We start from the raw sequence: 72,089 nt of genomic DNA, 5'->3' as shown, positions 1-72,089 counted from the left end.
TTCTGTTCCATTTTGGTTTTTTGGCCCCGAGGCATGTGGGATCCCACCTCCCCCACCAAGTATCAAACCCACACCCCCTGCACTGGAAGGCAAAGTCTTAACCACTGGACCAAATGGATAACTAATAAGGACCTACTGTATAGCACAGAAAACTCTGTGCAATATTATGTAGCAAAATAAATGGGAAAAGAATTTGAAAAAGAATAGATACATGTATAGGTATAACTGAATCCCTTTGCTGTACACCTGAAACTAACACAATATTGGTAATCACCTCTACTCCAATATAAGGTAAAAAGTTTAAAAATAAAATAAAATGACAAGCACTTTTCTATTCCATTTCACTTGCGGGGGTGGGTGGAGTATGCAACAAGTTCAGCTGCTCAAGAGATAAGTGTTGATTTTCTATAATGATCACAAGAACAGTGCTTGTGAAAAAGTTGCACCACATTTTTAAGTAACCTTGTGACTGTAAGACAGAAAAATGACAAAACAAAACAGCTAAAATGTCTCAACTGCCTTTCCCTTCACCAGGGAGAAATACAGTATTAGATAGCTTCCACTTCTAAGTTCTGTAATAGCACACTTGAGTCACTGAGCAATTTTCAAATATATTACTTCTTAACGTGAGATTTATTCATAGGCAAAATTTAACATAGTCTTCAAAGTGACAGGATGAATATAATTCCAAAATAATGAGGCGTTTCTTTTTCCCAAGTTGTCATAAAATTTACTAACACAATTATAATTTCTAAAAATCTAAATTCAACAAGATGTCAGGCCTGAGCACCTCAAAACTGTCAACATTATAAAAGACAAAAATGGCAGGGGGATTGTTTCAGAGAAAAAGAGTTTTATGAGACATAATCACCAAAGGCAGTGAATGATTCTTGATTGGACTGTGATTCTGGAAAAAGAAAGGGTAATTAGAGAAATTTGAATACGAACTATATCTGAGCCAGTATTATTGTATCGGTGTTAAATTTCTTAGGGAAGATAATGCTACTGTTATGTAAGAGAATGTCCTTTTCTTGGATGATGCAGGATAAATATTTAGGTGTAACACTTACTTTTAATTGGTTGAAAAATAAACATGAAGTATACGCAGCAAAATATTAATAATTTGTGACCCTAGATGAAGGGCTATGGATTCCATTGTTCAAGGTTTTCAAATTTTCCATAGGTTCACCTTTTTAAAAATAAAAAATTGGCACCAAAAAAACTGAAGAGACTAGTCTTTAAAAAAACTTTACAGGGAGCTTCTTTGTCAGCCCATGATACAGAATGTCCCTGATACACAGTAGATAACTGACTGAGTGTATCAGTCTAATTATAGGCCTGTTTGTCTTGTTCTTTTCGTTTTGTTTTGTTTTTTTCTTTTTCTTTTTTATGTGGCTATGCCGTGCGGCTTGTAGGATCTTAGTTCCCCAACCAGGGATCAAACCCAGGCCCTTAGCAGTGAAAGCACCGAGTCCTAGAGTCCTAACCACTGGACCACCAGGGAATTCCCTGGGCCTGTTTGTCTTGTTACTAGATATCACACCATGAGTAAGGTCACTTAGTGGAATCAAAAAACATCAAGTGGTTTCTGCTTCCAGCCGTGATGGAATAGGAATTGGATTTACCCTCTTACCTTAACTAAGAAACTGGACAAAATATATGAAACACTGGTTCACAGATATTGGCCCACAAGAATCTTAAGACAATGTTCCTGGGACTTCCCCGGCAGTCCCGTGGTTAGGATTTCACTGCCGGGGCCCGGGGGTCCATCCCTGGTCTGGGAACTAAGATCCTGCAAGCCAGGCAGTGTGGCCAAAAAAAAAAGACAGTGTTCCCTCAGAGAAGGAAACACATGCGGAGGGAGCTCTACCATCGTCCCAGCTCACTGCCTGCACTTTCCAGGCTGTAACTCAAGGAGGAGAAACACAAATGGCACCCAAGGGATTCTTTGAGTCCAGGAAACAGTTGAAAATGATAGAATTGAGATGAAAGTGGTTAGAATTTGCAGGGAGGAGTACTGGAGAGCAAAGAAGCTACAAAAGAGAGCTTTTGGGGAACTGCGGAGGGTTCCCGTCAGGTCTTCATGTGTGTGTGATCAGCACGTTCGTGTGAGGAAGCGGCCTGAGGCTAGAGAAAGTTGAGAACACTCAAAGGTGCGAACGTGCGTTCCACCATCAATGTCAGGCGTGAGTGAAATGGCAGCTGACCCTCCGTCTCCTGTTGCTGAGGACCCTTCAGCTCTACCATCGCCCACCTCCTCTCCCTCCTCCAGTCAGTTACTCTTCTTGCCAGCTCACTCGATGCCAGCCCCTGGACGCCAGCTGTTGTGCTGTACTACTGTGCTTTTCAAGGTACAGTACTGTAAGATTAAAGAAGTTTTCTTTATTTTTGTGTTTGTTTGTTTTTTATGTTTATTTGTGTGAAAAGTATTCTAAACCTATCACAGTACGGTACCGTATAGCCGATTGTGTTAGTTGGGTACCGAGGCTAACTTTGTTGGACTTACGAACACGCTCTCGGATCAGAACTCGTTCAAATGTAGGGGACTTACTGTAGAGTTCCCTGTGCTATACAGTGGGTCCTAGTTGATTAGCCATCTTATATATAGTAGTGTGTGCATGTTAATCCCAAACTCCTAATTTATCCCTGCCCCCCATCCCCTTAGGTAACTAAGCATAAGTTTGTTTCTATAGTCTGTGAGACTACTTCTCTACTGTAAATAAGTTCATTTGTATCCTTTTTTTAGAGTCCACATATAAGTGATATCATATGATATTTGTCCTTGTCTGACTTACTTCACTTAATATGATAATCTCTAGGTCCATCCATGTTGCTGCAAATGAAGAGTTTTTAATTAAAAGGCAGATACTCCAGAGAGAAAGAGAGAGGGAGCATAACAAAAAGTAAAGTTTGTAGAAGACTTTGTTTTAAATTTTACTGCTTTGGAGAATTAGAAAAGACATTAGTTGACTTGGAAAGATACGGGGTGGGAGGAGATTACAATTTACAAAATAGCAGGTACGATGTAAGATACATATTATAGGGTTTCCCCGGTGGCACAGTGGTTGAGAATCTGCCTGCCAATGCAGGGGACAAGGGTTCGAGCCCTGGTCCAGGAAGATCCCACATGCCGTGGAGCAACTAAGCTCGTGTGCCACAACTACTGAGCCCGCATGCTGCAACTACTGAAGCCCGTGCGCCTAGAGCCCGTGCTCCACAATGAGGGAAGCCACTGCAGTGAGAAGCCCGCACACCGCAACAAAGAGTAGCCCCTGCTCGCCGCAACTAGAGAAAGCCCACGTGCAGCAATGAAGACCCAACACAGCCAAAAATAATTAAATAAATAAATAAAAATTTTTTAAAAGATACATATTATACACTTTGTGATATATGTGATATATAATACACTCTGAGTGGTGTGATGATAGGTGATTATTATTTACTTGCTCATACACATATTTTGTTTCTTTTACAGTTAACATGTCCTATTTACGTCAGTTATTTTTCAGGTAAATTTTGTTCTGTGGCCGCACTGTGCAGCATGTGGGATCTTAGTTCCCCAACCAGGGATTGAACCCTCGCCCCCTGCAGTGGAAGCACGAGGTCTTAACCACTGGACCGCCAGAGAAGTCCCAGTAATTTTTTTGTTTTTAATTTATTTTGGGCTGCGTTGGGTCTTTCTTGCTGCGCATGGGCTTTCTCTAGTTGCGGCGAGCGGAGGCTACTCTTTGTTGCGGTGCGCAGGCTTCTCATTACGGTGGCTTTTCTTGTTGCGGAGCACGGGCTCTAGGCGCGGTCTTCAGTAGTTGTGTCACGTGGGCTCAGTAGTTGTGGCCCACAGGCTTAGTTGCTCCGCGGCATGTGGGATCTTCCCGGACCAGGGATCAAACCTGTGTCCCCTGCATTGGCAGGCGGATTCTTAACCACTGCGCCACTAGGAAGGTCCCCCGGTAAATTTTTTATTTAGGTTAAAAAAGAAAGCACTGAGGCCTCAAGTAGGTTTAAGCTCAAACTACACAGTGTGCTAGAGGTCTGGGAAGGGAGCAGTGGGGGGATTTTACCATACGAGAACATGTGTAGCCCAGGAAGGACACATGATGGAATCTCAGAGGTCTAACTCTCGACAAATCTAATGTCAAACTTCAGCATCTATTTCCACTGAGTGTCCATTGCACCTCCATAGGCTCTAAAGCACTGCTAGAGACGGTGGTGTGACTTTGATTTGAGTCAGGGAAGTGTTTCACCACATGAGAAAGCAAATGATGAAGTTGTTTGCTTGGAGTTTGTGGTTGCAGTCTGCTCAGCATGAGCTGTAAATACACAAGCCCTTTTTCAAAATCTGTGGCACACTGAAAAGATCTCATGTTCAACAAAAGCAACATACCAAATGCACAGACATATGCCAGCCGTCTGCCACCCTCCTCAGTAGGAGGGCTTGAGAGATACGCTTCTAACTAAACTACTCTGTTTGAGAATCGTCTCAGTCGGATGGCTGAGAATTTTGCTCATGACACACTTGACTCAAAGACATGTGATATCAGAACTTCAGAACAGAGGAATGTTTAAGTGATAGCCCATTTTTGCAGGTAACAGCTTATAAAATACTGTGAAATAAACAGCGAAGATTGTTCTCTGTTTGGGTGTAATTATATACAGTTTTCAATTCCTTTCACCAAGCATATGTTGAGCACCTGCTGTGTTAAATTCCAAGATACAAAGATGAATTAGCTCTGATCTGTGCCCACAGGGCTTGGAGTTCATTGAGGGGACCAGCCTGCATGGCGTGCGAATGATGTCATGGAGCACAGAGGAAGAATGCTCGTGCAGGCGTCAGGGCACTGGGGAGGTTTGGGAGGAGCTAATGCCAGAACTGAGTCTTGCCAGGCAGACAGGGTGGAAAGGAAGGACATTTCAAGCGGACATAAAAGTGCACAGACATTCAAGAACCCAGAGTTTTATTTTTTAACTTGTTTTGGCTGCGCTGCACAGCATGTGGGATCTCAGTTACCCGACCAGGGGCTGAACCTGTGCCACCTGCAGTGGAAGTGTGGAGTCTTAACCACTGGACCACCAGGGAAGCACCAAGAGCCCAAAGTTTTTAAAAGCTGCAAATAATTCCAAAAGACTCAACTGGACTTCTACTTCTGGCCAAGATGGAGTGACAGTGACTGGCTTTACCCTCCTTCCTCTGAAACAATTTCAAAAGTAGGAAAAATGCAGAAAACAAGTGTTTCAGACACTGCATACCAGGCAGCAGAGGACAATGACCCCTGAGACGGGGAGACAAATGAGATGAGCGCTGTGATTGTCTCAGCTTCCTGCCTGGAGAGTTTCCAGGGGGCACCTTAGAGAACGGGAGCCAGCGTGGAGCCTGGGTGTCTGGGGACGCCCTGGCATGGACATCTCAGGCAGCCTCACAGGGTGGGGAACGCGGCCCAGGGACAGAGCCCCAGAGACCTGCACAGGGTCCCCGAAAGTCTTCAGGTGAGTACTGATCAGCACCTGAGTGTGGGGAGGCTACTCAAGGGTAGGATCAGAGGGAATAATCTTGGAAAGAAGAACCTTGTAATTCACAGGGCATCAGGTAGAGTATGCAGAAGAGCATTGCGTCAGCGGAATGGCAGAATGAGCTCCAGAATAAAGGCTGTTCTCATCCTGCCTGACAAAGCTTAAGAGAAGCATTGAAAAGACTGGACTGTTTCCAAGTAATTTAACTGCTTCCCAGAATAAAGCTCAAGAAGACATTTATAGGAATAGAAAGATATCCAGCACCTAAGAAGGTAAAATTCACAACATCTGGCATCCAGTGGAAAATGACCAGGCATGCAAACAAGCAGGAAAGTACAATGCATAATGAGGAGGAAAAGCATCCATAGAAGCAGACCCAGAGATGACAGAGACATTAAATTAGACAAAGATAGAATGAGTGGACAGACATTAAAACAGTTGTTATATTAATAATTATATATGGTTATCTATTCCATATGCTTAAGAATCTAAACAAAAGATTAAGCTCATTAAGTACAGAAATGGAATAAAGTAAAAAACCAAGCAATTTCTAGACACAAAAAATATTATATCGGGCCTCCCTGGTGGCGCAAGTGGTTGAGAGTCCGCCTGCCGATGCAGGGGATACGGGTTCGTGCCCCGGTCTGGGGGGATCCCATATGCCGCGGAGCGGCTGGGCCCGTGAGCCATGGCCGCTGAGCCTGCGCGTCCGGAGCCTGCGCGTCCGGAGCCTGTGCTCCGCAACGGGGGGAGGCCACAACAGTGAGAGGCCCGCATACCGCAAAAAAAAAAAAAAAAAAAAAAAATTATATCTACAGTGAAAAATATACTGGATGGGATTAATAGCAGATTAAGACACAAGTGAAGAAAAGAGTAGAAATGCATAGTAATAGGGTTTCCCTGGTGGCGCAGTGGTTGAGAGTCCGCCTGCCAATGCAGGGGACGCGGGTTTGTGCCCCGGTCCGGGAAGATCCCAAATGCCGTGGAGCGGCTGGGCCCGTGCGCCATGGCCACTGAGCCTGCGCGTCCGGAGCCTGTGCTCCGCAACGGGAGAGGCCACAACAGTGAGAGGCCCACGTACCACAAAAAAAAAAAAAAAAAAAAAAAAAAGAAATGCATAGTAATAGAAACTTGCCAGAGTGAAACACACAGAGAAAAAAGGTTGAACACAAAATGAGCAGAGCATCAGTGAACTACAGCACAACTTCAAATTACATACATCGTAACCCTGTATGTGAGGCCAAAGTTGATTGATTGATGGGCGGACACCTTGACCCTGGCCAGGCCAATGACTTTCTTCTTTGGGATTTTGAACTGAAGACCCAGAAAGAATCAGGTCAGTCTTGCTCTGACTGAAGCAGGCAAAATGGAAATCTTCGCTGTTTCCCACCAGGTAGATGGAGAAGCAGAAGAATTTAGTCTGTATCAAGGGGAGCTATGAAACAGATAAATGGGGGAATGTAGAGGTATAATTTGGAGAGAGAAATCATCAGGATTTTAGGTCCTGGTTCCAGGTCTTTCTGATCCTAGCTGTACTGCTATATCCTGTTCAGATTCTCCTTAGATTCCATGAAATATGGTGGGTTTCTTTTTGTTGTTGTTGTTTGTTTGTTTGTTTTTGGTCACCTATAATGAAAAAGGCCTTGGGAACTCCCTGATGGTCCAGTGGTTAGGACTCCACACTTCTACTGCAGGGGCATGGGTTCAATCCTTGGTCAGGGAACTAAGATCCCACAAGCTGTGCAGTTCTGCCAAGGGGGAAAAAAGAGATCCCACAAGCCGTGCAGTGCAGCCAAGGGGGAAAAAAAGGCCTTAAATTATATAGAGATAATGCATTTGATTTTGGACATGTTAAAATGTTCTTCGGGGGCCTCCCTGGTGGCGCAAGTGGTTGAGAGTCCGCCTGCCGATGCAGGGGATATGGGTTCGTGCCCCGGTCTGGGAGGATCCCATATGCCGCGGAGCGGTTGGGCCCGTGAGCCATGGCCGTTGAGCCTGCGTGTCCGGAGCCTGTGCTCCGCAACGGGAGAGGCCACAGCAGTGAGAGGCCCACATACCGCCAAAAAAAAAAAAAAAAAAAATGTTCTTCGGTTTTTGACACAGGTTTGGAGAATCTATGGGCTATCAACATGGAAATGTCCACTAGGCAGGTGAATAGACTTATGTGAAGCTCAGAGAAGAAGTGCATGCCTGAAATTTACACACTTATGTATTGTTGTTATGACTTACATTTCTATCAGTATATAGAATAAATAGACAACCTAACTCCAAGAGAGGACATGCAATTGACAATGGAGAACATTAGAGGGAGGCACAATAAAACCAAGGACAGAACCTGGAAAACAACCACATTAAAGAGACAAAAAGAGCCTCCAGGGAACGACTGAGAAGGAACATTTTCCAAGGCAGGATGGAAGCATGAAGAAAGGGGAAAACAACAACACTGTCAAATTCCTAAAGGACCTGAAACACTCCTGACCCTTGACTGACAACCACCAACTTCCTATATTTCTAACCTAACTTCCTTTTTTCTGCCCATACTGACCACACCTGAGTCCTTATATCCCTGTTTCTGACCTCAACATGCTAACTTAACCATAGTTATTCATTCCTTTTAGGAGAGTTTGATTTCGGCATTCTCCACCTTACATTATTCTACATTACCTGACAAGGATCAAAGACCCATCAAAGCAGATCCACAGAGAAGATCTGAGCCCTTCTCCCCCAAAGACAGTTGTACACCAATTCACCTCGGGGAGGCAAGGAAGGAGCTGGAGGGCAACGTATGGTTTTCCAAGAGGAAATCAGGCCTCATTGATCTAATAAAACTCTTGTAGGAGGGGCATATGCATATGGACAAAAGCTCATGAATGGCATCCAGTAAGATTTTCAAAAGCCTTTCACAAAGTTCCACACAAAAGGCTATTTTAAAAATTGAGTCATCGTGGTATAATGGAGACTGGGGTGACGCAGAGGAAAGTTGCTTAGAGATGAGAAACAATGGTTTAGGATTCAGGGCACTTCTTGGGGGAAGAAGTGTAAACATTGGCATTCTCCTATGATTAGTCTTGCTTAATGCTTTTGTGAATTATTTGGAGCTGTGATTATGAAAAGCCTAAGTATATAGGAATAACCTGAAGTTAACGTGCAAATGTTGAACTGGTCTTCACATGGGCAAAAATAAAGTCTTGAACTTAGGGAACAGTAACCTCAAGGATACTTAAAAGATTTGTTTACTCATTCATTCATTAAATACTTACTGAGGATCTGCTATGTGGCCAGCTATTGCGCTACAAGTTGGACAGGAAATAATAATGAAGAAGGCACTTCTCCCTGCTCTTAGGAAACTTAAATGGAACAAGAAGACATTTCCTGAACCTTGAGAAAAGTAAATTTAAGGTGAATAAAGGAAATGGTTCACACAATAGGAAAAACATGGAGTTTGATTTTCCAAGCATTACGCTGATAAGGTTGAAAATTTTAAATATACTCTAAGTATTTAGATAATTCCACAAAAGGTACTGCTATGATGGTTTTATTAAGGGAAGATAGAGTATTTGGGACTGCCTCCATGTTATTGATGGGGTCCCAAATGGTTCTAACATATGTTAGAACCATTTTTCTATTGCTGTTGCAAGTGATAAAAACCCAATTCAAAACTAACTGCAGGGCTTCCCTGGTGGCGCAGTGGTTGGGAGTCAGCCTGCCGATGCAGGGGACACGGGTTCGTGCCCCGGTCCGGGAAGATCCCACATGCCGCGGAGCGGCTGGGCCCATGAGCCATGGCCGCTGAGTCTGCGCGTCCGGAGCCTGTGCTCCGCCACAGGAGAGGCCACAACAGTGAGAGGCCCGCGTACCGCAAAAAAAAAAAAAAAAAAAAAAAAAAAAAAAAAAACTAACTGCAAAAAGAAAAGTTAAGCCTGACTTCAGGCAAAGCTGGGCATAGAGGGGCAGGAGATGTTACGAGGATTTGGTGTGTTTCACTCACCCTGCTCCTCTCAGCTCTGTTTTACTAAGAATTTTTTCACATGGAGCAATGGAGTCCTATATATAGACATAGAAGACAGAAGAATTCCAGTTTTCCATGTTTCACAGCACCTGTGATCTTAGGAGACCCTGTTTCTCCCAGCACCCCTGTCAGTTCCTGGAAAAGGCTCTGAAAGGCTCATCCTTGAATCACTCCCTCCGGCCACAAAGTTGCCCATCCCCCAAGAGCCAGGGTGAGGGCAGCTTTCAGTCTCCAGAGCCACACAGCCTGAGGAGGAGGAAGAGGTCATTTCCCAAGTAGACAGTAAGCAGACAAAAATAACAGCACAACCCGCTACTTCCTCTCCACAAGGTCACCATAGGCTGATTTTGGTCGCGGTAGGAGCCTCTGAAATAATCCCCCTCTGATCCCCGCCTCCCTTCCACGTGGGCTAGACTTAGTGACTCACTTCTAGAGAAGACAGCATGGCAGAAGCGATGCCCTCAATGCAGAGATTAGGTGACAAAGGACTGCAGGTTCCATCTTGGACACTCTCTTTCCAGCTCTCTCTTGCCTGGTTCACTTGGGGAAGCCAGCGACCATGCTATGAGTCAGCCCCATGGAGAGGCCCAGGTGAGTGAGCTTGGAAGCCGATTTCCTGAGACTGATAATAACCAGGTGTGTGAGCTTGGAAGTGGCTCCTGCCCCTCCCCACCCCTGCCGAGGTCCAGTCTTTAGATGAGACCCCAGACCTGGCCGTCAGCTCACCTGCAACTTCATGCAACTCAGCTCAGCTGTGCCCAGATTCCTGACCCACAAAAACGGAAAGATCGACATTTTAATCTATAAGCCATTAAATTTGGGGGCAATTTGTTAAACAGCAATAGATAACTAATACACTGGGGTTGGTGCAATAAGATAATATTTATGTTCTTATGACCAAAAATAGGTAAATACATACAGGATCAGGCAAAAGAATCTGTTAAAATGTCATATGTGATTTCTGCCATATGTTTGAATACTTTCTGTGTTGAATGTGAAGAAAATAAACTTTTCTTCCCTGGATGAAACAATGGGGTATTTTTTTTTTATCTATAAGTAGGCTGACTCTATAGTAGCTGCACGCATCTTATTAAATACAAATCTTAAATCAAGATTCAGCAGTTACAGCATCTGTAGCTAGGTAAAGACTACATTATTTGGCTATGTTCTGTACTGCTTCTCTAATTTTTTCATGGTTCAAATAAGGTTTTCAATTGTAATTTGATGTTAAAAAGAATCATTTTGCCAAGTTTCCTTTGACTCATTCAAAAGATCTGAAACAGGGGCTTCCCTGGTGGTGCAGTGGTTGAGAATCTGCCTGCCAGTGCGGGGGACATGGGGTCGAGCCCTGGTCTGGGAGGATCCCACATGCCGCGGAGCAACTAGGCCCGTGAGCCACAACTACTGAGCCTGCACGTCTGGAGCCTGTGCTCCGCAACAAGAGAGGCCGCGATAGTGAGAGGCCCGCTTGCCACAACTAGAGAAAGCCCTCGCACAGAAATGAAGACCCAACACAGCCATAAATAAATAAATAAATAAATTTATAAAAGATCTGAAACAGATCTTCATGAAGTGAAGGTCCGTATAAGGTCAACATGACTCTGAGATCTGTTTATGTCTTGTGTTTGTAGGTTACCTAAGCACCTCTCCCTGATGAAAAGCCTAAAATAATCTCCAAGGAAAAAAGAAAGAGGACGAAATCCAATATCAAAAGAATGTTTACTGAAGCCAATTTTCTTTAGCAGCAGCTTTACAATAAAAATAAAAGATATTTTTAAATGTATAAATCCATAAGCCTGGGTATAAAAACCAGACTGACATCGCTCTATAAAAATATCAAGCTGTAGCCTCTGCAAACTGTGTAGGTCATAGATGTGTCTATTAACCTCAGTGCAAGGGCTTATACCTGCTACTATTTTCGGAAGTTAATAGCTACCCTCGGGCATTTTAAACTTATGTATAACGTTGAGTGGGATTTTCCTGTGATATTTGTCCTAATATTTCAGAAAATTCTAATTAGCAGCTGAGTACCTTTCCATCCTGTCACCACATAACCTCATGCTGCTGCTGTAACTTTATTTCTTCAACTATGACAGAGGGAGGCTCCAACAAGTTCTGAAGGTGCTTTTGATAATTATATAGCCCAGGGGACGAAATTGCATTTGCTGTGATTTCTGTAAGATACAGCTGTATCCAGACAATTAGCATGCTCAACGTAGAACCAAAACAAAGTTGATTTGCTTGTATATTTGGGGAGACCAGTGTCTCAAAATAAACCCCTAATATGCCTCCCACCTTCTTATGGGATCCAGGTTTTCTTCCAAGAAACTGGAAGCAGGGCCCTTTACTTGGAATTCATGGGAATTCAATGAATACTTAGAATTCATTACGAGTAACCAGTAAACTTATTTTCTGGAGCAAATTCCTTCAATCCTAACCAGTTCTCACTCATGTGCATAGAAAATTCCATGTTTTAACATATATCGCATTCGGGTGAATTGTGCTTTTATGTATGTTTTTCCTTTTCCTTCCTTATCTAACTTTCTACGAGTGTAGAGGGCTGTTTTGAAGCTATTTAATTTTTGTTGTTGTTTTTCAGTCCTTAGAAGTTTAATGAGAAAAATTGTATGAAAATATACATGTTCATGCAAACATACCTCATTCCTGCCTACAAGAGTGCCAGGTAACACCCAAGGTTACTGACCCCAAGCAACTGAAGTGGTATTGAAACGGAGCAAGATGCTCTGACCCCTGCCCCCCCATGTCCTCTGCTGGCCTTCTGTCTGTGGAACAACTTTAGCCAAAGAATAAGTTTAATCGGACAGTGAGAAAATGCAGAAACAAAGGAAAACAGTCAAAGGAGACCAAATAGTAACAGTTTAGTCATCAAGCATAGTCAAGGACCTTCCGTTCCTTCTCAAGGGCTATAGATACTAATCTGAGCCATACCCTGTGAGCTGTCTTACAGATACCGAAACCCCCACCAGGTGGAAGAAGTGAACTCCATGATGATCAGACTGTAGCCATGACCTAAGCTGCCACAATTCTGAGAACTGGTTGCAAAGAAATGGAAACAAACCGACCCTGGAACTGAAGATTAACTGTACCTAAAACAATCAAGATGACGCTGGTCAGACCCCCCGATGTCCAATGTCAAGAAGACTGGCAGAGCTGACCGTGCTGTTTCTGCACGCAGCCCCCTCCCTCCGCCTAGAGAAGCTCTTGCCTCCTGGCTGTCAGTGGGGGGAGTCGCCCTTGGACAGGGGTCTGCTCCACCCCCGGTTGCCCACCTCTGAAATAAAGCAACCTTTCCTCTCCACCAACCTGGCCTCTTTATTGGCTTTTGAGCCGGAGCAGCCGGACCCCACTTTTGGTTACAGCATTTGTGATGGTGGATGCTTTGCAGTCTGTAGGACGCGGAGAAGAAACAGAACCGATGAATCCATCTTCTCCCCCAGAGCCAAGAACTTTGACGCCCCAGCCTGGGAGTGGGTAGTTTGCCCCAGAATCGTTGCAAAGCTAATCTGGCGCCAGCACAGCCCCATTATGGAGGGATTCTGTGAACCACCTCCTTGGTTTTACATTGAAAAGCTAAGGTTTTTTTATCCCAACTCCAGATAATTCCACAGAGAGTTGGTTATGGCCTTTTTTTTTTCTTTTTGCCGTGAAGCTTGTGGGGATCTTAGTTCCCCGACCAGGGATTGAATCCGGGCCCTCAGCAGTGAAAGCGCCAAGTCCTAACCATGGGACCATCAGAGAATTCCCAAGAGAAATGGTTATTATGTATGCTTATTAGCCTACTTAAAGCAGAAAAGACTTCTGTATATAATAGGAAAGAAAAAAGCCATAAAGGGGAAGACAAGATTTTGCTACAAAAAGAGGAAAAACATATGCAAGTTTTAAAAAAATGTATCGTAAATAAAACTCACAGGCAAATGAAAATGATGGAAGGTATTTGCAAAAGGTATGGCAAAGGATTAGGGCTAATGTTTTTAATACATAGAGAGTTCTTTGCAACCTCTATAAATAAAATTAGGTTTCTGCTTCTTTTCGCCTTCTGGGTATAGAGGCAGGTGGAATGGTCTACGCTTGGCGACAGTCCTAGGCCGGCTTACGACACAACCGCTCATCGAATCAGATGGTCCTGAGCCCCTGGCATTAGCGTTGTTTACTTTTATACGAGGCCGAGTGGGGCAGCACCAGAATCCGCATGTGCCCTGTGCCCGGGTCAACCCCAAGGGGTTCGTGCCTGAGACTGAGCATTCCTATGAGATGCCAGAAACAAAAACCCATGTCATCCTGGCCCACTCCCGGTTGCTAAGCGTGTCGGTGACAGGGTCAAGTGCCCTTTTCTTCTGAGGAGCAGAAAATCACTAGGAAAGTATTGCAGGCACAGGCGCAGACTCAGAAAAGCTAAATTTAAGTGTTTTTTCTTCACAGACTGTATTGATGTAGAGGTGGTTTACAGCATTGTGTTAATTTCTGCTGTACAGCAGTGACTCAGTTATACGTATATATTCTTTTTCATATTCTTTTCCATTATGGTGTGTCACCAAAAGCTAAATTTAAACATGAGCTTTTTTTTGAATACTAATTTTTTTTTTAAATCAAAAGGCTTGTAAAAAAATTAAGTCACGGGAAAGTGGATGGGCATATTTTCACCGAATTGGGGGATATGTTTGGGGTGATGTGACTTTAAAAGTAGCCTATGTGTTACACCAGGAACCCAGCTGGGGGACCCTGGGGAAAGCCAAGGGAGGTGGGCAGTCCTGCTTATGGCAGCCGGACCTGAGGTTCAGAGCAAGGCTCTTGGGGCCCGCCCTGGTCAGAGACGCCTGTGAGCGTGGTATTCACACCAGGTAAACAGAGAGAGTTGTCAGGGCCGGAAGAGATAACCCAGGCGGAGGGCTGTCCTTGGTGCCTCACACGTTCGCTTATTTGTTCATTTATTCAGCAAATTTTTATTGAGTCACTGCTGGGTACCAGGAACTCTGCTAGGTGCTGGGGATACAGCAGTGAACAAAAGAGATGCCAGTCTTTACCCTCTCTGGGCTCACATTCTACGGACACATAGTAAACAACCATAAAATGTAGCTGGCGTTATGATATAATACAAAACATGCACAATTTAAAAACCAAAATACGAACCCTACCTGCACTGTTGATGAGAATGTAAATTGGTGCGGCCACTATGGAAAACAGTATGGAGGTTTCTCAAAAAAGAGAGCTACCATATGACCCAGCAATTCCACTCCTGGGTATTTATCTGAAAAAAACCAAAAACTCTATTTCAAAGAGATACATGCACCCCAATGTTCAGAGCAGCATTATTTACGATTCCCAAGACATGGAAACAACCTAAAAGTCCATTGACAGATGAATGGATAAAGAAGATGTGGTACATATATACAATGGGATATTACTCAGCCATAAAAAAGAATGAAATTTGCCATTTGCAGTAACATGGATGGACTTGGAGGGTGTTATGCTAAGTGCAATAAGTCAGACAGAGAAAGACCAATACTGTATGATATCACTTATATGTGGAATCTAAAAAAATACGACAAATTAGCAAATATAACAAAAAAGAAGATGCACAGATATAAAGAACAAACTAGTGGTTACCAGTGGAGAGAGGGGAGGAGAGAGGGGAAGTATAAGGGTGGGGAATTTAACTGCTATGTATAAAATCAGCTACAGGGATATACCGTACAGCACAGGGAATATAGTAACTATTTTTTAATAACTAGAAATGGATTATAACTTTTAAAATTGTGAATTACTACATTGTACACTTATATAATGTTATACATCAACTATACGTCAATTAAAAAAAATTAAAATCAAGATGCCTTTTTTTTGCACCAGCTAGATTGGCAAAGGTTCTCTGCTAAACACGATGCCTACCAGGTCTGGCCAGTGGTGTGGGAAAGGAGAAGTATGAGTTGATGTAACTTTCAGGACAGCAGACGACAGTACGTGTCGAAAGCCTTCCCTCCCTCAGTTCCACATCTCCGGATTTAGCACCCTGAGGAAATACTCGTGGATTTCCCAACTATTTGTACATATAAAGGAAGGTAGGAGGTTCAAGCCTGAGCCTGGAAGCAGACAAGCCGGGGTTGACAGGTTCTACATCTGCTGTCTGTGTGACCCGCAGGCTACCTGGTGACTGTCAGCGGCCGTGCGACTTTAGGAAAGTGACCTTAGGCAAGCCTCCAGGCAGCGTGTTCCTCATGGTAAAATGGTGATAATGATAGGATTTACCACACAGGGATGCTGTGAGCAGTAAATGAGAAAATGCCCACGAAAAACTTAACAGTGCCTGGTACATGACGGGTTTCAGTACACATAAGCCAAAGAGGGAAAAAACAAGGAATATATGTTCAGCCCAGCATCATTTACAATGGTGAAAAGTAAAAGAGAAATTGCCTAAGTGACTTAAAATAAATATAGAGAAGAAAGACCACCCCAACATTGAAAATCACGTTGCAGATGAACAGTTAATGGCATGGAAAATGATCACGGTGCATTGTTAGGTGAAAAACAGTTGGTTATAAATAGTACAATAGTGCAGTAGAATTCCAAGTTTAGGAATCCAATTTTATCAGCATATAGATAATATTTAAAGTCATGAGGGTACGTGTCAGAAGGCATGTTCTGCCAGAAGAGCGATGGGAACACCCAAACCCAAAGGATGGATGAAGGAGTTCCTGGGGGAAAGGGACAGAGGGAAGAGTGGCGAGGAAAGTGGGAACTGGACAGGGCAGAGGTGCCCTCGTTCTGGGCTGGGCCCAAGGCTGCAGCCGTGAAGACACGGCAGTGGAGCTGCCAGCCGCAGAGTTCTCAATGGAGCGACTGTTAGACATCAGAGTGAAAACAGACCCTGGAGTGTGTGTGGCGGGCAGAGTAGCAAGGCTCTCTGAGGGTTGCCTCTGTGTCCAGGCCCAGGAACCAGGACCTCAACATTCCTGAATAACCAGGCATCCTTTCCTCAGGCTTCTGAAGCAGGGGTCTCCAGCCCTCCTTCCTCTCCTGTGGAAGTCCTCTTAAAGGGTCTGCAGCAGCAACATGGATGGACCTAGACATGACCATACTGAGTGAAGTAAGTCAGACAAAGACAAATGTCATATGATATCACCTACATGTGGAATCTAACATATGACACAGATGAACCTATCTATGAAATGGAAACAGACTCACAGACACAGAGAACAGACTTGAGGTTTCCAAGGGGGAGGGGGGTGGGGGAGGGATGGAGTGGGAGTTTGGGGTTAGTAGATGCAAACTAGTATACATAGGATGGATAAACAACAAGGTCCTACTGTAGAGCACAGGGAACTATATTCAATATCCTGTGCTAAACCATCATGGAAAAGAATACGAAAAAGAATATATATATGTATAATGGGGTCACTTTGCTGTACAGCAGAAATGAACACAACACTGTAAATCAGCTAGACTTCAATTACATAAATCAAAAAAAAAGAAGGGGTCTGCAGCCGTGTCCCAGCCCCGTCAGACCCCTGTGAGCCCCGCTGTCCAGCGGGCGGCTCGGACCTTGGGGTAAGCAGGTAGTTCCAGCAGTGGGTATGGGGAGGAGCTGGCCCTCATCACCCCCACACGGGGCCAGGGGCACCAGAGAGAGGGCCCCGCCTCTTCCTGTTTATTCCTGCAGAGGGGCCACCTGGGGACCCCTGACAGGGGCATTTAGAAAGTCCTTGCCAGTGGGCAGCCACCTTGCAAGGAGGGGACTGCTGAGAGGCCTCAGGTCTGCCCCCAATCGGCCTGCTGCAAAATTTTTCCAGCTGGTTTTCTATCAGAAGAAAAATCCGTTTTGCATTTTCAGTTGAATGTTCTCAGCCTTAAAATGTGTGCCTTTGGTTCATTCTAATTCGCCTACATTTGCATAAAACAAAAGTTCATTTTCAGAGCAGTATGCAGGGCGGCTGTGCACAATTCCAGTTATTGTATAGAAAAGCTGTGTGCCTAACTTTTTATTCGGCAAGAAAAGAATATATCTAAGATGGTAACGTGGGTGTTTCCTGGAGCTCATACTAGTGATGTCTGTCTCTCAAGAAACAATGGGCACTTATTTGGGATTTCTCAGATTTACTTACAGTATTTTGATTTTTCATTTCCAGTGGCTCTTGACTGTTAAGTGGGTGAAAAAAATAAGTTAATTTCTTGAATATTTTAAATAGTTGTCCTCAGTTCTGATTTTACCTACAGTGGAAACATCTGGAAGTTTATAATGTTAATAACATCATTCCATCAAGCTTATATGAAGAACATTAAATAAATATTTTGGTGTAGATCATGACACAAATACTTCCAGTCCTGAGCTAATTTCTGTGTACACACACACACACACACACACACACACAAAAACCCCCAAAGCAAACACTTTTCTTCCAACACTACTGAACTGTACACTTAAAAAAGTTTAAGATGGTAAATTTTATTTTATGTGTATTAAATTAAATTTACACAATTAAAAAAAATTAAATTAAAAAAATTAAATTAAAAATTTAACAGACCCTGGAGTGTGTGTGGCGGGCAGAGTAGCAAGGCTCTCTGAGGGTTGCCTCTGTGTCCAGGCTCAGGAACCAGGACCTCAACATTCCTGAATAACCAGGCATCCTTTCCTCAGGCTTCTGAAGCAGGGGTCTCCACAATTTAAAAAAATCCACTTCTGTTCTAAATCTTCAAAATTTGGAAGCATTCATTTAATGAAGAAAGAAGTACTTTCTGGGAATTCCCTGGCGGTCCAGTGGTTAGGACTTGGCACTTTCACTGCTGAGGCCTGGGTTCAATCCCTGGTCAGGGAACTGAGATCCCGCAAGCAGCACTGTACGGCCAAAAAAAAAAAAAAAAAAAAGTACTTTCAAGAACTGCTTACTTCAGTTTGAGAGACCTGTGGATTTATTTCCACATAAAGTCAGTGATAATGAAGGCTTAATTTCTTTCTTTCTTTTGCAGCAATGCAAACTCTTAGTTGTGGCATGCATGTGGGACCTAGTTCCCCAACCAGGGACCAAACCCAGGCCCCCTGCCTTGGGGGCGCAGAGTCTTAATCACTGCACTACCACGGAAGTCCCTGAAGACTTAATTTAAAATAAACAAACCTTTCAGATGTGATCTACATATACATATTTTTGAACTCAGAGGACATTTAATTAAAAGTAGGCAACAGCTCCACGACTTTGTGTGTTATCCTTGTGCAGGGGCCATGTTACTTGATCTTTGTTGTTTTGTTCTAATTTTTAGCATGTGTACTGCTGAAGCGAGCACCAGATGTTATATAACTCTAGACCAGATTACTTGGCATCTCAGAATTACAGAACACAAGGCCTAAGAGTCACCTCGAGGTTTTCAAGTGTTTTTTTACAAATGGGCAAGTTGAATTCTAGGTTGGGTCAAGAACCTGGGACATGCTTCTGAAGCCATCCTCGGAGGAGAGCCACCCTACAACAGGATACAAACTGAGCCCTGAAAAGTCAAACACGCTCTAGAAAACTTGTTTCAAAAACAGTGGTTCCTTCCACCCCAAACAAAACAGCGGTCCCCTGCCCCACTTCACCTCTTTCCCACTCTCCAGAAGCAGCCACTTTCATTTTGTTTCATCTCCAAATCTCTGCTACTTATTGATTAGTCATGGTTAAGTGGTGCCAGTTGTCTTATCCTGTGGAAGATGAGGATTGAACCCTCTTTCACCACCATCAACACATAGCCACAACCCTTCTTCCTCTCAATAAGGTCATGTTGGAAGTTTAGTTACTAATCCATGTTTCCATTACTACCATGAAATGTGCCAATCACAGCTGAGTCATGTAATATACTATGGTGACTTTTCCTCTTGCTTATCTTAGGATTCTTTTTTGGGGGGGCACTTATTTAAAAAAATTTTAATACAATTTTTAAATGTTACTTCTCATTTACAGTTATTACAAAATATTGGCTATATTCCCCATGTTGTACAACATATCCCTGAATCTATCTCACACCCAATGGTTTGTGCCTCCCACCCCCACAATGGTAACCACTAGTTTGTTCTCTATATCTGTGAGTCTATTTTTTTGGGTTATATTTAGGAGTCTTTTATTTTTGTTTTATCATTTAAATTTTATTTATTTTTTTATACAGCAGGTTATTAGTTATCTGTTTTATACGTATTAGTGTATATATGTCAATCCCAATCTCCCAGTTCATCCCAGCACCACCACCCACGGATTCTTTTTTGAATAAGTAATTCTTTTTTTAAAAAAAATCAATTAATTAATTTATTTATGGCTGCGTTGGGTCTTCATTGCTGCGCACAGGCTTTCTCTAGTTGCGGCGAGTGGGGACTGCTCTTTGTTGCAGTGCGTGGGCTTCTCATTGCAGTGGCTTCTCGTTGCAGAGCACGGGCTCTAGGTGCGCGGGCTTTAGTATTTGTGGCACATGGGCTCAGTAGTTGTGGCACATGGGCTTAGTTGCTCCGCGGCATGTGGGATCTTCCCGGACCAGGGCTCGAACCCATGTCCCCTGCACTGGCAGGTGGATTCTTAACCACTGCACCATCAGGGAAGTCCCTCAGTAATTCTTTTTTCCCTTAGTGTTTTCTGTACCAATCATTTAGTCAACCCTAAACTCATCTTCAGTTATATAAATTTTTTTCTCAAAATCCTCAAACACATCAATCCGTCTGATTTGTTTTGGAAACATCTCTCTGGCCGTCTTCTGACGGACGGACTCCCATCGGACAGGTTGCTTTGGATTCTGTCATCTTGGTGCTTCCCTTCTTTTGTTGGTCTCTTCTTTTGCATGTCCCACATCTTCCTCTTTCTTAGTTTCTCACTTGGTTGAGCAATAGCTTCCCAATAAATGATACATAAGTAAATTTTTTGAGAACTTGTGTTTGAAAACCTTATTTTACCTACCTTTATACCAATTGAGGTTTGAGATCACTTTCCCTCAGAATTTTGAAGGTACTAATCCATTTTCTTCTAATTTCCAGTGTTGTTTGATACATTCAGATTCTCACACCTTTATACGAAATGTTTTTTTTGTTTTTTTTGTTTTTTTAGGGTTTTCTTTGTACTGTGCCTTAGTGTGGTTCTATTTTTATCCACTGTTCTGGGCATTGGCAACAGATGGCCTTCAGTTACATTTTCTTATTTAACTTATTCAGATCTGAAGCCTTGTGTTGTGGTCTTCTAATTTCTTTCCTATTTTCCAACTTTTTTTTAAAAAATGACCATTTATTTTTTTAAAATTATTTTTGGCTGCATTTGGTCTTTCTGTAAGTTGTGACAAGTGGGGACTACTCTTCATTGCGATGCGTGGGCTTCTCATTGTGGTGGCTTCTCTTTTTTTTTTTTTTTCTTTTTGCGGTATGCGGGCCTCTCACTGTTGTGGCCCCTCCCGTTGCGGAGCACAGGCTCCGGATGCGCAGGCCCAGCGGCCATGGCTCACGGGCCCAGCCGCTCCGCGGCATATGGGATCCTCCCAGACCGGGGCACGAACCCGTATCCCCTGCATCGGCAGGCGGACTCTCAACCACTGCGTGTGGTGGCTTCTCTTGTTGTGGAGCACAGGCTCTCGGTGCACGGGCTTCAGCAGTTGTGGCTCGTGGGCTCAGTAGTTGTGGCTCACGGGCTCTATAGAGTGCAGGCTCAGTAGTTGTGGCTTGTGGGCTCTAGAGCACAGGCTCAGTAGTTGTGGTGCATGGGCTTAGCTGCTCTGCAGCATGTGGGATCTTCCTGGACCAGGGCTCAAACCCGTATCCCCTGCCTTGGCAGGCGGATTATTAACCACTGTACCACCAGGGAAGCCCTCTGACTTTTTTGTGTGTATGACTTTGTTGGCAACTTTCTCAGCTTCATCTTCTAACCTTCCTATTGTTTCTATTTTCAAGACCTTTTTTGTTTTCTCAATATTTCTTTCTTATGACCCCTTGGTTTTTTGTTTTGTTTAGTGGAGACAAACTCTTTTTTCACTATGTCAAAATCTTGAGGCTTTTACTATTAGGTTTTTTTTTTTCCCCTCAAGTTCTAGAATTTATATACCAGTGCTATTCTCAATAGACACAAACTGAAAATCACTCATATTGTAATACACACTGGAATAAATTGTTAAATGTTTACACTATGGAATCTTATGCAACAGTGGCAATGCATGATCACAACAGGCAACCATATAGGTATATTCACAAACAACATAATAAAAAAGCCCAATCCAAAAGTGGTTATACTGTCATAACATTTATATAAAATACAAAATACAGGTAAATGATCTTTTTGTTAGATACCAGAACAATACTAAACCTTAAGGGGAGTCACCAGAATGGGACCAGGGGGCCTCTGAGTATCTGGCAATTTTGTGTCTTTATCTAGAAGCTATGTATAGAGTGTATTCAGATTCTGAATTTTCTGAAATTTGTCATTTCCTTACAAACTGGGCATGTTTTTAGTTGTTTTTTATACATAACAAAAAGTAAAAAAGATATACTAGGGAAGGTAATTATATTAGCACTTTAATATCCATGCTTTTCAAGGTGGAAGTGTAAGGTATTAAATTTAGTATTAGTTTTAAAAAATGCTTTCTTCCCCTTTCATAGTTCCACTTTCCTCCATATTATTTTTTTCTGTTTTGATCCTGTCATCATAAAGGCTTTCTTCACATGTGTCGTGATCCTTGGCTGTCTGTACGTATTTAAGGTGGGGACACGATGAAGCTGACTGGAAGCAATTGGTTCACAGGAGTAGGACTGTTGACTGTGACATTTCTGCTTCTTTGGGTACTCCTTGTATCAGCTGTCAAACTTTTCACCGAAGTCTTCTCATCTCCTGGCTGGAAAGCATAAGCCTGGTTGCCAGCATTCAGGTAACCAAGCAATGGAAAAAGGCTGGGGTTCTAAGTATTCTGATTACAAACGTTCATATTACCCTCAGTGTCAGGCCAGGTCCAAGGGGATTAACTATAAATGGGTACAGAGAACTTTCAAGAATAGTCCAGGGCTAAGGGAGAGTACCCAGGGAAGGAACAGACTTGGAAGGGGCTCCTTCCCCATGTCTGGGGTTCAGATCTCATTGCAAAGGCATGGCTGCAGCCCAATGGATGGTGAAGCTTGCTAGGTTTCCCAGGCTAGAGCTGGTCCAATCACTAGGTGAGCGGGAAGCATCCCTCTGGGGTGCAGGCAGGCCAGGTCGAGACCCTGGCTGGGACTGGGGGATAGGAAACACCTCACTGGATCCTAGTGGGCCAAGGCTGCCCGTCCTCCACCAGCCACCACAGATCAGGTGGGCAGGAAACTTCTGAGGCTGAAGCGCAGGCTCCCAGAGGGAGGCCACCTGCTGCTGGAGAGATGGCCATGTGGCCCGGGCTCTTTGCTCACTAAGGGACCGTGTACACCTGGTGTCCTCCACTGGACTCCTTCACAACACTGACAACTGGACGGTATTAACAAGAGGCAAACCGAAGGGAAGAAAGGAGGAATATGCTCAGAGGGCCCAGCTCACTGCCAGCATCGGCAATCACATTAGTCTGCTCGGGCTGATGAAAGCAAGCACCACAGACTAGGCGAGGCAATAGAAATGGATGGTCTCACAGTTCTGGAGGCTACAAGCCCCAAACCAGGGTGTTGGCAGGGTTGGCTCCGTCAGAGGGCTATGAAGGGAGGACTGTTTCAGTCTCTCCATGGCTTGTAGATGGCCATCTTCTCCCTGTCTCCGTCCATGCACCTGTCAAATTTCTTTTATAATGTCACAAGTCACATTGGCAAGAGCCACCCTGATGACCTATTAACTAGATTATGCCTGAAAAGACCCTACCTCCAAGGAAGGTCACTTTTTTTTTTTTTTTTGCGGTACGCGGGCCTCTCACTGTTGTGGCCTCTCCCGTTGCGGAGCACAGGCTCCAGACGCGCAGGCTCAGCGGCCATGGCTCACGGGCCCAGCCGCTCCGCGGCATGTGGGATCTTCCCGGACCGGGGCACGAACCCGTGTCCCCTGCATCGGCAGGCGGACTCCCAACCACTGCGCCACCAGGGAAGCCCGGAAGGTCACATTCTTGAGGACTGAGACTTTAACATAGTAAGTTTGAGGGTATACAATTCAACCCCTAATTGTTGAATTAGGGGTTGTTCAGCGACGAAGGGTAGCTTTGGCAATGAGGGAAGACATTGCTAACTGGCACACTCCTTGTTTTCAGCACATCACCCCACCCTCAAATGCTGCCAGCATTTGCATCTGGAGACCCTCTATTTTACCCTTTCTAGAGAATAAACAGGCTCACTCTGGGATGTTAGAGAGGCAGTTGGCAAGCTGTGCGTTGAAGGGATCTGCGGGTCAAACGGAAAGGTCTAGACAGACTTCCGACTAGTCCTATTTCGGCCTACTTCCAGAGGTACGGAGGTCATATTCATGACCATTTAGGGGTGCTCTGGGGGGGATGCCGAGGTGCTCCCTGGCGTCCCCACTGCTGGTTGAGTCAGGTGTCTGCTGAGTTTTGCTTTCCTGCTTACGGTCTCCTCTGTTGTTCTTTGTGGCTTGATGCCTTATAAATTAGTAAATAAACCTTTTATTTCAGATTTTTTTTTTTTTTTTTTTTTTTTTGCGGTATGCAGGCCTCTCATCGCTGTGGCCTCTCCCACTGCGGAGCACAAGCTCCGGACGCGCAGGCTCAATGGCCATGGCTCACGGGTCCAGCCGCTCCGCGGCACGTGGGATCCTCCCCGACCAGGGCACAAACCCATGTCCCCTGCATCGGCAGACGGACTCTCAACCACTGCGCCAGCAGGGAAGCCCATTTCAGAATAACTTTAACTTACAGAAAAGTAGCAAAGGCAATGCAGGGAGTCGCCCTCATACTCTTCCTCCTAATGCACCATCTCACATCCCCACTGCACCTCTGTCAGAACTAGGAAATTAACCAGCACACTACTGCCAACAGATGTCACCAGTTTTCCCTGATGTCCTTCTACTGCTCCAGGGTCCAACCCAGGACACCGCCCTGCATCACTGCGTCCGGCTGTCAAGTCTCCCAAGTCTCCTCAGACTTATCTTCCTGGTTTTCCACGACCTTTACACTTTGGGAGAGTACTGGTCAGGCATTTGGTAGAATGTCCCTCTATTTGGTTAGTGTGATGTTTTTCTCATGATCAGACTGGGGTTAATAGTTTTGGGGGAAGAATAACACAGCGAAGTGTCCTCATCACGTATCAGGCTACACTAATGTAAAATAACATAAGGGAGACTGATGGTTCATCTCTAGCTCTTAATTCTTCAGCCTACATATTTAATACTTGATGTCCAAAGCATATGCAATACATTAGGAGACAAAATACACATGAATATAATGACATATTAGTCACTGTTCTGTCAAGAAAGAAGGCCACTTGGTCATGTAAAATCAACCTAATACGTCACTGAATTGAGTTTTAAGAAAGTCATTACGTTTCAAAAAATTTTTTCTTCTTTATTTAAACACAGAAGACATTTACAGCATGCAGGTTAACTAAAATTATATGGTGCCTTCCCAAACCAATTATCTTTGAATGTATCTTCAAGCACTGAAAAGAAACCAACATATTCCACAGGTGGACTCAGACTCTATCACCTCCTGTCAAATTGAGAGTTATGCACAGTTTTCTTAAATTAGGCAAATAATTTAATTGATCACCATGAATAAATATTACTTTTACTTCACTGAGTTTCTCTTCTGAACCATTTATCAATACCACTCAGAAGAACATTAATATAGTTAGTCAGAAAAAAAAGACACTGCAAATTGAAATAAGTGTCAATGTTCCAGATGATCAGAAATTTTCATTTGTAAGAGTAAATGCTGTGTTTAATGACCTACCATAGCAAAAGCAGTTCAGTGAAAACAAATTTAGGAAATTCTCTGTACATTTTGTGAAAGTTTGAAATTATAAATAGAAAAGAACCATTAAGATATTTTAAAAACCCTAGCATTGTATACTCTGAACCACATGCTAGTTACAATTCATTGTTACACAGTACCAATACCATGATGTATCTTATAAGAATGAAACTACCATATTCAGACAAAAGAGAGAAAAAAAATTCTGCTTCACTTAAGAATATTGCCCAAAAAGCAAGCTTTCGTTTGAAAACAAAATACAAATGTCTACGTGAATTCAGCCAAACATTTCTCCATTTAGAAAACTATCATCACAAATAGGCGGTAGCACTTTTTTTTAGTGAACTGCACTGCTTCAATCTTGCTGCTCTACAAGGTTTCATCTCAATTTTTGGAGTGTTTCTTTTGATCATTCCTAAAAACAATACAATCACTTTTAAGGTTGCAGATCGTAACAGCAAGGATTTTTGACTGTTAAAAAAATAAATTTATCTTTTAAATCAAAACTATTATAAAAGTGGAAACTGCAACAGTTAAGGAAATAGAAAAATACGCCAATTATGATCTGAGTCTTCTGACTACGGCTCCAAATTTAATACAAATATCTGTATATAAAACTTTTTCGAAAAGTTAATTCTGCCACCCAGATCCTAACACAGAACTTTCCAACTTTCTCTTCTGAGTAACCTTAAATCCCCATTCTCTGCAAATTTCTGCTAACACAGTTGCAGTTACCCACACCCAACTGATGAAGCAAATATTGAAATCTCTTTCCCTGTTACTTTTATAGCTTCTAAAACAAACTACTGACTTAGTTCAATCATCTGAAGAAGAAGAACAGGTACACTTAACAACAAAATTACCAGCTACCGCCAACAAAATAATTTATTTGAAGATTGTTAGTGACTTGCAAATAATTTACTACTTCTAGACTAAACAAGAAATAAATTATAGTGTATGCCTTAGTGTACCAGGTAAAAAACCTCAGGGATTTCAGACCAAAATTTAACCTATATATTTATACATTTACCATATATTTGTCTTGTCCTTCCACATTTTTTCTCAATTTCCATAGGCTATAAATTTAGATCAACCAATATGGTGCTAACAATATAAAATTATGTTTAATCCTATAATATCTTAGTTCACTTCACTATAGTAAGATGACAAATCATTATCTGTCCAATTCTTATATTAATTAGTGGGCTCACCAAAACAAAGCGGGGTGTTTTCATTCCATCAATCTATGTGGATTAAAGCACCGGGAAGAACAGAAATAAATTCCTTTTCCAAACTCTCCTTCTTAAACAAAAGCAAAAGATTTGCTTTTGATACTGTAAAGTATTTCTATTCAAGATAATTCAACAACAGTCATTTCATGAGATAATTAAGTAGCCTTGCTCAGTCTCAAATGTCTAGTTAGGCAGTTTTAAAGGTTTCAGTGCTCAAAGAGTAGTTTTCAGAAGCAAACTTCAGAGATGATAAAGATAATTTTTAACTCCGAAGTCATTTCAAGGGATTTTAATGTACAGTACTGACCTGATATAATTTGTGGGCATGTAGTGTTATAAGTGGTAAAATTTAAGACATTTAATCTAAAGGTTCCATTTCCCCTAAAATATTGTTTTAATAAGAAAAGAAAAACAACAAGCAGTAGCAGCTAGGTAACTTAAACTGAGATTAAAAAATAAACACAAAACAACAAGTACAAAAAGCACAGTCCTGTATGACACAGTTAGGTTGGCACAGTGAAGACTAAATTTAAGACATGAAAGACAAACTGTGTAATAAATAGGGCCACAGTTGTAAACTGTCGTTTTTCCCTTCTAAGACACCAAAATTGCACTCTAGTTGTGTTGGGAAGCAGCAGAGTTTACGAGAAGAGAGGGCAGGAAACAGCTGTACAGGCCAGGTACAATTTATACACTAAAAAAAGGTTATAATTCTAAAGTTCCCAAGGGATACAAGCTATAGTCATTGATATCATGTCCTCTTCATACTTCAATTACTTTTAACACCTGAAGATGGAAGAAAGCACAGAGAAAAATATTTTTATTTATACAAAACTTGTTTGAGATAATCATGAAAAGAATAAAATAAAATATACCAATGAGTTTAAAAACATTTAGCCAACATCTTCGACCACTTTCCCCAAAACTGAAAAGATGGCAACATTAAATGACTGAATTTTTCCTTTTTTAATGCCTCCTAAGCAGAGCCATTTAGGGACAGTACAATATTGAAAGGAGGTCACCCTGCATGTTTTTACTCCCCGCAAGAGCTATGAGTGAGCAGATGTGTAAGTTAGATTTTTTTAAAAAAGAAAAAGATGATTAATAAAATGGCAGCCAGTAGACAGTGGCAGTGACATTAAGCCAAGGACCACTAACTAGCAATGTTATATACATGGCAGCTGTAAGAAACAAAAAGGGGTGGGGTAGGGATAAGCAAGAGGTACATGTGGTGGGGAAAGTGACAGTGAAATAAACAATCCCAGGGACTTCCCTGGTGGTCCAGTGGTTAGGACTTGGCACTTTCACTGCTGTGCCCTGGGTTCAATCCCTGGTCTGGGAACTAAGCAGCTGCAAGCCGAGTGGGTGTGGCCAATAAAATAAAATAAAATAAACAATCCCAGCAGCAGGTGTTACCTAGAGGCATCCTTGTGTTCAGCTGCTTATTTACCTCCATGTTTATTAGAAAACCTCCACCTGTCCAAAGCATTACGCAGTTAGAACCAGCCATGTAAAACTAGGTACTGAAAGTATCAGTATCATTCATACATTGCCATCTTTTCCCAAAATAAACCCAGTGTTTTGAAATGTTTTTCTTAATAATTAAAAAATAATTTAAAAATCTCTACAAAGTATCTAATTTTTTCAACAATTTATCACTTATGTAGATCATATACTCCTCAATCATGGGTTAAGACTGAGCGATGCAAGACTTTAAAAAATAATAACCATTGGACCAGCAATGAAACTGGTAAGTGGTAAGTGGTTATACTTTGATAGTTACTTGAAGTCTTGAAAACCTGGGTTAGCTAGGTTAGCCATCTCCCTCATGTGCTTGAGTGCTGTCACTACACTGCAATCAGCATTCTACTTTCAAGCTAAAACCTAGCTATATTTAACAAAGGCCATGGATTATCCTCTCTGCAAATGAGATAGGAGTTCAAAGTTCACATGTGAATTTTAACGAGGACAATATCCAAAACAGATAAACTTTTACCTGTATTTATAATTATCTTTTGAAAATTCTTTTGCCCAGCTCCACTTCCAGAAAAGGCAGCTTGCATCTACTCAGCACCCGTGCTATACTAGGTAATGACATCTTAACTTGCGTAATTCTCAAGAATGACTTTCATTTTATTAGTAAAGGGACTCAACAAGTTATTAATCCAAAGGGGGAAAAACAGAGGCCATCTCTTAATTGGCAGGAAAACTCCTGTAATGTCTGCTGATGTGACACAATATTAAACACGTATCAACCACAGTGTAGTCTGTAAACATGTTTAAAAGAATCCAATAAATGCTTCTAATAAACAGGGAATAGAGGAACAAGGCAACTACACACAGAAACAACCGAACACATCCGAGGAGGCATATGCTCAAGGAAACTGGCCTAGTCTATTTAGTAAGTCAGTGTCATTAGAAAAGGGGGGGGTGTTACTCTAGATTACAAGAGACTTAAGGGGAATAACCTCATGTAAACATCAGTCCTGGATTATTCCCTGGTGTAGACAAACCAGCTGTAGAAGACTGAGCCACAAATAAATAATTAGAAAAATCTGAATATGGATTGGTATAATGTTAAAAATATTTTGTCAAGTGTGATAATGTTATTGTGGCATGCAGAAAAATGTTTTATTTCAGAGATACATTAAATAGGTCATAAATCTGTAATTTACTTTTACACTTAAGAATTTTTTAAAGAATTTTAAAAGGAATCAAAACGAGACAAATTAACTGTTAAAAAGTAACTTGCTCGGGGCTTCCCTGGTGGCGCAGCGGTTGAGAGTCCACCTGCCGATGCAGGGGACACGGGTTCATGCCCCGGTCTGGGAAGATCCCACATGCTGCAGAGCGGCTGGGCCCGTGAGCCATGGCCGCTGAGCCTGCGCGTCTGGAGCCTGTGCTCCGCAACGGGAGAGGCCACAGCGGTGAGAGGCCCACGTACCGCAAAAAAAAAAAAAAAAAAAAAAAAAAAGTAACTTGCTCAAGCTCATAAAAGTAGAAAAATCAGGATGCAAACTTAGATGGGACTCCAATATCTGTACTCTTTTCACTGTATCAATCCTCCACCGTGTGGACAAAAAACTGTATTAAATTTATGGAAATGTGATTCCTCCAGAATATTGCATAATTTTCCACTCAAACTGAGAGCCAATGTTATGCAAAAACGACAAAGTAAAAAGCAGAATTAAAATAAACTGACTTTAGTACTGTTAGAAACAAACCCAGTCCCTATCTCAGAGTTATCTACTGCTTTTAGTTTCCAAACCACCTACACTCTTGGGATTTGCTGAAGAATTTAATCTGAGTTCCTGTCATATGATAAAATATTAGGCAGCTATAATCAGTCATGCTGTGTAAGAAAATGTTCAGAATATACTGCCAAGCTAAAAAAAGCTGGCTACAAAGTAACATATATAGAATAGCGTAGTATCTTGGTAGTATGTTATATTAGAATGTTTACTAGACACCTTAAACTTTCTAATTTAAAAGTTATAATATGTAAAGAAAGCTCCAGAAGAATATACACAATATATTGGGTGGTGTCTCTGGATGACATTTATCTTCTTGATAATTTTATCTTTTTGATAATTCTTCATCCCCCTACAGGGAACAGATACTACTTGTATTTAGAAACAAACAAACAAGAACTTATAAATCAGTTAGAAAAACCGCTCACAAAAGGTAAATGGGAAAGGACACAGAAATAATTCATAAAAAACATATGTATATAAATGGGCCAATATATATATGAAAAAATCCAAATTCATTAATAAATCAATGAGACGCTTATTTTAGCCTATTAAATTAGAAACTTAAAAACTATTAATACTCAATACTGGCAAAGATGCAACAAAATGCACCGTGTCCTTGGCTAAATACAATTTGGTGCAGTCTTTCTGACGAGCAGTGTGTTAGTATGTGTCAAGAGTCTTAAAAATGTTCATTTTCTCATAATTCCACTTATGGGAATCTTCTGGAAATAATCTGAAAGTGAGGAGGTATAAAAAGATGTCTCATACTTCAGATTTCATACACGGAAATTTCAATTTTGGAAAATTTCAAGTATGGAAAAACTGACATAATTAAATGTCCAGTAAAATAGTTATAAACCACGGTATATTCATTAGACAATACCCAGAGCTTTGAAAAATGACCCAATATTACGTTAAAAACAGTAAGAGCACAAATTTGAATATACATATAGTATGATCTGAACTATGAAAAAACTAGACGAAACCATGCTAAGTTACTTTTATAACCCCATACATTACGAAGAAATCATAACACTACTGTGAGAATCCAAAACACTGCTTAGCCACCAATGGCTGAACATCCCCACGGACAGCTGCGACTCCGAAGCCAGACAGAGAGCACAGACCCGAGGGCGCCACGTGAGGCCACGCCTGCTCACCTCCTCCGCCTCGCACGGCCGGCGGGCCGTTCTGCACAGATGCACCTCCCCCACGAACTGCACTAGGATGAGCCGGAGAAGCTGCTGGATGTTGCCCAGGACGAATAGGTTTAGCTGGGATGAAAAACAAACACTGACTTCAGAACAAATAACACACGACCCCAATGACTTGTTAAAGTCTCTTTTCTTATTTACAACAAATTCCCAAATGTCTTGTTTTTCTTTGCCTTCTTGTTTCTCAGCGAATCCCTCTCTCTTTTTCTTTTCAGTTACATCCTTTTCTCCAGGACCTATACAATCCTTAGCCTCTTAAAAACCTTATTCCTGCATCAATGCCTAGCAATTAAAGCATGAAATACTGTGCATGACATTTTCTTGCAAGTCTCTGCCTGCTTTCATAACATCGCTCTACACAGTTGCTCCTACACCTGACCAGTCTTGCTTGTCTAGTTCTGATTTATCTCCTTGTCCTGTTAATTAAGGTGGCTATTCCTCAATGCTCTGCATTCCCAACAATGCCACTCTTTGGTAAATTAGAAAATACAGACAAAAACCACCGTGACATCACATAACAAATCAATCAGATTACATTCTCAAGTAAATAAAAACATTCAAACCAAAGCAAGGTTTAAAGGTTTTATTGTGTCCTACTAACCAATTTGTGCAGAATGCCCTCTTCTGGCCATATTCTTTGACCTGACTGCTTCCTTTATACGATCTACTTCCTGCTGATAGCGTTTGCGATCGCGAGATGCATTTTCTTTGGCCTCTTTCAGCGCCGACTCTAAAGCTTTCACTCTCTCAGCTGTAGCTCTGAGTCGCTTTTCCAGCTTAGGAAGCTCACAGCGAAGATCTGCGTTATCACGTACCAGCTAAAGGTATATAGGAAAAATAAGGATTCTGACTTTAACGATGATTTGAAAAAACAGAAACATTTCATAATTTCTCTTGAAAGAAAAACTACATTTTATATTAAGGTTTTCTCACTTAGCTAATTTAAATAATTTAGACAGCAACAAAGAATACATATACCCAGAAATATCATCCTCACATATGTTTCTCCCCAAAATATAATTTCATTCAATACTGGGGGACTGGGGAGACTGTTCTTTCTCCCTATGACAATATGCTACAACACAGTGTTACGTCTCTTCATTAAGATACTAATCTGGTGGAAACAAATATCTTTTAGATACAGCAAGACCCACAAGTACACATAAACTTGGCAAGTCCCTTAATAAGCATTGAAAGCAAGAAAGGCTAAAATTCCCTTAACCTCACTCTAGTGCAAACATCAGGTTTCTAGTAACAAAGACATACAACAATAAAGTATGCCAAGAAACTTAAAAAGTAACTGAATCACATATCAAGCCTTAATAAAAAATAAGTAAAAAACCCCACAGTAAGCATTATTTTTAAAAAAATACGAACTGCCTCATTATTGTATTTCAGACTCCGGGGCATTAAATGTATAAAGACTGGGGCTTCCCTGGTGGCGCAGTGGTTGAGAATCTGCCTGCTAATGCAGGGGACACGGGTTCGAGCCCTGGTCTGGGAAGATCCCACATGCCACGGAGCAACTAAGCCCGTGAGCCACAACTACTGAGCCTGCGCGTCTGGAGCCTGTGCTCCGCAACAAGAGAAGCCGCGATAGTGAGAGGCCCGTGCACCGCGATGAGGAGTGGCCCCCGCTTGCCACAACTAGAGAAAGCCCTCGCACAGAAACGAAGACCCAACACAGCCAAAAATAAATAAATAAATTAATTAACAAAGTGGCTTAAAGGTACACAGAGTATAGACATATATTTAAAAAAAAATTGTATAAAGACCAAAAAAAGGGGGGGCGTATTTTAACTCAAAGACTTGTCTACCAGAGATTTAAAAATGACCATGAATAAATTAAGAAAACTAACAGACCTGAAACCCTACAAAGAAAACAACACATGTTTTCACTGACCTCCTGCTAAAGGCTGTTAGGAATATTAACTCCCATAAAAACTGCTAGTTGTTTGTTTATACAATTGCGTGATAAAATAATGGAATGGCTCAGGGTATGAAAATCCTTAGGACTCCGAAGACTCAAATACGTGCCACTCCTCAGATTTTATTGCAGCGAACACAAAATATTCTCCTTGTTACCTGTTTGTGGACTTTGGTGAGCTGTTCGAGATTATTCTCGAGAAAGGAGATTTTTTGCTTCTGAGCAGCACTGCCTCCGGTGTCGTCCGAATCAACCTCGGCGCTCTAGAGCAGACAGGCAAGTGCTATGAGACCAAATAAGGGCAACGCTTACCTCCCCACTCTTATGACAGTGTGAGGCTACTCCACTCAGAATGCAGTTAGACACAGTAAGCACAGTAACACCGACCCAGTATTATTTTAATACCTTTTTAACCCTGGTGGCCAGGTCCTGAACAAAAAGCTTCCGCAGGTTGTGTAAAGTCTGAAGTTCCTTCGCCTTGAATTAAGAAAGCAGTATTGTTAGAAGTAGGTCTTCAAACTGAGTATAACCAGGGGAGGAACCCATTAAATATTCCCCAATCCTATTTATATCCAAGTTTTTCTTACCACCGTCTCTTCCAAACCCTTCAGGTCTTGTCTTGCTTGTTCTCGTCTATCTTGCATAACCCTAAACAGTGGAAGAATATACATTTTCAACTTTGAGTCCATAAATTCTATATTTAGCAGAAATATTGAATCAAATATTTTTATCTGACAGGATCAATGCTTACATTCAAATAAGTAAAAGATCATCATAGTTTTAAAAAACAGCTTACCAATGTCGTGTCTTTCAAAGAAATTTCTATATGCCTTGTAATTTTCTAAATCTATGGTTTATTAGGGAAAAACTGTCCTAATATAGCAATGGAAGCGATGAAAGAAAACGTGGTAGAATTCAAGGAATAAGGAGTGGTTCTTTTTATATTTTAAGAATATGCATTATCATATAGCATACCGATCTTTATCCAAAATAATTCTGATTAACTGAAAACTACAGAGATTATAGCAGACAAAAAACATTTTATGCATTTTAAGTTAACGTTACTCTAAACAAAATTATGGCTGAGATTCAGCAGAATTGTTAAAAAATCAACTCTGAGCTGGTCCTGTTGGTGTGCCCATCCTAACTAACTGTTCCTTTATAAATTGTCTCTGATAAATTCAAGGTATGTGAAAGTTATAATCGTGAGTTTTCTACCTGCTCAGATTATAGAAACTGTGTGTTGACTATACTTTTAGTCAGTAAATCAAAACAAAATAAATGGCAAAAACCTCTGTTCAAAAGGCAAGGCTAAACAATAATGGTCTTTTATTTATGCAAGATCAAATCTGACAAAAATTCAGTTTTTGTGGCAGATCCTGAAATCTTCTAAATTACCAAATGTCATGTTTTAGGTGATTACCAGTGAAATATTAAGACCTGGCTTTCACTAAAGTACAAGAAAGTATTGCAAGTTTTTAGGTATAAATCAAACCAACTCAGAGGGTTTAATAAGAAAAGCACCCTTCAGCCTTCAGCCTGCACGAAGTAAAAACTTCACCCACTGGGTATTTCTGAGTGTAATGCCAGTAACTCTCTCGTTTAGCTTTTATTTTTATACTTGGATTAAGGGTCTACTCACGTAAGTTCACGTAGCTTTCTGCTCTTGTCCTGCTCTGTAGCTTTCAGCTTCTCGTGCTCCGCTCTCAGGCGCCCTTGCTCTAATGCCATCTTCTGGTTCTGGCTGACAAAGTAAAAACCTCGCAGCATCAACATCCCCATCTTCTGGATGTTGCCATTAAAGCTTTCCAACTTTTCAATTCCATAGTCTCACCATTCAAACACAGCAGGCCTCCTCTGTTAGGATGTGCCCCCCAGCAGCGAAGAGGACTGGGCTACGTTCAACTACACAGTACTTTTTATACTTTGGTTTGAAACCATAACTTGATTCTGTATCTTTCATCTCCCTGAATTCTTGTCCCTAAATCCATTAATAAGCCCCATGTCCCAAACTTTGCCATCATTTTTTGTTACTCTCCTCTGGTTCCTACTCAAATCATGATTTGGTTACAGAGCTCAAACTTCTATAAATGCTGTGCTATACGCATATGGTTCTGGAAGTAGGAAAATGTGTCCCAGAAAAATGGAGATGACAACTCCTATTAAAACACGTATTTCTAAAACCCACAATTTCCAATAAAGTTTTTCTTAGTTAAGAGTATTTTTTAAAAGTTAAGGAAATGATTCAGAGGAGACAGTGGTATCTATTTGTAATAGTGGCTGAAGCCGGGAATTCTTTACTTTTTACTGAATATTTACATCAAAAGACCTAAGAACATTTTTCGAAAATTTCCTATGGAACTTAGAAGTTCCACTCATAAATGAAAACATTCTTTATTTTCAAGTCAAAAATTGTTTCAAAGAAAAATGCAGGTTTCTAATAAGGATATACTGTCCACCAGTACTTTCTGCTATCTCAGAGGAAAGCATACTTACTCTTGAAGATCAGTGATAAGTTTTTCTTTTGCCTCGACTTCATCTCTCAAACTACTAATTTGTTTTTGATGCGTTTCTCTGTGGCTTTGGATTTGCTGTTCAACAGCTTGCTAAAATCATTGGGGGGAAAGATATTAAGTCAGATTACTCAAGATTAACAAGGATGAATTAAAACTGTGAGAATCCAATGCTACATCAAACTTGCCTTAACTTCATTTGCAGTCTGAACTTTATTCAAGTGCTCCTTTTCCATTTCATGCACTTTCTCTGTTTGGGTAGGGAGAGAAAACAGAAGAGAGGCAATGAGCCTTAGAATTCTTGATATAAACCAAGGGGCAAATGGATTTTATGAGGCTATGTTCCTTAACAGTACTTGACTTTAAATTATCCAAATGCCAAAAGGTAAATCTTGCTCTCTATGCTCAAGACATACTGACTTGTAACCTTATATTCTTTGTGTTGATATTATGGTTTCCTTTACTTTCTTTGCCGAATCCTGGAACAGATGGGTTAGCACATGGTAGGGAAATGAAACAGCTTTTCCCTGTGTCAGGACACACACACACACACACACACACCCCACTTTATAACTTTGTGGGAAATTCTTAGACTGGCCACTTGAATATTCAAACACGATTTCAAAAATATGTTTCAAAGCCACATTAAAATGTGTTACTATTCCAAGTTACCTGTATTCCTACTAATCTCTTAGTGTGAATGTTGACTACAATTATACTAAAGTAGGTAGTAACTTACAATAGAGATATAACTCATAAATAACTGGAAGTGAGTACCTTGTGCTCGAAGCTGGACTAGCTCTTCACTGAGGGAATCCACAGACTCCTCCAGCTGTCTTTTCTTTTGCTCCACATTTTGAAGGTATTCAGTCAATGATCTGATTTTGGCTTCATGCTTTTGGGAAAAATATACTGCTATGAAGTGGAATAAAACCTCTGACACATACTTTGTTGTCCAAAATATTTGAAAGTAAGCAAGTTTTATCGACATTATCTAAACATATAATACATTGACAGAATAAGATATTTAAACCTAAAATGTTCAGGGGCAAGATTTACAATGATGAAGAATTTAATCAATGAAATGGTCATGTGTACAAGTTTTTTAACACTTACTAAATAAGGCACTAAAGGCTGACATATGAGATAACATTCTTACTGTTATCTCCAACTAACATTAGTACCCTCATCCCTCCTGCTACAATTCCTATCTTGGTGAATGGTCTCACCCATTTAGTTGCCAAAGCCACAAAACCAGCCCTGCATTTTTATTCACCCTAGAATTCTTCTAGATTCTTCAATAGTCACAGCTTTCTAGTAAATTCCTATACGTAACATACACGTTACCAAATATAACCCACTTAAATCATTCATGTTATTTTACTGCAGCTAGAGTAAGAAAAACTAATTGAATTAACCTTTTAATGTTGTTACTCACAATACCCTATGGAAGGTCATTTTTTATTAAAACGTTTACAATAAATAAAATTTACATATGGCTGTTCAAGAAATGAGGAAACTTGGTTCTGTAACACATACTTGAGAGATACGAAGCTGGCAAGCTGCTAACTCCTTTTCATTTTCTTCCATTTTTTTGTTGCTCTCAGTTTGTGTGCTTTCTAGCTGTTTGCAGCGCTTCACCATGGTTTTCACTTCTGACTTCATTTTGCTAATGTAGAGCCTTGCAACAGTGAACTCTTCATCTATCATGCCAGTTCCCTCAGGCTGCTGTGAGAAAAAGGGAAACAGAAATGAAAGACAGAAATGTCTAGTTTGTGTTTACCCAATTAGACTCTAAAATCTTAAACAAAATTAAATATTTTTAATACTACTCAACATTTGTAGGAAGTCTGGAAGCTTTTCTTTTATTGAATATTGTTTTTAATAAAGAGTGAGTAAAGCAGAGCTTAATTTTTGCCTTCCTTACTTTCTAAAACTTAATGTTAATACATGCCTACAAGGAAGATGGATGTAAAGGTAAAAACAAACAAACAACACTAATGAACCCTGCCTCTTTCAATTTTTGGATTTCCTCCTCAAAGGCCCTCTACAGTAAATTCACTGTTAATCATGTATACGTCCCGTTCAAAACTTAACAAATATTGATGTTTAGGTGGCAGGGAAATGATGACTTTTAAGTTCTCCAAGGAGGAACTGTGGTCAGTGTACATTCCTTAGTAACTTTCATTACAAAATTCCAGTACAATATTCAGTGTCAAAAATAAGGAGCTCACATGGCCGCTGGGCCTGCGCATCCGGAGCCTGTGCTCCGCAACGGGAGAGGCCACAACAGTGAGAGGCCCGCATACCGCAAAAAGAAAAAAAAATAAGGAGCTCAGGGGAATTCCCTGGTTGTCCAGTGGTTAAGACTCAGCACTTTCACTGCTGGGGCATGGGTTCAAGCCCTGTTCAGGGAACTAAGATCCTGCAAGCTGCACAGCATGGCAATAAAATAAGAGCTTGACCTTCCTGCTAAAATCTGGAACAAGACAAGACACTCTCACCAATTCTATTCAACACAGTATTGGAAGTTCCAGCCAGAGCAATCAGACAAGAAAAAGAAGTAAAAGGTATCCAGACTGGAAGGGAAGAGGTAAAACTGTCATTATATGTAGATGACATGATATATACTATATATAGAAAACCCTAAAGACTCCACACAAAAACTACTAGAATTGATAAAAGCAATTCAGCAAGGTAGTTGGATACAAGATAAACATATAGAAATTGGTTGCATTTCTTTACACTAACAATAAAACATCACAAAGGGAATGTAAAAAAACCAGTATCTTTTAAAATTGCACCAAAAAATTAAAATACTTAGGAATAAACCTGACCAAGCAGGTAAAAGACTTAACTGCCAAAGCAATCCAGAGGAAAAAGAAAAAGGCAGGAAGCATAACCTTCCCAGACTTCAGATAATACAAAAGCTACAGTAATCGAAACAGCATGATACTGGCACAGAAACAGACATATGGAGCAATGGAAAAGAACAGAGAGCCCAGAAATAAACCCACACAACTATGGTCAATCACACAGCTTTGACACATGAGGCAAGAATATACAATGGGAAAAAGACAGTCTCTTCAGCAAGTGGTGCTGGGAAAGTTAGATAGCCACATGTAAATCAGTGAAGTCAGAATACTCCCTCACATCATACATGAAAATAAACTCAAAATGGCTTAAAGACTTAAACATAAGACATGACACTATAAACTCCTAGAAGAGAACATAGGCAAAACATTCGCTGACATAAATCGTACCAATGTTTTCTTAGGTCAATCTCCCAAGGCAATAGAAATAAAAGCAAAAATAAACAAATGAGACCTAATCAAACTTAAAAGCTTTTGCACAGCAAAGGAAACCATAAACAAAATGAAAAGACAACCTATGGACTGGGAGAAAATATTTCCAAGTGATGTGACTGACAAGGGCTTAATTTCCCAGATATACAAACAGCTCACATAACTCAATATCAAAAAAACAAACAACCCAATCAAAAAATGGGCAGAAGACCTAAACAGACATTTCTCCAAAGAAGACATACAGATGGCCAAAAGACACATGAAAAGATGCTCAACACCATGAATTATCAGAGAAATGCAAATCCAAACTACAATGAGGTACCACCTCACATCGGTCAGAATGGCCATCGTTAAAGTCTACAAATAACAGATGCTGGTGAGGGTGTGGAGAAAAGGAACCCTCCTACACTGCTGGTGGGAATGTAAGCGGCTGCAACCACTATGGAAAACAGTATGGCAGTTTCTCAAAAAATTAAAAACAGAGTTGCCATATGATCCAGCAATCCCACTCTTGGGCATCCCCTTGTGGTTGCCAAGGTGCAGGAGGGGAGAGAGGAGTGGGAGTTTGGGATTAGCAGATGCAAACTATTACATGTAGAATGGAAAAACAAGATCCTACTGTATAGCACAGGGATGTATATTCAATATCCTGTCATAAACCATAATGGAAAAGAATATGAAAAAGAATGTGTGCGTGTGTGTATATGTGAATCACTTTGGTGTACAGCAGAAATTAACACAACATTGTAAATCAACTATACTTCAAATTAAAAAAGAGAGGAAAAAAATAAGGAGCTTGAGAAGGAAGAAATAAACCTGTCTTTGTCTGCAGATGACACGGCTGTTTAAATGTAACATAATATGTGTAAGATCCAGATGACAAAAGAAATCAAAGAAGGACTACATAAATGGGAGACGGTCCATATTCATGGATAGAAGACTCAATATTGAGATGTCAGTCTTTCCCAACTTGATCTATAGATATAATATAATCTTAATCAAACCCCCTCCAAGTTATTTTGTAGATATTGACAAAGTGACTCTAAAGTTTAAAATGGTAAGACCTTGAATAGCCAACACAATATTAAAGAACAACAGAGCTGGAGGACTGATGCCACCCAACTTCAAGACTTACTATAAAGCTAGTGATCAAGATGATGTGGTATTGAAAAACAAACAGAAAAATAGGTCATTAGAAATGAACGGAAAGCCTAGGGATAGACATACACAAATACAGTCAATTAATCTCTGACAAAGGGAATTCAATTCAATAAATTGTGCTGGAAAAACTAGTCATCCACATGTAAATACAGAAAAATTTAATTTCAGAAAAATTAACTCCAAATGGATCATAAACCTAAACGTAAATACAAAACTAAAAAACTTCTGGAAGATAACACAGGAGATAATCTAGGTGACCATGGGCTTGGAGATGAGTTTTTAGATATAACACCAAAACCACAATCCATGAAGGAAAAAAATGGTAAGTTGGACTTTGTTAAAATTAAAAACTTCTGCTCTACAAAAGACACTTAAAAGAATGAAAAGATAAGCCAGACTGGGAGAAATATTTGCAAAACACATACCTGATGAAGGACTATTATCCAAAACATACAAGGAGAACTCTTAAAACTGAAGGTAAGAAAACCAACAACCAAATGCAAATTAAAACAACAATGAGGACTTCACTGGTGGCACAGTGGTTAAGAATCCACCTGCCAGGGCAGGGGACACGGGTTCGAGCCCTGGTCGGTGTAGATCCCACATGCCGCGGAGGAACTAAGCCCATGCACCACAACTACTGAGCCTATGCTCTAGAGCCTGCAAGCCACAACTACTAAAGCCCACGCGCCTAGAGACCGTGCTCTGCAGCAAGAGAAGCCACCCAATGAGAAGCCCGGGAACCACAAGGAAGAGTAGCCCCCACTCGGCGCAACTAGTGAAAAGCCCGCGCGCAGCAACAAAGACACAAGGCAGCCAAAAATAAAAATAAATCAATTAAAAAAAAAACCACAACAATGAGATAATATCACACATCTGTTCGAATGGCTCAAACTAAAAAAACTGATGACCTCAAATACTGGTGAGAATGTGAATAAACAGAACTTTTATTCACTGCTGGATGGAACAAAAAATGCTATATAAGTTTGGGAGACAGTTTGGGAGTTTCTTACAAGGCTAACATAGTCTTAACATATGATCTAGTGAACCATAATGTACAAAACACAAAACAAGTAGAGCTTAAGCAGCACTTACTGATGTTTATTAACAGGAAAAGAACTACATGCAAAACACAAAAATGTCGAGAAGCCTTTTTTTTTTTTTTTTTAAAGAACCTATTTGCAAGGCTGACCTTTTTTCAAAATACTGTAACGGTTCAGTGAAAAAAGCAGTTTAGGTGTCAGGGTATCTGTACTATTATCACTCTGCCACTAGACATAAGCCAGTCTTACTCTTTATTTTCTCTATCTTTACCACTTTTTCACTTAAATTAAGATTATTTGAACATGAAATGGAAGGATTTTTCTAAAAACAAGTCACAAATCTACAAAGCAAATTTTGAACAACACCTTTCTAGTGTTCAGTAATATGAAGGAAATCTACTTTTTCATGCCAGAAGATTCCCACAGAGCTCGATCAATCTCACATTGCTTCACCATAAACAGGACAGGGCAGGATGTTCAGACTGATGGGGAAGAAAGAGCAAGCCATGTCATCCAGCATTTAATAACAACACTTTGCTCTGTTTCGGTGAGGTGAGCCAGCATTAAAAAATGACATGATTACGAGAACGAAGGTCTGCCTCCATCAACAAACAGTAGCTCTGAATAACATCTAACAGAAGGAATGTGTGCTCCACAGTGAAAACTTTTCATTTCCAACTCTTGTTAAACCGGGCTGCTTAGTTGGTTCTCACTATAAACCCAAGTTTAAGTTTGTTCTCTTTGTTACTATAACTAGACTTTAATCAAAAATGGAAGTCTAAACAAATACCTACTACAACATACAAATCTTTCATGTTATGTGTATGTTTTTGCAGTTAAGAGTATTTGGTTTTTTGGTCTAAGTTTTAAAATCTACCAGGTCACAAACTTTTTTTTTTACGACAAGCTAGTGCTAATATAACCAGTATTAGCATCCTGAAAAAGATTATTAGAAAAGAAAAAATAAGTGTGGCAAAATTTTGATTACTGATTAACTCTAAGGTTCATATTATTCTCTCTACTGTTATATGTTTGAATTTTTTCAAAATAAAGAGAGAGAGAGCATTAATTAGCAGTGCTTACCTTTCATCTTTTTAAACATTTAAAGCAATCAAATTCATTCAGTTTACTCCTTGAGCTAATTTTCACTGTTGTTTCAATTACATACTTCCTGTGTGGTAATTTATTAACATAATTTCTAAGCGCAAAATCTTTACACAGAGGAAAAACCAAACATGGGGTCCAAATAAATGTTACTTACTGAGCATGTCTCCCCAAGCACCCCTTATTCTCCTCCTTGTTCCTCGGCTATTTAAAATGAAGTTAATACCATCTACTACAAATGGCTGTTGTGAGGAGGAGATAATGGGTATGAAAAGAGCTCTGTGAAAAATGAAAGTATGAATTGTGTGAAGATTATCATGCTTAATATTTGGTAGTTACAGTTACCTTTACGTCGTTGTTTCCTACAGCGATCCCTATTTCTGCCAGGTCTTTTAGTAAAGATGCCATCATCTCCGCTGCTCGCTTTTTCTGGTGATTGGTCATTTCCTTAAGTTTCTGAAGCTCAGCATCTATACTTGCTAAACTTGCCTAACAGAACCAAAACAAAAGGTACTGTTAAATCTAGTAAATGAAAGATCAATTCAAATATTGACAGGTATTTCAAGTTTTCACCTAGTACTCACAAAACCATTATTTTCTGCTTTCATTTTCTTGAATTCTCTACTGAGTTCTGCGAAAGCTCCCAGCTCAAACTTAAAAAGTATTTTAGGCCTAAGAGACCATATAAAGTACCTATATTGTAATTCCATTAAGGGCAAACAGTTTGTATTATTTCACTCATTTTTGAGATTGGGTAATGTTTTCTACTTAGAAATGAAAACTTCCGAATTAACTATATTCGATTTTCATTTATGACCATAGTATGGCATGTTTGTGGAAACTGAGTCTGAGAAAATAAATGTTAGAATGCAATTGACAGTTTTCTAGATGGCTGGTATGTTTTCTTCATCTGCTTTTTATATACTACTTAGTTTCTGAAAAGAATCCAACTGATAATTACTACTACTTTTGTACTATGATACAAACAATTATCCAGGAGAGAGTGACAAAGTAGCATTACTATCTGAGTTTAATTACTATAATTATAAATTTAAAATACTAGCTGGCTTACCAGCAACAAAGTCACCACAATTTTGAAAACCCAACCGAATCTGGTTGCTTTAAAACTATTCATTATATCACAGATCAGATACTGCATTTTAAATGCAGGTTACTGACTTTTAGTCAATATCTTTTAGTAAAGATACCATCATTTCAGCTGCTCATTTCCTTAAGTATCTCAACAGCAGTATATTGTGTGTTCACTCAGTTTGACCTACAGTGTAATACCAGGTCTAAATTACCAGACATTTTCTCTAGCAGCTGAACAGCAATATTGTAGGCATATAAAAAGATGCAGAACGCTCTAGGGGTTTCTAACTCCTTACCAATACAGTGCTGATATATAAACTGGGACACAAACAGAACTGTCTTAAAGACTGAAATTAGTGACCAAGGACCCACTTTCAGTTTACCGAGTTGTAAGAAACTCTACTGTTCTTCCAAACAGAAATTCGGTTTGCTAATAATGCAACTCAGTTAAGAGTTATAAAGGTGTCTTGATCTCCATGGTATTAAATTGTAACTTCAAGCTAACTGTAAGCTGGGAGGTTAAAAAGGGAAAAGAAACTTCTCCAGGGGCAGGAAGCCTTTTAAAAATGCCATTTCATAGTGCTGACTGCTTTCCTTTAGACACTTGACACGGACAGGGAGATAAATAGTGAGCAGTGATCCTGGGTGCAACTCTAAATGTGATTCCTAAACAAGAAGTTAGCATTAACAACAAGAAAACTTTTAAGAAAAAGACCTCATCCATGGTGATACTCAAAATACTGCAGCAGCAATCACAGCTATATACTATTTCTGGCTTCACTGTTGGGGGGCAGCAATTCCCGCCTTACAGCTATGAAAACAAAACCCTCATCCCCTGGGGATCACAAGGAAGATCCAACTACACTGTCCTAGGAAGGCACTGGTCCGAGTGCTGAAAACGTAACAGTGAACAAAACATAAGTTACATGAAGTTACATATTCTGCTGTTTTATTTTTATGTGCACATTTTTAATTCTAGTTTGAACAATTAGCTAATAACTTTACTGAGCAACTAGAAGCCAACTTTTACTTTTTTAACAGAATAGTATTTGGAATAGTCAATATGTTTTAAAATAGCATTTAATTACGTATTAATAGATGTTTAGAAACTAAAAAGATAACCCTCCTCCCTCCACCTTTAAGGCTTCATATATGGGAGGAAATAAAGTTGACACTTGAGTTCCTTAAGAACTGACGTTATCAATTTTGAGTTTATATAGAAATAAGTTACTTAGGTAATTTTTCAATTAATAATACTTGTAGTATAGTATTAGGAAAGAAAACTATATCCTACCGATTTCTGATTCAGCTCATCACTAAGTAATTCATATTCCTTAGTTTTGTCTTCAACTTCCTGAGACTTCTGATCATAGTTGACAGCAAGTTCCTCTAAGGCTTGTAAAACTTCCTTTACTTCTTCTTTAGAGGCATCATTTTCTGCCTGAAGACGATTCAGCTCAGCCTGCATATTATCTTGATCCCTTCTGGTAGATGCCAGAAGCTATACAAAGGAATAAAAATATCTGTTTTACCCAAAGTACACAGTTTTTTAAAATGTATACAAGTTAAAAATAACCTATTTCCGTTATCATTTGCAAATCACAAAGGGAATGAAATGTGGATGTTATTATGCATGGTAACATTTATTCATTCAACCGATTTCCTGAATGCCTACTATGTGCAGGCTCTGTGCTAGACACTGTGGGAGATGGCAAAGAAATCAAAGATTTCTTTGAGGAATCTAGTGGAAGAAAGACAGGTACACAAATAAATGCAATACAAGAAGAAATGTAAGAGCCATAAAGGAGATAGGACATGACAAAGTGCTTGGTAGTATAGGAAAAGGGGGGGGGGATATTTCTGGACAGGTATTCATGGAGAAGGTGGCTATGACAGGAAGATTTTTGTCATGTACAAACTAACAGAACAGAAAGAAAAGGCATACAAGGCTCACAACAGTGGGCACAGAAAAAGAAAGAAATCAGTAATGTTTTAAAAGTTTAGATTTTCTTTGGGCAACAGAGGGTGGCACCTGAGCCATGCCTCAGGAAAACATGTTATCAGTAAATAAAATTTGAACTGGAAGAAGCCAAGAGACTAGTTAGGAGAATACTGTGATCACCCAGGGTTGGTGGCTTTTAAGTAGGGGCACCTGGAAATGTATAGGAGTATTTTTAACGGGGCAGAATGCCAATGGCACTTCGAAGTGGGAGCCAGGGATGCCAACTGTCCTACTATAATGTGCAGGACAGAACCATATAAATGAAGAATTATGGAAATATTATTAGTGCTCCTTTGAGAAACAATGCTAGAGGTCAAATAAGAATAAAGATGATCAGACCAGGATTAATTTGACTGATGCTGGGTATCTCTCACTGAAGCTGTATAGTCTTTGCTCCCATCCCCAGAACAAACCTTAAACAAAGGACCATTTTTCAATTATCCCCCCATTCTGCCAAGTGAGATAAAATGAGGGTCCAAAGTGAAAAACTAGAGAAGGAACTTGAAAGAAATAAGATGAAAGTGAAGGTGACAGAAATGAACAACAGGTTAGATGAGGGTAGAAATGGTGAAGGGGTAAAAAATGATCTTATTCATTGACATTCTCATTTCCAAGATAAAAGTCATACCCTAAACTACAAATTACTAAAAACAAAGCCAATACAATTCAGAAATCAGTATTTTCTTTAATAATCCCTTTAGACATATATCTGTGTTTAACTGTTTTTTATACTCCTTCCCTCATCATTTCCATGAGGAAATACACTTCATAAAGGGAGGGGGAATCTAAGGTTACTCCAGCTCAGTGTAGTAAGTCTTTCCCAAGGATCAGTAAGAAATGGTTTGGGGGGCTTCTCAGGTGGCGCAGTGGTTTAGAATCCGCCTGCCAATGCAGGGGACACGGGTTCGAGCCCCGGTCCAGGAAGATCCCACATGGCACAGAGCAACTAAGCTCGTGCGCCACAACTACTGAGCCTGCGCTCTAGAGCCAGCAGGCCACAACTCCTGAGCCTGTGCACTACAAGTACTGAAGCCTGCGTGCCTAGAGCCCGTGCTCTGCAACAAGAAGCCCACATACCACAACGAAGACCCAACGCAGCCAAAAATAAATAAATAAAATAAATAAATTTTTTTAAAAAAGGAAAAGAAATGTTTTGGGGAAAATAAGACAAAACAGCACTGTACAAGGAAAGAAGAAGACAGAGTTAAAAAGAAAAAAGTCATCCTCCCCCCTTCAGTTAGAACTCAAACTGAAAAAAAACCCAAAAAACCCAACCCCAAAAAACCTTAAGAGGAAGTCAGCCAATCTTTGCTTCAGTCTGTATGATGTACCAGTCTCACAGGATATCCACAGTGAAGCACAAACATACTCAAAAATTTTTAAAAATGTACTCGAGTATATTCCGAGCTCTGTAGGTGCCTTCATCTTTTATATTTCAGTGACAATGACAGACTATAAAGCTTTTCTGGAAGCAATATGACAGGTATTCAGTTTACCTCTTCCTGATCCAACATTTGGGTCTTCAGTTTCTCTACCAATTGGCTCTGTTGATTAATTTCTTCATCCTAGAATTTTTAGTAACAGGTTAACAAAGTAGCTCACAACCTGGTTCTAACTGATTCCTGACACAAACTGTGATTACTACCCACCCCCCAATATTTCAAAGTCATTTTCTCCAAATTCAACATAGGTTATTCCAATCTCTTATCTTAGGACGGTGTTGAAACAGATGCAATTTCAATTATCAATCATAGTAACATACTTATCACACAATAAGAAAAAAGGCTTATGTTTATGAAAGCTATTCATTAAATACTTTAAATGCTAAAAAGTAATAAACATGTTTAAAGCTTTGTATTGAAAATAAAGCCATGTAGCCACTTCAAACCTACCTACACTCTCTGTTTAAAATACAATAAAAACATCACCTAATAACAAAAAACAAAGCCAGAACAATTTTCTTCTGGTCTCTTTACTGTTGTTTTTCCCACCCTCTCTACTTGGTTCAAAATTGTGCTATTTTTCACACTACTGATATAATCAGAGCAAAAGGTATTATTTCCACTCAATTCTTTTCCCTCTGTCTAATCTCTTGCATCACTTTTATTATTAGAGCCCTCAGATCCCTGATTCTAAGAACATTAAGGCTCTCCAAGGACCCATGCCAAATTTCCTTTTGAAAGTTCTTTTAGCTTAAAGGGAAAAAAACATATGCCTCATATACAGTTTCTACATACAAACAGAGATTGTGACTTTAAATTTTTTGTTAATACAATGATCTTGAAAAAGTTAGAAATCTAGGAAGATGTATATAGGTCACAAGGACCCATAATATTGAAATTAGAACATAAAAATACCTATGTCAAAAATGTTCTAAAACAGAATTGAACATGAACAATACCTACCTTGTCATCAAGTTGTTTATACAACTTAGCAATTTCTTCTTCACACTTTCTTCTTTCAGAATCAGTAAAGTTCCCAGTAACTCCAATTGTGGCTGCTGGTTTATCATTGGTAATAGTAATATCCTTATCCACTGCAAAAGCTTCCAAGTTGGCTTTCTCTTTGTCAAACTGTTCATCAACAGGCACTGTCTCTCCTAAAGTAAGACAACAGAATGGTTAATAAAACCCATCTGTCTAAAACTAATTTCAATTTTACTCAATTTCAGCAGCTCTTACCAACTTTATCTACGTGCAAGCTCAGTGGCCATGGCTCACGGGCCCAGCCGCTCCGCAGCATGTGGGATCTTCCCGGACTGGGGCACGAACCCGTGTCCCCTGCATCGGCAGGCGGACTCTCAACCACTGTGCCACCAGGGAAGCCCTGGAATGACCTTTGACTCTCCCCCATCTTCTAAAGCCAGTCACCAACTCTTATCATTGTAATTGATTTCACCCTAAGCTAAGCATCTCGCCATCCTGAGACTTCTACAGCTAGCTAGTTGGCCTTTATGCCTCTATTTATTATTTCAGGTAAAATCAGAATTTAATGTAAAAGATTTTATTCATTTTTATCTGATGATCCCTAATGCCTTTTAAATTTATAAAACAGGTCTAAATCTGTATTCAGCAAACTCAAAACGACAAATTCATAAGTTATTACCATTACGCCATCGGTTGAGTTCATTTTCAAGCCACTGAATGGTGTTCCGCAGGGTCTTATTTTTTTCTTTTTCTCTTTCATACTTCTTTTTCCACTGTTCTGCAGTTAACTCTACATTGACACAAACTGTATTCTTAATTGTTTTGGCCCTAAGAGAAGTAGTTGGGGAAAGGGGAGGGGGGAAGAATGTGACAATTACTTTCAACTGATATCTATATTTCTGTAATATATGCATGTGTGGCTGGTAATTTAACTTAACTATTCTTGTCCAGTTATCTTTGACTAAATCCTAAGAGCTATAATTAGTATGGTGCTTATTCACAATCCATTAAATTTGGGTCAGTCCCAACATCTGTAAATAGCTTAAAAAACAACAACAACAACAAAACCTGATGAGTATAAAAAAACGAGCCCATCATTTCTCCAATTCATTTATAAGGCTGAATTAAGAAAAGCAATTATCAATGATGGTCAGAGACAGAGTCATCGTTATTGACTTTCCCAGGCTAGCCATCTCATCTATGGTTATCTCACTATGTGAACTATGTGAACAGGTCACATATGTCAACAGGCTTAATGTAGGATTATGTGTCAGGTTTTGCTTTATTATCTGATTCAAATGTTTGTTTTCTTTAATGCTGAATTGAAGCTTCTCACATAAATTTGACTCAAGTTAACATTTGACTGTAATGTACTAAAACTTAAGTAGTAAAATTAGTACTTAATAGTACTAATTTTAGTACTAAAATTTAAGTACTAAAACTTAATTCAAACCCAAGCAGCCTACCTTGGTTATATTATCTGCCTCTCAATTAAAAAACTGTGTCTAGCACACTAACAATACACAATGATTTGAATATCTACGTGAAACTTTCCTAGATTTAATAAACAAAAGGCCTATCTACATTTAGACTACATTTTCTTTTTTTTTTTGATATCCCATTCAATTTTATTTAATTCAACAAGCATTTTCTACAGAGGGTATGTAGATGTAATACTTGGTTTTCAGGTGATTCTAGTCCAGGAGACAAAAATATAAACCAGTAAGTTAAAATATGGGTGATAATATCAATCACATAAAGACTTCTGTTGCACTCATAACAAGATAAGAAGCAATTGGGATTAACATATACACACTACTATACACAAAATTAAAAACCAACAAGGACCTACTTTATAGCACAGGGAACTATACTCAATATTATGTAATAACCTATAAGGGATAAGAATCTGAAAAAGATATGTATAGAACAATCACTGTGCTGTATACCTGAAACTTACATGATATTATAAATCAACTATACTTCAATAAAACAATTTTTTTAAAAAGATAAGCAGCAATGGCAGCAGAGAAGGAGGCGTATAGACCACATTTCCTTAACAACAAACCTCTGACCAAACAGGAGTGTAGATTTTGTTTCAGATTCATTGTATGATGATGGAGAGCAGCAAATTACAATAGTGGTTCTACAGTTCCCACCTAATGAGTCTTGAAGGATTCTTGTCATTTTACTATCTCGATATGGAACATATGTCTACGTACAAAAACAAACAAACAAACAAACAAAACAAAGAGGACCAATGGGTTTCTATGTAATAAAATTTGTTGTAGAAATATGCTACTTTACAATAACTACAAAGTGATTTCAGTTGTTTTAAATGCTAGTTATTAAGATGGAAACTAGGATATACATACTAATACTATAAAATAAATCCCTAAAAGACAACTTATTCATACGTACTGATTCAGTGAATCCCCCTCTCACTCACACATCCATGCACATGTATGTATCTATCTGTAATTCTCCGCTAACTAACGACAGGGAAATAGAAGACAAGTATACTCACACTACCCTCAGCCAAAGCAGAAATGACATTTCCAAGAGCAGAAAGGGACTTGTTGATGTTCTTAGCTTCATCCAGCACAGCACCTTCAGCTCCAGTTTTACTAACCTATACGTAAGATTTCAAAAAATTACGAGTTTAGGTGATTTTCTTTGATTTTCTAAAAAGCTCAGAGGTCATCCGTAACTAGTAAAAAAGAAAAGGGAAAGGTTCATGATTTTATTTGCCAAGTATTTACCGTAAGTTATCATTATTTATCGAGTATGACTCTTCTGAGACCTAGGTCAAGTAACTAGCTGCATGACAAAATGGGGTTAAGAAGATACCAAATTTTATTTTTAGGTGTGCTCCTGAAATTAACCAATTTACATGTACATTTGTAGTTTACTAATTTGTTACCCCCCCCCTTTCTTGGCTGCATTGGATGTTCGCTGCTGCGCATGGGCTTTCTCTAGTTGCGGCGAGCAGGGGCTACTCTTGATTGCGGTGCACAGGCTTCTCATTGCGGTGGCTTCTCTTGTTGTGGAGCACGGGCTCTAGGTGCACGGGCTTCAGTAGTTGTAGCTCACAGGCTCTAGAGTGCAGGCTCAGTAGTTGTGGTGCATGGGCTTAGCTGCTCCATGGCCTGTGGTATCTTCCCAGACCAGGGCTCGAACCCATATTCCCTGCATTGGCAGGAGGATTCTTAACCACTGTGCCACCAGGGAGGCCTGCTAACCCCCTTTAAAGAGAAACTTTAAAAGATTTAGAAGCATAACGTTGATGCTGTAACTGTTAAAGAGAGAGACCAAATTTATATTATATAAGCAAACTTGCTTCTATTAAAAAAATATAAAATATATATATTAAAGAAAATAGAATAATAAGTTAGCAATGATGGCTGAAAAAACAGCCTCTCAGTATTCACAAAATTAGAGACGGGCTTTGAAGTATGTGTATAAGACTTCGCGTAGAAGGGAGCAGGTATGTCATTCTAATCAGAAGAAACAACAGAGTAGCAGAACAGCAAAAAAGTCTCACATATAGGTCAATATTAAAACATTTGCACTTATTTTGATTTTGACATCAACTAGAATCAGATTGTCTATGACTGTAATAAATAATCGTCGGAAAGAAAGAAGTACAACAAAATCCGAAAGGACTAATGGATAGTTACCAGTTTTCAGAGAGAGCTCACTGCCAATGTGAATAAAATAGATACCAAAAATTAGGAAGAGGATACCTAGTAAAGTCTTAAGGACATACACTCAACACATTCTCAGTAAAAGCACACACCTGACTGTGGCCCCAGAGACAGTAACGTTGTCACGACAAAGCACCGGCGTCAACGCTTACAGCTCTCAAAACTGCTGCCAAGTTCAACTTGACACATATTTTCAATATATAACAAGAAGTCATGCACAAGCCCAAATCTGAGTTAAAGTTCATAAAAATGATTAGATACCTATCAGAATATAAAGAGTTTACCTTTTCGCTACCAGCTAAATCAACCAGATAAAGTTTTCCACTCAGCTTTTGTTCCGTTTGCGTGTTCTCTTGTTTTACATTAATAAGAAATATACTGTGACTCCTAGAGCTATGTTCATTCATATCTGCAAAGAAACCACACAAACAACTATCAACACACACGGCTTTCCCTTCCTAATAATTTCTAAAGCATTATTTCACCTAAGAAAAATCTTACAATTAATCAACTTGATAAAGATATTTTAAGGCAGTTTGTACATTAACTAGTGTTAATACATAGGCTACTTACTTGTAACCGCTACGTGTCTGTTGGATTTTCCTTCATCTATGGTGTCCATAACTTCATCTGGACTACATACAAAACGCTCTGTACACCCCTGTAACACAAATTTTTAAAGTATGTCACTATCCTAAAAAAATGTTATTGTAGGGCTTTACTAAATATTCTGTATTATACGTACCTTTACATAGGGAACTCGGTTTTTATCCTCATGAACTGAAAGATTGGTCTTTGAAACTGAAAAAGAAAAATAAATAACACGAACAACATTTCCCTAAACTCTAACACTGGCTATGAAATAGTCAATCAACTGTTTCTCTCCCCAAGCAGCCTACTAATAATACATAAACTTCAAAAATATGTAAATATCACTATAAAAGCAAGAGCCTATAGAAACAGTAGGAGATTTATATAGAAACCAATGCAGCAATATAGAATTTTAGGTCCAGGCCAACGTCTGCCACCCACATTTTGGAGTGGTTCAATGGTTTGCCAAGGACAGTGTCTCTGCCCGACAGCTGACAGAAGATGAGCGCTCAAGACTCAGGCTCCCAGACTCTGTGTCCAATGTGCTGATTACTACTTAACAAAGCGCCCACAATATATGCTTTCAGTAAGTCCAAAGGCATTCAATTAAAACTTTTTCCTATAATTTAAGTCAATTTCATATAGGTTACTAAGAAATGGTCTCACATTTACTACTAAAAAGAAGCAGTATGTGGTATATTGAAAAACAATAGAAGAGCAAGAATTTAACTTACCATCTAACAGGTCCCTTATCTTATCCAAATAAATTTCAAAATATGAAACCTAAAGGGCAGAGGGAATAAAGGAAAAGAAAAATCAGCCACTTAAAATTACAAAGTAATTTATTCACCTATTCATTAATTATTTACTAGGGTCTGAGTTCCAGGTACCATCTAGACTACAGGGACAACTCAGCCACAGCTCTTATTCTAATGAGAAGCCCTAAATCCACTAAACCCCTTATGTAACTAAAGTACATTTTCCACTATGTATCTTCTCCTAAAATTAGACTAATTAGGTGTAATTAGGCAGAACTTTTTAGTTTTGTAGCCAAACTCCCTTATCTTACAGAGAAGGCAGCTAAGGCAAGAGAGGCTCAGCTTACTCGTTTACCACGGCAGATGAAGGATGTGAGTTTACTAATTCTAATAATCTTTCAGCTACACCTGCCTGTAAGATAATTTTTAAAATGTTTAAAAATACTTTTTTAAAAGAAAAAGTACTGAACAGAATTATTCTAGGAATAAAATAAAATACAACCTTTCCCCAGTGATTTTACCTTAATATGAAATTCCAAATTTTCATCCATGGAGTAAATATAATTAAAAATATCTTGCACTATTCTTGGAATAATTCCCATGCCTTCTGGATCATGAAGTTTACCCTAAACAGAAAACAAAACCAGTTCTTAAACAAACTGTGACACACAAATTAAAAATCACAACTTTTTTTTTTTTTTTTTTTTTCCTCCGGTACGCGGGCCTCTCACTGTTGTGGCCTCTCCCGTTGCGGAGCACAGGCTCCGGACGTGCAGGCTCAGCGGCCATGGCTCACGGGCCCAGCCGCTCCGCGGCATGTGGGATCTTCCCGGACCGGGGCACGAACCCATGTCCCCTGCATCGGCAGGTGGGCTCTCAACCACTGCGCCAGGGAAGCCCTAAAAATCAAAACTTTTAATCTATAATTTACAGTCAACAGAGGATAAGAATTATAATTGTTGCCATTTTTTGGTGAAAAAAAATGTGGCTGTACAAAATACCTAAAAAAAAACCTAATTCAACTGTTACATATTTTCGTAAGTTACACATAAATAATATATGCCAACCATATGGGTTACCAACTGATCTTAGCGTTTTTTTTAATTGTTAGATCAGATTATGCACATTTGTAAATGAACACATTCTAGGAAAACGTTTGTTAGTTGCTCGGCATATAAATCTGCATTGTTGCATTTACTTCAAGTCAAATTCATCCAAATGCTAGGAATGTGCTTGTTCTCTGACGTTATGGAAATGAGTAACATGAGTGACACTAAGATAAGCAGTCATTTACTTTATATGGAATGCTCAGATAAATGATAAAAGCAGATACTCTGTAGCAGTGGCAGAAAATTACAGGCTGTGTTCTAGAAGCAAAGCTTGAGCAGGTTCACATTTATTATTAACAGCAGCTCTGATAATTTTGGAGACCTTCTTATCAGAGAAGAGGGGCAAGTATTTGGCTGGGGGTGGGGAAATGGGACGGACACACGGACACAACCAAGGAGAGGAGGAAAAAATTAAGTGCTCTGAATAGAACTGAAAGCACACAAATATTAAAAATTTCAAAATTTCCCATTATAAGGTGACAGAGAATTCTTACTTAACTCTAAAACATTCATAATTTTGTGGTTATGTGGATAAAACAAAGCTAGATATAATTTCAAATATACGGTTTCACCATTCAAACTCAGGAACTGATTAGATTGCAGCATCGATGTTACTCATGTATAACGTGTATGAGACAAAGCAATAGAGTAAATAAAGCTGCTTAAGCGTATGGTAAAACGATGTCACAAATAACGAATGAGTGCACTGTGCGCAGCAAACTACATCTAAGTACAGACTGTGAGATGTTACCTCCATTGTGTGTGTCTTCCCGGAGGAGGTTTGTCCATATGCAAATATGGTTCCATTGTACCCCTCAAGCACATCTATGAAAAAATAAGAGATTTTACACATTAGGGATTTTTTTCCCCTTAAGCAAGGCATTAAACGAAATAAGAATATATTAATAGTAATCCTTTTAGTGATGATCCACCTAAGGAATTCCTTTCTCTCCAGCCCAGATTACTTTCTGTTGTCAGTAAGAAGCAAATTTTAAATTCCACTGCTTATAATCATCTCTCCTGTCAATGTACATCTCAGATGTCATTACACCTGTATTCCAAAGCTCTACGTGACCTAAAAGAAAAAAAGTGCTCTGGCAGCTTGCATACAGATATGAAATAGCTTTTAGAAGTAGGACTGATTGGTGGTTAACTGGTGGTTAAGCCTCACAAACCCACACAACATACCTCCTTATACAAAGTGTAACAAGCCCAGTCCTACCTCAAAACCGATTATCAGGGAGGTCCCGTGGAATTAAAAAAAAAAAAACAGCGGAAAAACTTTTCTAGCCCTTTGTGTATCCTAAGGCCTACCATTAACATTTAAGCATCTTCCTTTACTAGGCTAAAGGGGGGGTTGGGAGGGATGTGAGTGAACAATGTGACCTTTAATTTCCAGTTTTCAGGGATTCAGTTTGTTTTGTTTTGTTTTTTTGTTTGGTTTGGTTTTTGTTTTTGTTTGTTTTGGTGAAAATAAAAGTACTATAAAATTACATTCTAGGACTTCTCTGGTGGCGCAGTGGTTAAGAACCCCCCTGCCAATGCAGGGGACACGGGTTCCAGCCCTGGTCCAGGAAGATCCCACATGCTGTGGAGCAACTAAGCCCGTGCACCACAACTACCGAGCCTGCACTCTAGAGCCTGCGAGCCACAACTACTGAGCCTGCACATCTAGAGCCTGTGCTCCACAACAAGGGAAGCCACCGCAACGAGAAGCCCGCGCACCGCAATGAAGAGAAGCCCCCACTCGCCACAACTAGAGAAAGCCTGTGTGCAGCAACAAAGACCCAACGCAGCCAAAAATAAATAAATAAATAAATAAATTTATATATATAAAAAATTACATTCTATTTTAGAGGAAGCCAAAGTAAAAAGAGAAATCTCAGTTGGAAACAGCAGATGGTAACAGTGGAAAGTAAACCTGTAGTAAGCAAGTCAATTCTTGTCTTTTTTTTAATTGATTATTTTAAAAAAGAAAAGAAAAAAAAAATTTAAAGGTCCCAACATTGGGCACAGCTAACTAGATAACGGATTTGCTACAGAAATATTTAATAAGGAAAAGAAGGTATTAGTACTTACTTCCCTGGGAAGATTTTAGGAGATCTCAAACATTTGAAACTTTCATTCAAAATCTTTTCAGTTTTATGAAGGGAAGCAAAATAATTTCAAGAATCACATTTAAAACAGATAAGACTGGACCTCCCTGGTGGCACAGTGGTTAAGAATCCCCCTGCCAATGCAGGGGGCACGGGTTCAAGCCCTAGTCCGGGAAGATCCCACATGCCGCGGAGCAGCTAAGCCCGCAAGCCACAACTGCTGAGCCTGCGCTCTGGAGCCCGTGCTCCGCAACAAGAGAAGCCACCACAATGAGAAGCCTGCGCACCGCAACGAACAGTAGCCCCCGCAAGCCACAACTAGAGAAAGCCCGCGCGCAACAATGAAGACCCAACGCAGCCAAAAATAAATAAAAATATGGTACATTTGTTACAATTACCAAAGCAATACAAAAAAAATTTTAAAAAGAATAAAATAGATAAGATTACAATATTTCTGTAATTCTGAAGAAGCAATAATCTGGGGGAAAAAAAAAGCACCAGACCCTTTCCAATCCACTTCCTTTACATATAATTGTTCTCAGCATGTCGGTATCATACCCTCTGCTTAAGATCTTTTAATCAATCACATAAAACCTAATTTTGTTAGATCTATACATGAAAGGTTCATTCATGATATTATCCAATTACCTAGCAACTACCATAATAAGTACTTAATAAATACTGGTAGGTGAATGAATAAGTGACCTTCCCAAGATCATATTAGTAGCATATGTCTATAGGATATTATGGTAATTTTGTGTTAGGTGAAATACATCATATGAGGGCTCATAGGATAATCAATGTATGCCACATGTCTGTATTTGGGACTTCAAGCAAAACAAAAATTTTATATGATTACAGAAATTACGGAATAGTCAATGTTCAAGTATTTACTGAGCACTCCGATCCAGGCTCTCTGTTCTGGGAGCAGGGATGTAACAGTGACTAGGTGATTTCTAGAGGCACCAGGCTATCATTAAAGTAATAACTGTTATCAATTAGGAAAATAATAACCCCTTCTTGACCACCTTCAAATCTGTTCTTGACCTTTGCTTTCTATAGTGATTTAACTGCCAACACTTTATTATAAAAAAGTCTAAACATACAGAAAAACGGAATGAATTTTTACAGTGAACACCCCTATAACCCCTACCAAGATTGTATCATTAACATTTTATCATTTTACTGTTTGCCCTAATCATTTTAATCTGTCTTATTTATTTAATGCATTTCAAAGTGAACTGCAGACTTCATTTCCACCTAAATACTCCAGCATGCATACACCATTGGCTAGAATTCAGTGTTCTGCAGTTTTATTCTTCAGGGATAAAATTTACATACAATGAAATGCACATACCTTCAAAGTACAGGTTTTTTTTTTTTTTGCGGTACGCGGGCCTCTCACTGTCGTGGCCTCTCCCGTTGCAGAGCACAGGCTCCAGATGTGCAGGCTCAGCGGCCATGGCTCACAGGCCCAGCCGCTCCACGATATGTGGGATCCTCCCGGACTGGGGCACGAACCCGTGTCCCCTGCATCGGCAGGTGGACCCTCAACCACTGCGCCACCAGGGAAGCCCCCAAAAGTACAGTTCTTTTAAACACACACACACACACACACACACACACACACAAATAATACTCATCTCTTTGAAAATCCCAGAAAGCACGCATCTGTAATCAGATAAAATTAGGCACCTTTGGAACTGGCTCTTTTTTGCCTATTCAGCTCCATCTCCCACCATCCTTCCCCTCACACTGCTGTTTTTGTTGGTAAGAACGGTTGAATCTGACAATTTCATACGGTTCAATGTCACAGTCATACCACAATGTATGTTCTTCCCTACACAGGTGATACTTTTCTCATGTGGGCTGCCTCAGTTAGCCCACATGCATCTCTCTGTCTGGAGTAAATCCCTCTCTCTCCTTCCCACTCTTGTGCATCCTTAAGACTAGCTTAGGCTTTACTTCTCTCCAATCCAATTCCACCCCCAAACGAATCTGGGAAAGAGTCCCATCCTATGTGTTCTTGTAGCACCTGCATTTAATCATAATACTGATCACTGTGTATTGCAACCATCAGTTTACTTGTCTGCCTTCCTCACTAGCCTATAAAATCCTTGAGGCCAGGGCTGTGCTTAACTCCTAGCACAATGCCTGGCACTTAGTAGGAACTCAAATGCTTGCTGAATGACTACTACTATTACTCATACAGCATCTTTCTAAAGTGTCCCTCCCCTTCTATAATATACTTTTGCCTTTCTTGTGAGAAAAAGAGGTGGGACTATGGACAAATATTACTTTCATACTTTGTAAACAAGAAAAACATATTTAGCAAGTGAAGGAACAGCTTATCACCTTCTAAAAGTCACTTAATCTCTCTGAACTTCAGCTTCCTCATCAGCAGAATGTCTGCTTAGGGGAAGGCTGTGAGAATTAGAAGTCATCATATAAAATTATTACTGATGGGCTTCCCTACTGGCGGTAAATGCCGCAGAGCAACTGAGCCCGTGTGCCACAACTACTGAGCCTGTGCTCTAGAGCCTGTGAGCCACAACTACTGAGGCCTTGCGCCACAACTACTGAAGCCTGCACGCCTAGAGCCGGTGCTCCGCAACAAGAGAAGCCACCACAGAGAGAAGCCCGTGCACCGCAACGAAGAGTAGCCCCTGCTCGCCACAACTAGAGAAAGCCCGCACGCAGCAACAAAGACGCAACACAGCCAAAAATAAATAAATAAAATTAATTAATTAAAAAAATATATACATTACTGCTAACATTTGAAAGCATTATGTGCCAGGCTCTAATAATCTTTCATATATGAATGTACTTAATCCTCACAAAACCCTGTGGAAGGTACTATTTTTAGTCCCATTTTATAGATGAGGAAACTGAGAAACTGTGGCCTACAGTTCCACAGCCAGTAAGATAGAGCTGGGATGCAAACCCAGACAGTCTTGGTTCCAAAGACAAGCTCTTAATTACTACATTATATTCTCAAGGAACAGAGGAACCAAAATAAATACATGGCAGGCTACACCTGGAAAAATTAAGGGGATACAGTGGCACACAGTCCAGGTCAGGAAGCTATGGTGGGAAACTGGGGACTCCCTGGAGGCCTGGTAAGATGCCTGGCATATAGCAAATATTGAATAAGTGACAATTACTTTATACCAGGGAAACCAACTTGTAGACATCACTCGGGTTCACAGTTCAAGAGAATACAAGTGGATAAAGCATGCTCAAAAGAAAACAAAAAAAATCTATCTGACTTATCTACAAAAAGGAAAAGGTAACAGCCCTATACGTAAGTTATATACTTGTACAGATATTTATGAAACACTGCAACCTCGGTGGGCTGTCAGGAGTCCAGAGCACACGAGCTGCTCTCACCTCAGTCCCGGCAGCCTGCTCGTCGAATCCACATCTCAGAAGAAACACCAGCTCGCCCATCAGTTTGCCAATCCCTGCCTACCAGTTCCTTACCATGGCCTTCGACTTGATCTGTGTGCCAGCGAGAATCCCAAGTCCAGTGCGCCACGTATTTAACTGCTTTCCTGCCCCGACACCTCACCTAGCCCCCCACCCCCATCTCTCTCCTTAAAGCTACATGTTTACTGGTAACTCTGCCACATTTGTGTCTTGTCCAGGGCGAGTCAGTACTTTTTCATGAATCATCTTTTAAAATCCTCACAGTACCGTTATTTTGCAGAAGAGGAAATGGAGACTTAGAAAGGCTGGGGAACTTGCCACAGGTCACAAGCTAGAAAGTGGCAGAGCCTAGACTTCAACCTAGGTTTGTCTGATTCCAAAGCCTATGCTCTTAACCATACTGCAAAGAAGGGAACTGCTATCCAGAACTCGGTTCCCAACAGTAAAGCAGGAATCTGCTGGTAAAAGGTAAAAAGTAAAAGGGATCAAAATGTTGAGAAAAGGAGAAAGATTTCAAAAAAAGAATGATGTCATCTCAGAGTTGTAAATAGTAATGAAACAGTACAAAAGGTAGTAGAAACAAGTACCCTAGATGTCAGGACCACAGACTGCAGAGTTCTGAGAAAGGCAGGTATGAGCCTATCGTTAAGAGACTACATAACTGAAGATGTACAAAAGAGATAAAAATCACTAGAACAGTATGAGAAAGGTAAAAGCCCAGGATAAGTTGAGTCTTATAAAAACAAAACAAAATAAAAAGTAAGGCCCTAAAGAGAGCTTTTAAAATATTCAGAAGTGAGTAGACCTGCACTTCCGAGAAAAGGTGATTATGTCAACAAACGATGTATTACCATCTTCTACAACACCATCTGCAAAATGAACAACAGAAAAAACACTGCTGAGAGCGGCTTTGGGGTTGAGGTGGGTAGGATGGCCAAAGAATGGCTTTAAATGAGCCCAAGTTTCTAGTTGTAAGAGAATTACATCCCATGGATAAAAATTTCACAAAAGCCACAGGGAATGCAGGTAAAAGAAGATGACTAGGGCTTCCCTGGTGGCACAGCGGTTGAGAGTCCGCCTGCCGATGCAGGGGACACGGGTTCGTGCCCCAGTCCGGGAGGATCCCACATGCCGTGGAACAGCTGGGCCCGTGAGCCATGGCCGCTGAGCCTGCGCGTCCGGAGCCTGTGCTCCGCAACGGGAGAGGCCACAACAGTGAGAGGCCCGCGTACCGCAAAAAAAAAAAAAAAAAAAAAAAAAAAAGAAGATGACAAACTTGTAAATGCTACACTCGTTTTCAAAAAGCAAAAAGTCAATAGATTCTGGGAACCTCAGACAAATACACCAAAATTTCACTGAGGAAAAGCTATGGCTGAACTAATCTCATTTCCTGTTTGGGTCACTCAACTAGTACTTTGGGGGAACACCAGAGTCATGCACCATGATTTCACAAAAGGATGCAAGCTTTTTATCATATTCTTGTGGATATGTTGGTAAGCTAAGAACTAGACAACTGTACAGGTAAGAGAATCTCAAGTTGGTTAAATACCAAGTATGATTTAATAACTGCCAACAACCTTATTCCATTTTTAGAAGATTAGGCTAAGAACCATGGCCCATTAAGTTCTTTATAAATGATTCATAGTAATACTTTCCAAACTCCACTGTGCTTAAATAAAGACCTTAAGAAAAAAGCCTTCAATATCTTTGTCACCATAACAGACTTATTAAAACATGCTAATAGCCAACTCAGATCCCTTGTAAGACAACTGTAAAAACAAAACTCAAAATAGGATTATGAGCTAAAATGAACAAAATGGAATCTGCACTTTAAAGGCTTGTGCAGATGCCAGATGAAAAAAATATGCAATGCTGGTTCTATGCCTGATGAAAAAAACTTCAATATTTAAGTGTGGATTGGGGTCTAACGTTGGCTGCAGCAGATGTGAAAAAGATTCATACATTTAAACTGCCCGTGAATTCATGAATCAACAACTTCATGTTATTAAAAAAGCAATCTTTTGCTGTACTGATGACAAAAGTTAAGTCAAAATCAAAGAATGTAGTATAATTGCATTCCATGACAGATCCATTTGGAAAACTATTTGATGCTTACGAGAAAAGATGACACTGCCTGTTCCTCTTTCTTGCAGTCGTTTACAGAATCACCCATTAATTCTCCCTCCAGTCCACTGTCTCTCATCAATTCCATACCTGTTTTAATTCTTGGTGGTTTCATGTCCACGTAGTGGGTGATCCCACTACTAGACGTCCATGTACTAGATGATACTCTGGCCTCTAGATTCTTGAACCTTATTTTCTCCATGATCTTATCCTTTTCTCCTTCAGATGCCAAGTCCATGGTCACACTCTAGACCTTTCATTACTAACTGCACTGCCTTCCTAACACCAAGTATCCACTTCCTTTTACTCCTTCTATTACCAAAAAACCTTTGACTCCACTGAGACTATAACACACTAACCCTACCACCTTTTTTCACTGTCCCTTAAATTCTGCCTCCCCCCACCCCCCCAGGCAGCTCAGACTCCAGGGTTCACCGTTACAATGCAGCACTCTCGACTACATCGCTTGCCCTTCTCTCCCTCTTTTGTACTTGCCTGGCAAAATACAACTGGGTAAATTCAACGCTCTGGCAGCTAACCACAAGTGGGCTCATAATGCTGCCTGGCAATGCTGCCAGCCCTCCCTAGTCCATTCACTTCCACACTGCTAGAAGACTCTGTACCTTTTCCTAGAACCTCCTCTCCCATCCTCACTCTCTGTGATGACTTCGCTCCCTACATCAGAGACAAACTGGAATTAATATGAAAAGGACATGTACATTTTCCCTCCATCACACGAATGGACCCACTTCTATCCATAAACTCTACGTTTCCTCCTGTTATTAGATGAAATGTCTGTGCTCCTACTTAATCCTAACCTTCCACTTGATACTGAATCCCAACCCCTCTATGCTGGTGAACACTATAGGAAGACAGATGTTGCCTCAATCTCGTAAATACTCTTTTTTTTTTTTTAAAAAAGATGTTGGAGGTAGGAGTTTATTAATTAATTAATTTATTTTTGCTGTGTTGGGTCTTCGTTTCTGTGCGAGGGCTTTCTCTAGTTGTGGCAAGCGGGGGCCACTCTTCATTGCTGTGCGTGGGCCTCTCACTATCGCGGCCTCTCTTGTTGCGGAGCACAGGCTCCAGACGCGCAGGCTCAGTAGCTGTGGCTCACGGGCGTAGTTGCTCCGCGGCATGTGGGATCCTCCCAGACCAGAGCTCGAACCCGTGTCCCCTGCATTAGCAGGCAGATTCTCAACCACTGCGCCACCAGGGAAGCCCCTCGTAAATACTCTTTAACAATTAGACCTGTCAAAAAGTGATATAAAGCACTTCACGAAGTAATGGCTATTTAATCATAAGATCCCTTTGATGTAAGATATTTCTGCAGTAACTGGAAATAAGTCCAGATAATCACTTAGCACCCTCTCAGCTCTAAGGTTCCATGGTTTTAGAAAACATAAACCTGAAAAATACCTTAGTATAGGTTAATAGTATTAACTGGAATGTACACTTTTCTCATCCTTGGCAACCCCTGCTGAATTCCTCAAGGGTTTCACAGTTGACTACAAGGTAAGTCCCTGGGGAAGGAATAACAATGGAATGGGAGAATGACAGACTGTCATTTCCTAATACATTATAGAAACTTGTCTAGCAATTTTGTCTTCATCCTCATGCTGCTGTGTTTCTACAATTGCTACCTTAGAAACTCTCCTGGGAATATCTAATAGAAACGCATCTTCCAAGGACATGTGTGTAACACTGTAATTCTCATAACACCCTTTAATAGGTACTGTATATAAATTAGTTCACGGAATATGAGCAATAGGTTTACTAACTATATTTAACCTTTTTATTATTTAAACAACCTCTGCAATTAACTAAAGGGAAAGGGAATGTAAAATGAAAAAGAGAACGTTGGGTAAACAGGAGAGATCACAAACAAAATTTGACATTGCTGGAACAACTCAGCAGGTTAAATATATTTACCTTTAACAATCTTCTTTGCACAGTCATTATACACTTGCTCTTGAGATGTGTTTGAGTGGAACACCCGGTCAAATGCATAAGGCTTGGACTGAAAAACAGAAACAAGGGTTTCAACTACACAGATTAAAGGTGAACAGACATTTCTAAGCTCCTTTAAAGATGTCATCATATATTTAACCTTCAAAATAGGATACCTACTATGCCTCACTTCATGTCACAGAATCTTTGCAGAAAGGACCTTAGGGCCCAAGAACAAATCCACTAGAATAAACTCCACAAAAACAAGCATGTCTGTTTTAGTCTTTGTTGTATTTCCAGAGCCTAGCACAGAAATTAGCACTACTGTGGTGGGCACTCATTTTGCTGAGTGAATTTTTATTTAATGCATATCTTTTCTGGCAGATATTGAGACCCTATTTTCAATACTAACATCATCTTGCAGATAAGGAATTAGAATCGTGAAAGGTCCAAAAGTTGTAAATGACAAAATTAAAATTCAAACCCAAATCTCCTGTCTTTCGGTTCAGGGCTCCTTCCACTATTCCATTCAGCTTTTCAGTTTACTGCAACAGCATTTCAACCGTTCATCCACTTAATAAGTATTTATGGAGTGCCAATTACGCCGGACACCATGCTAGAATGATGACCAAGACAGATTCATTCTCTGCTTTAGTGGAACCTAAGTAACAGTGGGGCAGACATCAGACAAATGATTAAGTGACTAGAATTCCGACCTCCGCAACAGAGTGCTAACGAAGTGCTATGAGAGCACTTAGAGGAGAACCTGAGACTGGGGAAGGCAGAAGAATGCCGGAGACACACTCTGGACAAGGGATGTTAAAGAACTGAAGAGTAAGTAGCACCCAGCTCACTGTCATTCTCTTCAATGTTACTCATGAGGGAGGGTGAGCATGGGGAAGTACTCCAGGCATTGGCAACAGGGTGCTGAAAGATCCTGAGGCTGAAGGGAGCTTGTACCATTCAAGAAACCAAAGGATGTTGTAAGTTTGAAGTGCAAGGATGCAAAAATCAAACGCAAATGTCAACACGGTGAAAAAGGCAAGTAACATCTTAGTGTTATTTTGAAAACAGTTTTGATTTTGTGGGCCCCTTAAAGGATTTTGGGGACACACTTAGAGAACTGCTGATAGAGCCTGAGAAGGAGCCAGAGACATGAAATGAAAAAAATCAGGAGTATGATGTCCATGCAAGTCAAGGAAGAATTTTCAAGGAGGAAGTGATTGTGTCAAATTCAGCTGTGAGGACAAAGCAAAACTGCAAAGTATCCAACCACCACAAAGATCAGATTGGAAAAGGTCGAAAAAAGAATAGGAGGTAACCGAACAGAAATCTGGCTGTGGCTCAAAGAAAGCTGTTTTTTTAAGATAGACAAGACCTGAGCAAGTTTAAATGCTGGCAGGAACAATCTAGTGGTCTAAGAGAGAAAGTGAGCATCTAAAGATGAGAGAGGGAGCAAGGGGATTCTTGGTATTGAAAGTAAGTGTATGACGGCTCTCTAGTCTCTTCTAAAGTAAAGGAAGGGAGCTGGGCCCCAAAATAAACAATCACGACCCCAGGAATAATCCTTAATATTATCGAATACTTCCTAGGTCTTAGCTGAAAAAGACCATATTTTTTAGAAACTCTACCCCACAATTCCTCTCCCCAAAGCTTGGAACAACAGTAAAGATGACGCAAACAGCCCCTAAAGGCCTGTCCAAAGCCATTCCCAATTCCCCATCCCCTTCCGGCCTCCCACCAGACAGGCTGGAAGCTAACCACCTGCTAGCTGGGTCTCCTAGCAACTAGTGTCACATGACCCAGCTCTAGATACCATGAAGTGATGGTCTGCTGGGAGGTTTTAGAGAAGGGTTTTGTTTTCCTGATAAAAAGGACCGCCTCAGCTGAAGCTACCCTTTCTCCTTTCTGGAATGAAGGTCTGGAACTGGAACATCCTTCTTGCAAACACAACAAATACAATGAGGGAAAGTCATTAACTTAGGATGACAGAGGGTAACAGAGTCAGCAAGTAAAACTAAAGGCCCATCTCCAGACTTCCTATGTGAGAAAAATAACCTCTTATTTATTTAAACCACTATTAGTTTGTTTTCCCTCTGCAGCTGAAAGCATTCCTGAAGGATATACTCAGATGACCTCACTTTGGCATCAATTAAATGGAGGCATCTCAATGTCTGATTATTCTTTGACTACGACATACATAAAACTGTCCTTTTCCTAAGATTCTGAGACATTAACATTCAAATCTACAGGTGTGGCTAATAGAAGATAATCTATTGTTTCACTGAAGATGTATTCATGATAAACAACTGTGAAAACAAACACAAGTACAGTCAAAATAACAGAAATAAACCACACTAATATTTTTTCTATCAAAAATAAAGTAATTTTCCCTCTTCATTTATCCAGCAAACATTTATTTAGCACCTTATAAGGTATCAGATATTGTAAATGAGTAACAATTTTAGAAATGATATTAATTAGTACAGAGAGTAGGGTTCAAAGAATAATAGAGGATAAGGCTGGATAGATTCTTGAATACTAAGCTAAACAGCTATATACTAGGATCGAATATAAGTGATCAAGTAATGTTAACTAAATCGAAATGGAGACAGCTTCTAGGGTTAAAGAACTCAAGATTAATTTTTTTTTTTTTTTTTTTTTTTTTGCGGTACGCGGGCCTCTCACCGTTGTGGCCTCTCCTGTTGCGGAGCACAGGCTCCGGACGCGCAGGCTCAGCGGCCATGGCTCACGGGCCCAGCTGCTCGGCAGCATGTGGGATCTTCCCGGACGGGGGCACGAACCCGTGTTCCCTGCATTGGCAGGCGGACTCCCAACCACTGTGCCACCAAGGAAGCCCTCATGATTAATTTTAATTTTACTTGCAAGAAACAAGTTAACAAAAAACAGGTAATAGTGTGACAACTGCATCTCTCCAAAATAAGGCAAATAATATTTTTTTGGGGGGGGGAGATTTTGTTTGTTTAATTTTTGGCTGTGTTGGGTCTTCGTTGCTGCATGTGGTCTTCCTCTAGTTGCGGCGAGCAGGGTCTACTCTTTGTTGTGGTGTGCGGGCTTCTCATTGCGTGGCTTCTCTTGTTGCGGAGCACGGGCTCTAGGCGCGCCAGCTTCAACAGTTGTGGCACGTGGGCTCTAGAGTGCAGGCTCAGTAGTTGTGGCTGGTGCACATGCTTATTAGCTGCTCCACGGCATAAGGGATCTTCCCGGACCAGGGCTCGAACCCGTGTCCCCTGCATTGGCAGGCGGATTCTTAACCACTGTGCCACCAGGGAAGCCCTTACCTTAGATTTCTTAAGTGAAGTGGTTCCTATCTGAATCTCCACGGACCAGGCTGAACACCAAATTTGGTTACAAAGGACACCCTCTGGCAGGAATATGTCTTTCTCTGGAATTCTGAATAGTGATTTTCAGATCACATGGGATTACATCATATTAGATTTTCCTTAGTTAGATTCCTTAGATAAATTATGGGTGAACATTCCACAATTGTAAAGGTATATTATGATGGCTCCTTCTCTTTTAATTTTCGTATTTAAGGTAATCAGGATTAAACACCAAATCATCATACATTTGAAAGGGGAAATCGTGTTGTGCTACAGGTAAGGAACTGGGTCTAACTTCAATGAACTACAACAGCCTGTTTTGGGTTCTGTCCTCTACAGTATACCACGTAAGGAATGATGATTATTAGTAAAGATGCTTAACGATGCAAATATGCATGTTCCACTTTCACGATGCATAAATAAATGTGGGAATAACTTTTTCTATTGATTTTTTTATTTGGTGCTTTCAGCAGGCTCCTTTGAACTATATAACCAGGTGTTGCCCTGGTCCCCCAGTTTTTGTGATAAGAAGTTTGCATATCTAAAGCAAATAGTTCTATCTGTATCATTCAAAGTTGTTCAAAAAATATGCATTTATTTCATTCAATATGTGATATTTACAGCACTTCACTGAGCACTTAATTACAAAAAAAAAATCTGTACAAAGGCTGTAAAGCACAGAGAAACACTACATATTACATTGCCATGGGGCCACATTACATTAAAATCACTGATTATATGAGTAACAGGAAAAAAGTTTGGACAAAATATCGGAAACTGAATTTATAGGAAAATCAGAATCCTAAAAAATTATCTTCTACGTGAGCACTGATTACACGTACAATTAACACTGTAAACTAAAATACTTATTTTTTAAATTTTGATTTAACCAGAAAGCTGTGTACAAAATGTTGTAAAACTGTTTAAGATAATTTAATTTTAAATGCTGCACTGCAGCAATTCCTTCTTAAACTATTTACTTTGAATCAGGATCAGGATCCAGTAAAATGAACAAAACAAACCACGAGATGACTTTTACCTAGAGATTTTCTAATTCCACTCCTCCTAGCTGCCCTTATAAATTCCCAGACAACTTTTTAAAAAGATAAAATAAAGCACTTTAAAAAACTGGGAAAAATAAAGACCTCAGAGTAATTAATGACTTACTATATGCAAAACACTGGTTTCAGAAAATAATGAATTAAACATGTTGCCTTACACTTTTTAAAGCTGTATCACACTCAGTTGTAATGTATTTTTGCTTATACTTAAACAAAAAACAAAAACAAACGACTAAAATGCTTACCAATTAACTGTTCGTTACTGATTCACAACTCAAATCATTCACCCATGATTTCTAATATTATCATTTAAATTTATTTAAATGTTAAGGAAACCTAAGTAAAGAAATTAAAAGGAAACAACCTAAAATAAACGTTATGCTTCCTGTGGTAATTGTTTATATTCTTTTAACTCTTTCCTCGTATCTTATGTCACATTTGGCCTGCGTTAGAAGGTGGCCTTCTAACCTAATCATAAAACATTTTGTGAATCCTAAATTCTATCATTCCAACACAGAAATCTTGATAATACTTATAGATTTGTGTAAATAGGCACACACAAAAACATCTGAAGAAAGAAGACATTCTTACTACAAATGTGAAAGGAAGACAGCTTTGATGTTCAACCACTGCTGGGAGGCTGAATAATCATAAAAACTCTGTGAGAAACTAGCAACCTACTAGTGTTTGCCAACTAACAACCCAGGCCTTGCAAGCGTCCTGATTCCACGCGCGTACAATACATCACCCTAAAGGAAAAGGATGACTGTTGTCATGCTTAACTTCTTGGCCTCACCATGATGTCATTTACAGCCTGAGTTTTTCTGTGGACTTGTTAACAAAGAACCAGCCTGACAGTCCTCACACAGTAGTAGCTGGCAGTTGTTAGGAACCTAATGACTTGTTTGCCAAAATCCTCCTGAGCCACGTGGAGCTATGACATTCATATTCTAGAGCTGAACTTTGGAAACGTTCACATAAAAACTCTAAAGAACTTGAGTTCTGTCTTACATGCCAATGCTTTTCATCTTCAATGTTCCATCACTTGTGATCCCTTTGTCCGGTTTCCGAATTAAGCTACCCAAACATATGCCAAATGTGGAATACCACTAGAGAAAAAGTCAACGTTAACTGGGTAGCATGACAGCCATGTAGAAGCAAGTTCTGTCAAATGACATCACCAAGAAAGATGACTTTCATTTCCAGTCACAGTTCACCGTTCTGTGGGCAGTATCTTGCCACCCATTTTAATCTCCTTGAGCTGGGGATGTTATTTTCAGAGACCTTTCAATACCAGAGATCAGACCTCAAAAAAAAAAAAAAAAAAAAAAACGAAAAAAACAAACACCAACCCCACCTTACTTTCTGGTCTCTCAGAGGTTGACAATGATCCGCCAACTCTAGTCATGTCATGGTTTATACTACGAAGGACAGCATCTCACCATCCTCGGCATTATCAAGTTCAAGGTACCTCCTCACCGTAGACGTAGGAAGCTGACACTAACAAGAAACCTAGTTTACTGGTCCAATTTTACCTTTTTCTCAAAAAGACTGCTGTTATACTACTTTGATATACACACAAAAGAGTTAACACTCTTTCCCATACCGTTACCCCGTAAGACCCAGTGAGAGTGAGACTCATTTATGACCCAGAGTGAATCGGCCAGATCCGATGCAAGACGAAACGAAGTCGAGCGCTCCGAGTTCAAAAGACACCTACTTCTTTTCGCAGCCCTCCCCGTTCGCCGTGTGTAACTGTAAACCCGAAGGCGGGCTAGGCGACCACCGAGGGCACTGGTCCAACTGCGCTTGGTGCAGTTTCCCTTTCCCCGCAGGGGAGACGATGCAGTCTAACGCATACGGCTTTCCCCGAGACCACGCATTGTGACTATTTAAGGTATGGAGGGCAGGTCTCAGAGCTCAACGCGCCCGAATGCGAAGTCGGGGAGAGGCGGCGGCGCGACCCCCCGACAGCACCTGCACCAGGACCCGCACGCGCACGCAAGCCGGCCCCGGTGCCCGCAACCCGCGCCCCGCACCGCCCCTCCCGCGCGCGCCCCAGGTGCGGGAGGGCCGCGGACCCAGGGCGGGTGCTTCCCGTCGCCTGCGCCGCAGACCAGGGCGGGGCGACCCAGGAGCACCCGAGGAGGCGCCGCGCCCCTCCCCGGGGCCATCGGGGCCCCCAACGCTCGCTCCCCGCTTCCCTGAACTCCCGGAGCGGCCGGGTTCGAAGGAGGGGGCCGGGGGCACTCACCGCGATCATGATCGTGTCTTCTCCCTGAAACTTGGCGATGAACTTATCGCCGCGGTTCACCTCGGACTCGTTCAGCGGTCTGAAGCGACACATCACTTTGATGTTGCACTCGGCCGGGTCCGCCATCTTCCTGGCTGCCGGGGCCGGAGGCCGGGAGCCACTCCCCGCCGCTCAGTCTTGGAGGAAACGGGCCGAGCCGAAGGGCTGGGGTCGCGAAGGCCGAGGGCCCGCGGTCCGCGGCGTCGCGCTTCCCCGGCGGAGCGGCCGGGACCGGGGCTGCAGCGCCAGTGCCGGCACCGTCGCCCGCAGGCTCACTTCCGACCCATCATGGCAGCCATGGCGGCGGCGCCGGGCGGCGGCGGCGGCCCCTCAGCTTCTCCTTCGCCGGCGGGGCAGGTTGCGGGGCCAGGGGATCCCGGAGACCGGGAACACGACCTCTTCTTTCTTCCTCGGAGAGAGCAGGCCGCGCTCACCGTCGGCCCGCCCTGCTGTCCGCTCGCCGGCTCGCCGGGTACCGCCTGCTCACTCCAGAGGCCGCGGACGGGCGACGGGCGGTGGGAGGGGCGGTGCGGGGCGGGAGGAGCATTGCGCACGCGCCGCGGGCCCGGTGCCCCGGCGACCAATCCGCGCCCGCGCCGCCGCTCCGCGCCGGGGTCGCAGGGCCAAGTTTCCCGAGGCGCACGCGCAGAGGGACCTGTGGATCCCGCCGGAGGATTCGCCCGAGTTGGCTGAAGCGCTAACTTTATTTCCTTTGGAGTACAAGGGACTTGTTAAGACTGCTTGATGTTGTGGTTTAAGTAAAACACTATATTCCTCTTGGAAAGTGTTTGCTTTCTATTTGGTCTGGAGATACATTGATTCCTAGCCCACCTTTTTAGAGCACTTTGCCAGAAAAAGGAAGATTTGAATGAAGGGCGGTACCTGGCTTCTGATTCAAGCGGTCGCTCATTCCCGAGAGAGTGGGTTGGGAAGACAGGACTAAGCAAGAAAAAGGAGATTTCGTCTGAGGAATACAAGGTGCTGAAGCAATGTGGAACAGTAGGGTGAGGTGGGAGAAGGCCCTCGGGGAACTGGGGGTCCCAGTGACCCCGTAATAATCGTTATGAGACTCGTCAGTCTCGGTACCTGGAGTGTAAAGACGGAAGAACTGCAAAGACAACTAGAAACCCTTCTCCTGGTCCCCAGGATTTGTCTGTGAAATGGAGGAGTGTAGTGTACTGTGAAAGCCTCCGATGCTCTCTGTCCCCGCCCGATCGTCCTAATACCCCCAGAAATGAATCTAGAGTCCACAGATTCAGGTTTATTGATCCACGGTAATGGGGGAGAGTTCACATCTAAGGAGCCCTGGGGCATCTCACCAAGCACAGAAAAAGATGGCGTTGTTACAGGACTTTGGGGGAAGTGTGGAGTTTAGGTACAATTTAAATGAAGTTGTGTTTTGATCGGTCCCAACAAAGCAGAGCTGTGAGTGGCATCATGTCTGGACTACAAGTGGACCCCAAATCTCGTTTCCTTGGAACTACAAGGTTCAGATAGATGTGGAACGTTGTCTCCAGAAACCCCTTACCCACAGCTCTGCACCTGGGTTAGAAATCACTCAAGGCTGCCCCTCTGTGCCTGAGAGTCCTCAGCAAGAGTGGGACGTTTTCTTCTTCCTGATGTACTTTCAAGGGGCAGTTTCTGATAGTCTGTGATTTTAGAGAACAATGTTTTCAGTAAGAAAGCAACAGTCACTCAAGGAGGTTGACGTGGCAGGCGGGTCACCAGCTTTCATCCTTCGTAGCAGGGTCTCAAAACGCTTCTGCTCTCAGCCCTGTGCTCTTTTCTCTCCGAACTCGCTTCTTCAACAGTTGTTGGAATCTCTTATCTACAGCCCTGACCTTTTCACCTGTGCGGCATTCCCATCTCTCCAGCTGCTTCTAGGCCACCTTGTGTAGAATGCCCTACCTTAACCTCCAATTTAGCATTCCAGAGATGAAATTAATTATCCTCGGCTCCCTGCCAGTACTGAG

General features: G+C 40.8%; 1 protein-coding gene and 1 pseudogene across 1 annotated transcript; both read right to left on the bottom strand.

The window, feature by feature from the left end:
* Window positions 1-18,695: 18,695 nt before the first annotated feature.
* LOC132489732 (U6 spliceosomal RNA) lies at window positions 18,696-18,808 on the bottom strand (annotated as a pseudogene).
* A 6,144-nt stretch (window positions 18,809-24,952) lies between these two features.
* Window positions 24,953-70,203, bottom strand: KIF5B (kinesin family member 5B). Its single transcript, XM_060097797.1, has 26 exons — window positions 70,078-70,203; window positions 63,401-63,488; window positions 54,571-54,644; window positions 53,232-53,336; window positions 52,687-52,735; window positions 52,107-52,162; window positions 51,935-52,022; window positions 51,646-51,770; window positions 50,182-50,286; window positions 49,723-49,868; window positions 48,334-48,482; window positions 47,634-47,827; window positions 46,725-46,793; window positions 44,521-44,727; window positions 42,480-42,623; window positions 37,061-37,249; window positions 36,299-36,416; window positions 35,710-35,771; window positions 35,505-35,614; window positions 34,651-34,752; window positions 33,596-33,656; window positions 33,414-33,485; window positions 33,167-33,271; window positions 31,683-31,899; window positions 31,028-31,141; window positions 24,953-27,399 (listed from the first exon to the last, which is right to left on the bottom strand). Exons 1-26 carry the CDS (start codon window positions 70,201-70,203, stop codon window positions 27,383-27,385), a joined length of 2,892 nt encoding a protein of 963 aa, XP_059953780.1. The 3' UTR covers window positions 24,953-27,382.
* Window positions 70,204-72,089: the final 1,886 nt, after the last annotated feature.

Source organism: Mesoplodon densirostris, chromosome 4 (genome assembly GCF_025265405.1).
Source record: "Mesoplodon densirostris isolate mMesDen1 chromosome 4, mMesDen1 primary haplotype, whole genome shotgun sequence".
Lineage (NCBI taxonomy): Eukaryota > Metazoa > Chordata > Mammalia > Artiodactyla > Ziphiidae > Mesoplodon > Mesoplodon densirostris.
The sequence above is the reverse complement of the archived record's forward strand: the minus strand, read 5'-3'. Positions and strand labels throughout refer to the sequence as shown.

What these genes read in the sequence shown, in the direction of transcription:
- KIF5B (XM_060097797.1), bottom strand. Translation starts at nt 70,203, where the DNA reads ATGGCGGACCCGGCCGAGTGCAACATCAAAGTGATGTGTCGCTTCAGA. An exon ending in AAGACACGATCATGATCGCG is followed by an intron (nt 63,489 to 70,077) that starts GTGAGTGCCCCC and finishes TCTGTTTTTCAG; the next exon opens with TCCAAGCCTTATGCATTTGA. An exon ending in AGGGCATTCTGCACAAATTG is followed by an intron (nt 31,142 to 31,682) that starts GTTAGTAGGACA and finishes TTTTCATCCCAG; the next exon opens with CTAAACCTATTCGTCCTGGG.